The sequence below is a fragment of the Medicago sativa genome, chromosome 3 (genome assembly GCF_051527215.1).
Source record: "Medicago sativa cultivar Bolivia chromosome 3, Bolivia_mono, whole genome shotgun sequence".
Lineage (NCBI taxonomy): Eukaryota > Viridiplantae > Streptophyta > Magnoliopsida > Fabales > Fabaceae > Medicago > Medicago sativa.
The window spans coordinates 16,958,696-17,030,784 of NC_140751.1; the positions used below are offsets into that span (position 1 = coordinate 16,958,696).

At 34.9% G+C, this 72,089-nt stretch overlaps 1 long non-coding RNA gene across 2 annotated transcripts; it reads left to right on the forward strand.

The window, feature by feature from the left end:
* The first annotated feature begins 4,174 nt into the window (after positions 1-4,174).
* LOC146936173 (uncharacterized) lies at positions 4,175-6,844 on the forward strand. Of its 2 annotated transcripts, none has more exons than XR_015030496.1 (2): positions 4,175-6,290; positions 6,674-6,844. It is a non-coding gene; the product is annotated as an uncharacterized LOC146936173 (long non-coding RNA). The 2 variants fall into 2 exon arrangements; XR_015030497.1 differs by having other exon boundaries at positions 4,175-4,727.
* Positions 6,845-72,089: the final 65,245 nt, after the last annotated feature.

A 72,089-nucleotide genomic window follows, 5' to 3' on the forward strand; every position in this document is an offset into this window, starting at 1 on the left:
CTATTACATGCTTCGATTCGATAAGGCTAGGCCACGTTATGCCCTTTTTAGTGAAAGAAAAAGGATCAAAATCGAGTAAAATCCGTAAATTAACAAGGAATATCACTTTACCACCATTTTGGCCGTTTTTGAAATTTCTAAAATCAACCCTGAAAGTCGTAGATATGCTCGTTAGATTTCCTAGGAACTATTACATGCTTCGATTCGATAAGGCTAGGCCACGTTATGCCCTTTTTAGTGAAAGAAAAATGGTCAAAAACGAGTAAAATTCGTAAATTTGCAAGGAAATTAACTTAACCCCCATTTTGGCCATTTTTGAAAATTCTAAAATCAACCGTGGATGTAGTAGATATGCTTTTTTATATTTCTTAGGAACTATTACATGGTTCAATGCGAAAAGGCTAGGCCACTTTATGCCCTTTTTAGTGAAAGAAAAAGGGTCAAAAATGAGTAAAATCCGTAAATTAACAAGGAAATTCACCTAACCCCCATTTTGGCCGTTTTTGAAAATTCTAAAATCAACCATGGAAGTCATAGATATGCTCGTTAGATTTCCTAGGAACTATTACATGCTTCGATTAGATAAGCCTAGGCCACGTTATGCCCTTTTTAGTGAAAGAAAAAGGATCAAAATCGAGTAAAATCCGTAAATTAACAAGGAATATCACTTTACCACCATTTTGGCCGTTTTTGAAATTTCTAAAATCAACCCTGAAAGTCGTAGATATGCTCGTTAGATTTCCTAGGAACTATTACATGCTTCGATTCGATAAGGCTAGGCCACTTTTTGACCTTTTTAGTGAAAGAAAAAGGGTCAAAAACGAGTAAAATCCGTAAATTAACAAGGAAATTCACCTAACCCCCATTTTGGCCGTTTTTGAAAATTCTAAAATCAACCATGGAAGTCATAGATAAGCTCGTTAGAATTCCTACGAAATATTCAGGCTTCGATGCAATAAGGCTAGGCCCCGTTATGCCCTTTTTAGTGAAAGAAAAAGGATCAAAAACGAGTAAAATCCGTAAATTAACAAGGAATATCACTTTACCACCATTTTGGTCGTTTTTGAAATTTCTAAAATCAACCCTGAAAGTCGTAGATATGCTCGTTAGATTACCTAGGAACTATTACATTGTTCAATTCGATAAGGCTAGGCCACTTTATGCCCTTTTTATTGAAAAAAAAGGGTCAAAAACGAGTAAAATCTGTAAATTAACAAGGAAATTCATCTAACCCCCATTTTGGCCGTTTTTGAAAATTCTAAAATCAACCATGGAAGTCATAGATAAGCTTGTTATAATTCCTAGGAACTATTACATGCTTCGATTCAATAAGGCTAGGCCACGTTATGCCCTTTTTAGTGAAAGAAAAAGGATCAAAAACGAGTAAAATCCGTAAATTAACAAGGAAATTCACTTTACCACCATTTTGGCCGTTTTTGATAACTCTAAAATCAACCCTGAAAGACGTAGATATGCTCGTTAGATTTCCTAGGAACTTTTACATGGTTCAATTCGATAAGGCTAGGCAACTTTATGCCCTTTTTAGTGAAAGAAAAAGGGTCAAAAACGAGTAAAATCCGTAAATTAACAAGGAAATTAACTTAACCCCCATTTTGGCCATTTTTAAAAATTCTAAAATCAACCGTGGATGTCGTAGATATGCTTGTTATATTTCCTAGGAACTATTACATGGTTCAATGCGAGAAGGCTAGGCCACTTTTTGCCCTTTTTAGTGAAAGAAAAAGGGTCAATAATGAGTAAAATCCGTAAATTAACAAGGAAATTCACCTAACCCCCATTTTGGCCGTTTTTGAAAATTCTAAAATCAACCATGGAAGTCATAGATATGCTCGTTAGATTACCTAGGAACTATTACATGCTTCGATTCGATAAGGCTAGGCCACGTTATGCCCTTTTTAGTGAAAGAAAAAGGATCAAAATCGAGTAAAATCCGTAAATTAACAAGGAATATCACTTTACCACCATTTTGGCCGTTTTTGAAATTTCTAAAATCAACCCTGAAAGTCGTAGATATGCTCGTTAGATTTCCTAGGAACTATTACATGCTTCGATTCGATAAGGCTAGGCCACTTTATGACCTTTTTAGTGAAAGAAAAAGGGTCAAAAACGAGTAAAATCCGTAAATTAACAAGGAAATTCACCTAACCCCCATTTTGGCCGTTTTTGAAAATTCTAAAATCAACCATGGAAGTCATAGATATGCTCGTTAGATTTCCTAGGAACTATTACATGCTTCAATTCGATAAGGCTAGGTCACGTTATTCCCTTTTTAGTGAAAGAAATAGGATCAAAATCGAGTAAAATCCGTAAATTAACAAGGAAATTCACTTTACCACCATTTTGGCCGTTTTTAAAATTTCTAAAATCAACCATGGAAGTCGTAGGTATGCTCGTTAGATTTCCTATGAACTATTACATGCTTCGATTCGATAAGGCTAGGCCACTTTATGACCTTTTTAGTGAAAGAAAAATGGTCAAAAACGAGTAAAATTCGTAAATTTACAAGGAAATTAACTTAACCCCCATTTTGGCCATTTTTAAAAATTCTAAAATCAACCGTGGATGTCGTAGATATGCTTGTTATATTTCCTAGGAACTATTACATGGTTCAATGCGAGAAGGCTAGGCCACTTTTTGCCCTTTTTAGTGAAAGAAAAAGGGTCAATAATGAGTAAAATCCGTAAATTAACAAGTAAATTCACCTAACCCCCATTTTGGCCGTTTTTGAAAATTCTAAAATCAACCATGGAAGTCATAGATATGCTCGTTAGATTTCCTAGGAACTATTACATGCTTCGATTCGATAAGGCTAGGCCACGTTATGCCCTTTTTAGTGAAAGAAAAAGGATCAAAATCGAGTAAAATCCGTAAATTAACAAGGAATTACACTTTACCACCATTTTGGCCGTTTTTGAAATTTCTAAAATCAACCCTGAAAGTCGTAGATATGCTCGTTAGATTTCCTAGGAACTATTACATGCTTCGATTCGATAAGGCTAGGCCACTTTATGACCTTTTTAGTGAAAGAAAAAGGGTCAAAAACGGGTAAAATCCGTAAATTAACAAGGAAATTCACCTAACCCCCATTTTGGCCGTTTTTGAAAATTCTAAAATCAACCATGGAAGTCATAGATAAGCTCGTTAGAATTCCTACGAACTATTACATGCTTCGATGCAATAAGTCTAGGCCACGTTATGCCCTTTTTAGTGAAAGAAAAAGGATCAAAAACGAGTAAAATCCGTAAATTAACAAGGAATATCACTTTACCACCATTTTGGCCGTTTTTGAAATTTCTAAAATTAACCCTGAAAGTCGTAGATATGCTCGTTAGATTACCTAGGAACTATTACATGGTTCAATTCGGTAAGGCTAGGCCACTTTATGCCCTTTTTAGTGAAAGAAAAAGGGTCAAAAACGAGTAAAATCCATAAATTAACAAGGAAATTCACCTAACCCCCATTTTGGCCGTTGTTGAAAATTCTAAAATCAACCATGGAAGTCATAGATATGCTCGTTAGATTTCCTAGGAACTATTACATGCTTCGATTCGATAAGGCTAGGCCACGTTATGCCCTTTTTAGTGAAAGAAAAATGGTCAAAAACGAGTAAAATTCGTAAATTTGCAAGGAAATTAACTTAACCCCCATTTTGGCCATTTTTGAAAATTCTAAAATCAACCGTGGATGTCGTAGATATGCTCGTTAGATTACCTAGGAACTATTACATTGTTCAATTCGATAAGGCTAGGCCACTTTATGCCCTTTTTATTGAAAAAAAAGGGTCAAAAACGAGTAAAATCTGTAAATTAACAAGGAAATTCATCTAACCCCCATTTTGGCCGTTTTTGAAAATTCTAAAATCAACCATGGAAGTCATAGATAAGCTTGTTATAATTCCTAGGAACTATTACATGCTTCGATTCAATAAGGCTAGGCCACGTTATGCCCTTTTTAGTGAAAGAAAAAGGATCAAAAACGAGTAAAATCCGTAAATTAACAAGGAATATCACTTTACCACCATTTTGGCCGTTTTTGAAAACTCTAAAATCAACCCTGAAAGACGTAGATATGCTCGTTAGATTTCCTAGGAACTATTACATGGTTCAATTCGATAAGGCTCACTACAAAAAATCGCGTCCATTGCGGCGGTTTTATTATGGCGGTTTTTAAAACCGCCACTAAAAACGGTACATTGCGGCAGTTTTATGAGCTGCCACTATTCACGGTTAATTGCGGCGGTTTGAACCGCCAGTATTAACAACATCTTATTCGTGTAATATTATGGCATTTTGACCCGCCGATATTCACATTTTACTTATCCTCTTTTCCCCCTCTTTTTTTGGAAAAATCCCTCCAATTTTTCTTCATTAATTCTTTATCCTTTTATTACTTTTCTTTATACCTTTTTGTATTTCTTTTATTCTTATTTTTCCAAAACTCTTTCCTTCTGCTCCACAGATCTAGATATCAAACCCTTCTATACTATTTGTCTGCATCTCAAACCGTCGTACCCATTAATCGAACCACTTTTCCAGATCGAGCCCATTCCTTCTCAAACCCATTTTTCGGATCGAACTCATTAATCGACTGCAAACCCATCTATAACCAACGAATCTATTTTGAAGGTTTTTCTTCCTCTTTGTCAAATCTTCTCAAACACTCGATCTGGATAATCTATTTTGAAGGAGTTTTGCTTTTGTTGTCAGGTATTGCTGAAACCCTAGATTAATTTTTCACTAATAGCTAAATTTAACTAAATCTTTGTTTTTGAAGTTAAATTCAGGTTCTTGAAGAGACACATCATCGCTGCTTAAATATTTGGATCTTTGTTCTTTTCGATTTTTTGTTGGTGATTTATTCCCTCTCTCTTTCTGGGTTTTTTTTTGTTTGTTTTGGATTTGGAGAAAAAAATTGAAATTGATACTGATCTGGGTATTTTTTTTCTTTATTCTAGATTTGTTATCTCTTAAATAATAAAAAAAAAACGAGTTTCTCCATTTGTCTGTTTCTAACCGTATGTGCTGTCAGAGTTAGTTTGGATTGAAGCATGTTTTGAAGTTTTCAGTTGAAAAAATCGTTAGGTTTATGCAATATTAGATAAATGGGTTTTAATGAAATTATCATGTGAGATTAATGGGTAGTTACAGCCTACAAGGTTATAATGTTGTTGTGTGTTGCTGCTTTACATCTAATTGGAGATTAATCGTCAAAAAAAAAATTGTAGTTACAGCCTACAAGGTTATAATGTTGTTGTGTGTTGCTGCTTTACATCTAATTGACATGTATTTACTAGTTTGAACAAGGTGTACTTAAATAGACCCACTTGAGCTGAATATAGAACCAAACACAACATATAATTTTCTGGGTTCTCTCACAACTCATGTTACTTGGTGATATTTGTATTGATTTTGGCACTGATATATTTCAGAATGGTTTTTGTGAATGCTACATATTATGTTTCCTGTCCCCTTTCAGTTACTGATTTCGAATGCATCCTGCCTGATGATTATCTAATAGAACCTGTTCATACTGTTTTTACAAGGATTCTTTTGCTTCCTATTATGTTGAAACTTATTGTTTTTTCTTTTCACGTTTACACAAATGAATGTAGAAAAGTTGATTTATATGGTTGGTTTTGTTCGAATTGACCACAAGAAATGAAAGATTATTGGCAAGTTTTTCCTAGCCCTTTATGTTTTAATTGTCAAAGTAGTTAATGTTGTTTTTATATGATCTGTAATTGATTTTGCTTAGTTCAGTGAACACTGCAGATCTCTGAAATTGTTAGCTTTAGTGTTTGGATTTTGATTTTTTGTTCTGTTTGTATCAGTTATATTCTCCTGTGATGACTTTCTTGTCAGCTTGTAAATATATTAGCTCATGTTTTTACTAGTTAGCATTTATAACCACTAGTTTAGTGCTTTATTTTTCCTCACTTCATAGCTACTACTTTAGTTCATTCTATATTATACTTTTAATACTTTCCTTTATGCTCGTCCCATAGAAGTATAGAACTCCTTCAACTGTCAGCACCTCCAAAATTACCGTGAGAAATCACAGTGAAGACTGTGCAGTAGGCATGAAATGTGTTCCTGACACCTTTATGAATTCCCTATATTATTCTATACCTTTATAATTTCTATTTTTCCATCAACATTTTCACTTGTTTTTCTTGTGTTGAACTTATCTAGTAGATGACTATGTTTTATTATTTTGCCCATTGTTTCTAGGAGAGAGGGGGGGTCCATCAATTGGTAGTGATCGTTAAGGTATTGGTTATTTACCTCTTCTTGGAATTTGCTTTCTATTGGGTTTTGGATTTGCAATCTGAAGTGATTACAGTTAAAGTAATGTTTTGGCTATAACTAAAGTGATTATATTGTCATCATATTGATTATTTTAGAGTTTGTGTTCTATTTTGTTCCATACAACTTTAGTGTTTCTGTTCTATTAGTGTTGATGTTGTTTAGGTCAGCTGGTGCTAGAATTGATAACTTTATGTTCACCCCCCATTCATAGTACATCAATATTTTTTTTTTGGTTATACATTTTGAAGAATCAGCAGCTCTTAAAATATACTATGGTGATTGTACTAACTATGGTGACTAGTTTTAATGCTTAGTAGTTTTGTGATTGTCTCTTTAACTTGCAGGAGACTATTCCTTTATGAGGAATACAACTTTTTGCAAGAGGGGGAAGCAAGTATGAAGAGGTCGTTGGAAGTTCAACTATAGTGCATGTATACAATATAAATTCGGTTACAGATTTTCATTAGTTATGTAATATCACAATTTATGTATGAAAATAATTAATATTACTACTAGTAATTGTGTTATTTCGGTGCAATTTTCAGTTTTTTTTTTATTTAATGAAATGAACATTACGGCAGTTCAAACTGCCACTATGTGCTACTTTTTTCCTTTAAAAATCGTATATTACGGCAGTTCAAACTGCCACTAATTTCAATTTTTTTTGTTGAAATATTGTACATTACGGCGGCTGAAACCGCCGTTTTACTCGATAAATTAGCCGCCGTTATCACCATCGCGTATTATGGCAGTTCGCATGGCGGTTTGCACTAAACTGCCATTTTAAACTTTGTGGCAGCAAAAATTGCGGCAGTTTTGGGAACCGCCAGTTTCGTTAATAGCCGCGGCTAAAACCGCCACAATAAGCCAAATTTAGCCGCCGGAAATAACGTGTTTTTTTGTAGTGGCTAGGCCACTTTATGCCCTTTTTAGTGAAAGAAAAAGGATCAAAATCGAGTAAAATCCGTAAATTAACAAGGAATATCACTTTACCACCATTTTGGCCGTTTTTGAAATTTCTAAAATCAACCCTGAAAGTCGTAGATATGCTTGTTAGATTTCCCATGAACTATTACATGCTTCGATTCGATAAGGCTAGGCCACTTTATGACCTTTTTAGTGAAAGAAAAATGGTCAAAAACGAGTAAAATTCGTAAATTTACAAGGAAATTAACTTAACACCCATTTTGGCCATTTTTAAAAATTCTAAAATCAACCGTGGATGTCGTAGATATGGTTGTTATATTTCCTAGGAACTATTACATGGTTCAATGCGAGAAGGCTAGGCCACTTTTTGCCCTTTTTAGTGAAAGAAAAAGGGTCAATAATGAGTAAAATCTGTAAATTAACAAGGAAATTCACCTAACCCCCATTTTGGCCATTTTTGAAAATTCTAAAATCAACCATGGAAGTCATAGATATGCTCGTTAGATTTCCTAGGAACTATTACATGCTTCGATTCGATAAGGCTAGGCCACGTTATGACCTTTTTAGTGAAAGAAAAAGGATCAAAATCGAGTAAAATCCGTAAATTAACAAGGAATATCACTTTACCACCATTTTGGCCGTTTTTGAAATTTCTAAATTCAACCCTGAAAGTCGTAGATATGCTCATTAGATTTCCTTTGAACTATTACATGCTTCGATTCGATAAGGCTAGGCCACTTTATGACCTTTTTAGTGAAAGAAAAAGGGTCAAAAACGGGTAAAATCCGTAAATTAACAAGGAAATTCACCTAACCCCCATTTTGGCCGTTTTTGAAAATTCTAAAATCAACCATGGAAGTCATAGATAAGCTCGTTAGAATTCCTACGAACTATTACATGCTTCGATGCAATAAGTCTAGGCCACGTTATGCCCTTTTTAGTGAAAGAAAAAGGATCAAAAACGAGTAAAATCCGTAAATTAACAAGGAATATCACTTTACCACCATTTTGGCCGTTTTTGAAATTTCTAAAATTAACCCTGAAAGTCGTAGATATGCTCGTTAGATTACCTAGGAACTATTACATGGTTCAATTCGATAAGGCTAGGCCACGTTATGCCCTTTTTAGTGAAAGAAAAAGGATCAAAATCGAGTAAAATCCGTAAATTAACAAGGAATTACACTTTACCACCATTTTGGCCGTTTTTGAAATTTCTAAAATCAACCCTGAAAGTCGTAGATATGCTCGTTAGATTTCCTAGGAACTATTACATGCTTCGATTCGATAAGGCTAGGCCACTTTATGACCTTTTTAGTGAAAGAAAAAGGGTCAAAAACGGGTAAAATCCGTAAATTAACAAGGAAATTCACCTAACCCCCATTTTGGCCGTTTTTGAAAATTCTAAAATCAACCATGGAAGTCATAGATAAGCTCGTTAGAATTCCTACGAACTATTACATGCTTCGATGCAATAAGTCTAGGCCACGTTATGCCCTTTTTAGTGAAAGAAAAAGGATCAAAAACGAGTAAAATCCGTAAATTAACAAGGAATATCACTTTACCACCATTTTGGCCGTTTTTGAAATTTCTAAAATTAACCCTGAAAGTCGTAGATATGCTCGTTAGATTACCTAGGAACTATTACATGGTTCAATTCGGTAAGGCTAGGCCACTTTATGCCCTTTTTAGTGAAAGAAAAAGGGTCAAAAACGAGTAAAATCCATAAATTAACAAGGAAATTCACCTAACCCCCATTTTGGCCGTTGTTGAAAATTCTAAAATCAACCATGGAAGTCATAGATATGCTCGTTAGATTTCCTAGGAACTATTACATGCTTCGATTCGATAAGGCTAGGCCACGTTATGCCCTTTTTAGTGAAAGAAAAATGGTCAAAAACGAGTAAAATTCGTAAATTTGCAAGGAAATTAACTTAACCCCCATTTTGGCCATTTTTGAAAATTCTAAAATCAACCGTGGATGTCGTAGATATGCTCGTTAGATTACCTAGGAACTATTACATTGTTCAATTCGATAAGGCTAGGCCACTTTATGCCCTTTTTATTGAAAAAAAAGGGTCAAAAACGAGTAAAATCTGTAAATTAACAAGGAAATTCATCTAACCCCCATTTTGGCCGTTTTTGAAAATTCTAAAATCAACCATGGAAGTCATAGATAAGCTTGTTATAATTCCTAGGAACTATTACATGCTTCGATTCAATAAGGCTAGGCCACGTTATGCCCTTTTTAGTGAAAGAAAAAGGATCAAAAACGAGTAAAATCCGTAAATTAACAAGGAATATCACTTTACCACCATTTTGGCCGTTTTTGAAAACTCTAAAATCAACCCTGAAAGACGTAGATATGCTCGTTAGATTTCCTAGGAACTATTACATGGTTCAATTCGATAAGGCTAGGCCACTTTATGCCCTTTTTAGTGAAAGAAAAAGGATCAAAATCGAGTAAAATCCGTAAATTAACAAGGAATATCACTTTACCACCATTTTGGCCGTTTTTGAAATTTCTAAAATCAACCCTGAAAGTCGTAGATATGCTTGTTAGATTTCCTATGAACTATTACATGCTTCGATTCGATAAGGCTAGGCCACTTTATGACCTTTTTAGTGAAAGAAAAATGGTCAAAAACGAGTAAAATTCGTAAATTTACAAGGAAATTAACTTAACACCCATTTTGGCCATTTTTAAAAATTCTAAAATCAACCGTGGATGTCGTAGATATGGTTGTTATATTTCCTAGGAACTATTACATGGTTCAATGCGAGAAGGCTAGGCCACTTTTTGCCCTTTTTAGTGAAAGAAAAAGGGTCAATAATGAGTAAAATCTGTAAATTAACAAGGAAATTCACCTAACCCCCATTTTGGCCATTTTTGAAAATTCTAAAATCAACCATGGAAGTCATAGATATGCTCGTTAGATTTCCTAGGAACTATTACATGCTTCGATTCGATAAGGCTAGGCCACGTTATGACCTTTTTAGTGAAAGAAAAAGGATCAAAATCGAGTAAAATCCGTAAATTAACAAGGAATATCACTTTACCACCATTTTGGCCGTTTTTGAAATTTCTAAATTCAACCCTGAAAGTCGTAGATATGCTCATTAGATTTCCTTTGAACTATTACATGCTTCGATTCGATAAGGCTAGGCCACTTTATGACCTTTTTAGTGAAAGAAAAAGGGTCAAAAACGGGTAAAATCCGTAAATTAACAAGGAAATTCACCTAACCCCCATTTTGGCCGTTTTTGAAAATTCTAAAATCAACCATGGAAGTCATAGATAAGCTCGTTAGAATTCCTACGAACTATTACATGCTTCGATGCAATAAGTCTAGGCCACGTTATGCCCTTTTTAGTGAAAGAAAAAGGATCAAAAACGAGTAAAATCCGTAAATTAACAAGGAATATCACTTTACCACCATTTTGGCCGTTTTTGAAATTTCTAAAATTAACCCTGAAAGTCGTAGATATGCTCGTTAGATTACCTAGGAACTATTACATGGTTCAATTCGGTAAGGCTAGGCCACTTTATGCCCTTTTTAGTGAAAGAAAAAGGGTCAAAAACGAGTAAAATCCATAAATTAACAAGGAAATTCACCTAACCCCCATTTTGGCCGTTGTTGAAAATTCTAAAATCAACCATGGAAGTCATAGATATGCTCGTTAGATTTCCTAGGAACTATTACATGCTTCGATTCGATAAGGCTAGGCCACGTTATGCCCTTTTTAGTGAAAGAAAAATGGTCAAAAACGAGTAAAATTCGTAAATTTGCAAGGAAATTAACTTAACCCCCATTTTGGCCATTTTTGAAAATTCTAAAATCAACCGTGGATGTCGTAGATATGCTCGTTAGATTACCTAGGAACTATTACATTGTTCAATTCGATAAGGCTAGGCCACTTTATGCCCTTTTTATTGAAAAAAAAGGGTCAAAAACGAGTAAAATCTGTAAATTAACAAGGAAATTCATCTAACCCCCATTTTGGCCGTTTTTGAAAATTCTAAAATCAACCATGGAAGTCATAGATAAGCTTGTTATAATTCCTAGGAACTATTACATGCTTCGATTCAATAAGGCTAGGCCACGTTATGCCCTTTTTAGTGAAAGAAAAAGGATCAAAAACGAGTAAAATCCGTAAATTAACAAGGAATATCACTTTACCACCATTTTGGCCGTTTTTGAAAACTCTAAAATCAACCCTGAAAGACGTAGATATGCTCGTTAGATTTCCTAGGAACTATTACATGGTTCAATTCGATAAGGCTAGGCCACTTTATGCCCTTTTTAGTGAAAGAAAAAGGATCAAAATCGAGTAAAATCCGTAAATTAACAAGGAATATCACTTTACCACCATTTTGGCCGTTTTTGAAATTTCTAAAATCAACCCTGAAAGTCGTAGATATGCTTGTTAGATTTCCTATGAACTATTACATGCTTCGATTCGATAAGGCTAGGCCACTTTATGACCTTTTTAGTGAAAGAAAAATGGTCAAAAACGAGTAAAATTCGTAAATTTACAAGGAAATTAACTTAACACCCATTTTGGCCATTTTTAAAAATTCTAAAATCAACCGTGGATGTCGTAGATATGGTTGTTATATTTCCTAGGAATAATTACATGGTTCAATGCGAGAAGGCTAGGCCACTTTTTGCCCTTTTTAGTGAAAGAAAAAGGGTCAATAATGAGTAAAATCTGTAAATTAACAAGGAAATTCACCTAACCCCCATTTTGGCCATTTTTGAAAATTCTGAAATCAACCATGGAAGTCATAGATATGCTCGTTAGATTTCCTAGGAACTATTACATGCTTCGATTCGATAAGGCTAGGCCACGTTATGACCTTTTTAGTGAAAGAAAAAGGATCAAAATCGAGTAATATCCGTAAATTAACAAGGAATATCACTTTACCACCATTTTGGCCGTTTTTGAAATTTCTAAATTCAACCCTGAAAGTCGTAGATATGCTCATTAGATTTCCTTTGAACTATTACATGCTTCGATTCGATAAGGCTAGGCCACTTTATGACCTTTTTAGTGAAAGAAAAATGGTCAAAAACGAGTAAAATTCGTAAATTTACAAGGAAATTAACTTAACCCCCATTTTGGCCATTTTTAAAAATTCTAAAATCAACCGTGGATGTCGTAGATATCCTTGTTATATTTCCTAGGAACTATTACATGGTTCAATGCGAGAAGGCTAGGCCACTTTTTGCCCTTTTTAGTGAAAGAAAAAGGGTCAATAATGAGTAAAATCTGTAAATTAACAAGGAAATTCACCTAACCCCCACTTTTGCCGTTTTTGAAAATTCTAAAATCAACCATGGAAGTCATAGATATGCTCGTTAGATTTCCTAGGAACTATTACATGCTTCGATTCGATAAGGCTAGGCCACGTTATGCCCTTTTTAGTGAAAGAAAAATGGTCAAAAACGAGTAAAATTCGTAAATTTGCAAGGAAATTAACTTAACCCCCATTTTGGCCATTTTTGAAAATTCTAAAATCAACCGTGGATGTCGTAGATATGCTCGTTAGATTACCTAGGAACTATTACATTGTTCAATTCGATAAGGCTAGGCCACTTTATGCCCTTTTTATTGAAAAAAAAGGGTCAAAAACGAGTAAAATCTGTAAATTAACAAGGAAATTCATCTAACCCCCATTTTGGCCGTTTTTGAAAATTCTAAAATCAACCATGGAAGTCATAGATAAGCTTGTTATAATTCCTAGGAACTATTACATGCTTCGATTCAATAAGGCTAGGCCACGTTATGCCCTTTTTAGTGAAAGAAAAAGGATCAAAAACGAGTAAAATCCGTAAATTAACAAGGAATATCACTTTACCACCATTTTGGCCGTTTTTGAAAACTCTAAAATCAACCCTGAAAGACGTAGATATGCTCGTTAGATTTCCTAGGAACTATTACATGGTTCAATTCGATAAGGCTAGGCCACTTTATGCCCTTTTTAGTGAAAGAAAAAGGATCAAAATCGAGTAAAATCCGTAAATTAACAAGGAATATCACTTTACCACCATTTTGGCCGTTTTTGAAATTTCTAAAATCAACCCTGAAAGTCGTAGATATGCTTGTTAGATTTCCTATGAACTATTACATGCTTCGATTCGATAAGGCTAGGCCACTTTATGACCTTTTTAGTGAAAGAAAAATGGTCAAAAACGAGTAAAATTCGTAAATTTACAAGGAAATTAACTTAACACCCATTTTGGCCATTTTTAAAAATTCTAAAATCAACCGTGGATGTCGTAGATATGGTTGTTATATTTCCTAGGAACTATTACATGGTTCAATGCGAGAATGCAAGGCCACTTTTTGCCCTTTTTAGTGAAAGAAAAAGGGTCAATAATGAGTAAAATCTGTAAATTAACAAGGAAATTCACCTAACCCCCATTTTGGCCATTTTTGAAAATTCTAAAATCAACCATGGAAGTCATAGATATGCTCGTTAGATTTCCTAGGAACTATTACATGCTTCGATTCGATAAGGCTAGGCCACGTTATGACCTTTTTAGTGAAAGAAAAAGGATCAAAATCGAGTAAAATCCGTAAATTAACAAGGAATATCACTTTACCACCATTTTGGCCGTTTTTGAAATTTCTAAATTCAACCCTGAAAGTCGTAGATATGCTCATTAGATTTCCTATGAACTATTACATGCTTCGATTCGATAAGGCTAGGCCACTTTATGACCTTTTTAGTGAAAGAAAAATGGTCAAAAACGAGTAAAATTCGTAAATTTACAAGGAAATTAACTTAACCCCCATTTTAGGCATTTTTAAAAATTCTAAAATCAACCGTGGATGTCGTAGATATGCTTGGTATAATTCCTAGGAACTATTACATGGTTCAATGCGAGAAGGCTAGGCCACTTTTTGCCCTTTTTAGTGAAAGAAAAAGGGTCAATAATGAGTAAAATCCGTAAATTAACAAGGAATATCACTTTACCACCATTTTGGCCGTTTTTGAAATTTCTAAATTCAACCCTGAAAGTCGTAGATATGCTCATTAGATTTCCTATGAACTATTACATGCTTCGATTCGATAAGGCTAGGCCACGTTATGCCCTTTTTAGTGAAAGAAAAATGGTCAAAAACGAGTAAAATTCGTAAATTTGCAAGCAAATTAACTTAACCCCCATTTTGGCCATTTTTGAAAATTCTAAAATCAACCGTGGATGTCGTGGATATGCTTGTTATATTTCCTAGGAACTATTACATGGTTTAATGCGAGAAGGCTAGGCCACTTTATGCCCTTTTAGTGAAAGAAAAAGGGTCAAAAATGAGTAAAATCCGTAAATTAACAAGGAAATTCACCTAACCCCCATTTTGGCCGTTTTTGAAAATTCTAAAATCAACCATGGAAGTCATAGATATGCTCGTTAGAATTCCTACGAACTATTACATGCTTCGATGCAATAAGTCTAGGCCACGTTATGCCCTTTTTAGTGAAAGAAAAAGGATCAAAAACGAGTAAAATCCGTAAATTAACAAGGAATATCACTTTACCACCATTTTGGCCGTTTTTGAAATTTCTAAAATTAACCCTGAAAGTCGTAGATATGCTCGTTAGATTACCTAGGAACTATTACATGGTTCAATTCGGTAAGGCTAGGCCACTTTTTGACCTTTTTAGTGAAAGAAAAAGGGTCAAAAACGAGTAAAATCCGTAAATTAACAAGGAAATTCACCCAACCCCCATTTTGGCCGTTTTTGAAAATTCTAAAATCAACCATGGAAGTCATAGATAAGCTCGTTAGAATTCCTACGAACTATTCAGGCTTCGATGCAATAAGGCTAGGCCACGTTATGCCCTTTTTAGTGAAAGAAAAAGGATCAAAAACGAGTAAAATCCGTAAATTAACAAGGAATATCACTTTACCACCATTTTGGTCGTTTTTGAAATTTCTAAAATCAACCCTGAAAGTCGTAGATATGCTCGTTAGATTACCTAGGAACTATTACATTGTTCAATTCGATAAGGCTAGGCCACTTTATGCCCTTTTTCTTGAAAAAAAAGGGTCAAAAACGAGTAAAATCTGTAAATTAACAAGGAAATTCATCTAACCCCCATTTTGGCCGTTTTTGAAAATTCTAAAATCAACCATGGAAGTCATAGATAAGCTTGTTATAATTCCTAGGAACTATTACATGCTTCGATTCAATAAGGCTAGGCCACATTATGCCCTTTTTAGTGAAAGAAAAAGGATCAAAAACGAGTAAAATCCGTAAATTAACAAGGAATATCACTTTACCACCATTTTGGCCGTTTTTGAAAACTCTAAAATCAACCCTGAAAGACGTAGATATGCTCGTTAGATTTCCTAGGAACTATTACAGGGTTCAATTCGATAAGGCTAGGCCACTTTATGCCCTTTTTAGTGAAAGAAAAAGGATCAAAATCGAGTAAAATCCGTAAATTAACAAGGAATATCACTTTACCACCATTTTGGCCGTTTTTGAAATTTCTAAAATCAACCCTGAAAGTCGTAGATATGCTTGTTAGATTTCCTATGAACTATTACATGCTTCGATTCGATAAGGCTAGGCCACGTTATGCCCTTTTTAGTGAAAGAAAAATGGTCAAAAACGAGTAAAATTCGTAAATTTGCAAGGAAATTAACTTAACCCCCATTTTGGCCATTTTTGAAAATTCTAAAATCAACCGTGGATGTCGTGGATATGCTTGTTATATTTCCTAGGAACTATTACATGGTTCAATGCGAGAAGGCTAGGCCACTTTATGCCCTTTTTAGTGAAAGAAAAAGGGTCAAAAATGAGTAAAATCCGTAAATTAACAAGGAAATTCACCAAACCCCCATTTTGGCCGTTTTTGAAAATTCTAAAATCAACCATGGAAGTCATAGATATGCTCGTTAGATTTCCTAGGAACTATTCCATGCTTCGATTCGATAAGGCTAGGCCACGTTATGCCCTTTTTAGTGAAAGAAAAAGGATCAAAATCGAGTAAAATCCGTAAATTAACAAGGAATATCACTTTACCACCATTTTGGCCGTTTTTGAAATTTCTAAAATCAACCCTGAAAGTCGTAGATATGCTCGTTAGATTTGCTATGAACTATTACATGCTTCGATTCGATAAGGCTAGGCCACTTTATGACCTTTTTAGTGAAAGAAAAATGGTCAAAAACGAGTAAAATTCGTAAATTTACAAGGAAATTAACTTAACCCCCATTTTGGGCATTTTTAAAAATTCTAAAATCAACCGTGGATGTCGTAGATATGCTTGGTATAATTCCTAGGAACTATTACATGGTTCAATGCGAGAAGGCTAGGCCACTTTTTGCCCTTTTTAGTGAAAGAAAAAGGGTCAATAATGAGTAAAATCTGTAAATTAACAAGGAAATTCACCTAACCCCCATTTTGGCCGTTTTTGAAAATTCTAAAATCAACCATGGAAGTCATAGATATGTTCGTTAGATTTCCTAGGAACTATTACATGGTTCGATTCGATAAGGCTAGGCCACGTTATGCCCTTTTTAGTGAAAGAAAAAGGATCAAAATCGAGTAAAATCCGTAAATTAACAAGGAATATCACCTAACCCCCATTTTGGCCGTTTTTGAAATTTCTAAAATCAACCATGGAAGTCGTAGATATGCTCGTTAGATTTCCTAGGAACTATTACATGCTTCGATTCGATAAGGCTAGGCCACTTTATGACCTTTTTAGTGAAAGAAAAATGGTCAAAAACGAGTAAAATTCGTAAATTTGCAAGGAAATTAACTTAACCCCCATTTTGGCCATTTTTGAAAATTCTAAAATCAACCGTGGATGTCGTGGATATGCTTGTTATATTTCCTAGGAACTATTACATGGTTTAATGCGAGAAGGCTAGGCCACTTTATGCCCTTTTTAGTGAAAGAAAAAGGGTCAAAAATGAGTAAAATCCGTAAATTAACAAGGAAATTCACCTAACCCCCATTTTGGCCGTTTTTGAAAATTCTAAAATCAACCATGGAAGTCATAGATATGCTCGTTAGATTTCCTAGGAACTATTACATGCTTCGATTCGATAAGGCTAGGCCACGTTATGCCCTTTTTAGTGAAAGAAAAAGGATCAAAATCGAGTAAAATCCGTAAATTAACAAGGAATATCACTTTACCACCATTTTGGCCGTTTTTGAAATTTCTAAAATCAACCCTGAAAGTCGTAGATATGCTCGTTAGATTTCCTATGAACTATTACATGCTTCGATTCGATAAGGCTAGGCCACTTTATGACCTTTTTAGTGAAAGAAAAATGGTCAAAAACGAGTAAAATTTGTAAATTTACAAGGAAATTAACTTAACCCCCATTTTGGCCATTTTTAAAAATTCTAAAATCAACCGTGGATGTCGTAGATATGCTTGGTATATTTCCTAGGAACTATTACATGGTTCAATGCGAGAAGGCTAGGCCACTTTTTGCCCTTTTTAGTGAAAGAAAAAGGGTCAATAATGAGTAAAATCTGTAAATTAACAAGGAAATTCACCTAACCCCCATTTTGGCCGTTTTTGAAAATTCTAAAATCAACCATGGAAGTCATAGATATGCTCGTTAGATTTCCTAGGACCTATTACATGCTTCGATTCGATAAGGCTAGGCCACTTTATGACCTTTTTAGTGAAAGAAAAAGGGTCAAAAACGAGTAAAATCCGTAAATTAACAAGGAAATTCACCTAACCCCCATTTTGGCCGTTTTTGAAAATTCTAAAATCAACCATGGAAGTCATAGATATGCTCGTTAGATTTCCTAGGAACTATTACATGCTTTGATTCGAAAAGGCTAGGCCACGTTATGCCCTTTTTAGTGAAAGAAAAATGGTCAAAAACGAGTAAAATTCGTAAATTTGCAAGGAAATTAACTTAACCCCCATTTTGGCCATTTTTGAAAATTCTAAAATCAACCGTGGATGTCGTGGATATGCTTGTTATATTTCCTAGGAACTATTACATGGTTCAATGCGAGAAGGCTAGGCCACTTTATGCCCTTTTTAGTGAAAGAAAAAGGGTCAAAAATGAGTAAAATCCGTAAATTAACAAGGAAATTCACCTAACCCCCATTTTGGCCGTTTTTGAAAATTCTAAAATCAACCATGGAAGTCATAGATATGCTCGTTAGATTTCCTAGGAACTATTACATGCTTCGATTCGATAAGGCTAGGCCACGTTATGCCCTTTTTAGTGAAAGAAAAAGGATCAAAATCGAGTAAAATCCGTAAATTAACAAGGAATATCACTTTACCACCATTTTGGCCGTTTTTGAAATTTCTAAAATCAACCCTGAAAGTCGTAGATATGCTCGTTAGATTTGCTATGAACTATTACATGCTTCGATTCGATAAGGCTAGGCCACTTTATGACCTTTTTAGTGAAAGAAAAATGGTCAAAAACGAGTAAAATTCGTAAATTTACAAGGAAATTAACTTAACCCCCATTTTGGGCATTTTTAAAAATTCTAAAATCAACCGTGGATGTCGTAGATATGCTTGGTATAATTCCTAGGAACTATTACATGGTTCAATGCGAGAAGGCTAGGCCACTTTTTGCCCTTTTTAGTGAAAGAAAAAGGGTCAATAATGAGTAAAATCTGTAAATTAACAAGGAAATTCACCTAACCCCCATTTTGGCCGTTTTTGAAAATTCTAAAATCAACCATGGAAGTCATAGATATGCTCGTTAGATTTCCTAGGAACTATTACATGGTTCGATTCGATAAGGCTAGGCCACGTTATGCCCTTTTTAGTGAAAGAAAAAGGATCAAAATCGAGTAAAATCCGTAAATTAACAAGGAATATCACTTTACCACCATTTTGGCCGTTTTTGAAATTTCTAAAATCAACCCTGAAAGTCGTAGATATTCTCGTTAGATTTCCTATGAACTATTACATGCTTCGATTCGATAAGGCTAGGCCACTTTATGACCTTTTTAGTGAAAGAAAAATAGTCAAAAACGAGTAAAATTCGTAAATTTACAAGGAAATTAACTTAACCCCCATTTTGGCCATTTTTAAAAATTCTAAAATCAACCGTGGATGTCGTAGATATGCTTGTTATATTTCCTAGGAACTATTACATGGTTCAATGCGAGAAGGCTAGGCCACTTTTTGCCCTTTTTAGTGAAAGAAAAAGGGTCAATAATGAGTAAAATCTGTAAATTAACAAGGAAATTCACCTAACCCCCATTTTGGCCATTTTTGAAAATTCTAAAATCAACCATGGAAGTCATAGATATGCTCGTTAGATTTCCTAGGAACTATTACATGCTTCGATTCGATAAGGCTAGGCCACGTTATGCCCTTTTTAGTGAAAGAAAAAGGATCAAAATCGATTAAAATCCGTAAATTAACAAGGAATATCACTTTACCACCATTTTGGCCGTTTTTGAAATTTCTAAATTCAACCCTGAAAGTCGTAGATATGCTCATTAGATTTCCTATGAACTATTACATGCTTCGATTCGATAAGGCTAGGCCACTTTATGACCTTTTTAGTGAAAGAAAAATGGTCAAAAACGAGTAAAATTCGTAAATTTACAAGGAAATTAACTTAACCCCCATTTTGGCCATTTTTAAAAATTCTAAAATCAACCGTGGATGTCGTAGATATGCTTGTTATATTTCCTAGGAACTATTACATGGTTCAATGCGAGAAGGCTAGGCCACTTTTTGCCCTTTTTAGTGAAAGAAAAAGGGTCAATAATGAGTAAAATCTGTAAATTAACAAGGAAATTCACCTAACCCCCATTTTGGCCGTTTTTGAAAATTCTAAAATCAACCATGGAAGTCATAGATATGCTCATTAGATTTCCTAGGAACTATTACATGCTTCGATTCGATAAGGCTAGGCCACTTTATGACCTTTTTAGTGATAGAAAAAGGGTCAAAAACGAGTAAAATCCGTAAATTAACAAGGAAATTCACCTAACCCCCATTTTGGCCGTTTTTGAAAATTCTAAAATCAACCATGGAAGTCATAGATATGCTCGTTAGATTTCCTAGGAACTATTACATGCTTTGATTCGAAAAGGCTAGGCCACGTTATGCCCTTTTTAGTGAAAGAAAAATGGTCAAAAACGAGTAAAATTCGTAAATTTGCAAGGAAATTAACTTAACCCCCATTTTGGCCATTTTTGAAAATTCTAAAATCAACCGTGGATGTCGTGGATATGCTTGTTATATTTCCTAGGAACTATTACATGGTTCAATGCGAGAAGGCTAGGCCACATTATGCCCTTTTTAGTGAAAGAAAAAGGGTCAAAAATGAGTAAAATCCGTAAATTAACAAGGAAATTCACCTAACCCCCATTTTGGCCGTTTTTGAAAATTCTAAAATCAACCATGGAAGTCATAGATATGCTCGTTAGATTTCCTAGGAACTATTACATGCTTCGATTCGATAAGGCTAGGCCACGTTATGCCCTTTTTAGTGAAAGAAAAAGGATCAAAATCGAGTAAAATCCGTAAATTAACAAGGAATATCACTTTACCACCATTTTGGCCGTTTTTGAAATTTCTAAAATCAACCCTGAAAGTCGTAGATATGCTCGTTAGATTTGCTATGAACTATTACATGCTTCCATTCGATAAGGCTAGGCCACTTTATGACCTTTTTAGTGAAAGAAAAATGGTCAAAAACGAGTAAAATTCGTAAATTTACAAGGAAATTAACTTAACCCCCATTTTGGGCATTTTTAAAAATTCTAAAATCAACCGTGGATGTCGTAGATATGCTTGGTATAATTCCTAGGAACTATTACATGGTTCAATGCGAGAAGGCTAGGCCACTTTTTGCCCTTTTTAGTGAAAGAAAAAGGGTCAATAATGAGTAAAATCTGTAAATTAACAAGGAAATTCACCTAACCCCCATTTTGGCCGTTTTTAAAAATTCTAAAATCAACCATGGAAGTCATAGATATGCTCGTTAGATTTCCTAGGAACTATTACATGGTTCGATTCGATAAGGCTAGGCCACGTTATGCCCTTTTTAGTGAAAGAAAAAGGATCAAAATCGAGTAAAATCCGTAAATTAACAAGGAATATCACTTTACCACCATTTTGGCCGTTTTTGAAATTTCTAAAATCAACCCTGAAAGTCGTAGATATGCTCATTAGATTTCCTATGAACTATTACATGCTTCGATTCGATAAGGCTAGGCCACTTTATGACCTTTTTAGTGAAAGAAAAATGGTCAAAAACGAGTAAAATTCGTAAATTTACAAGGAAATTAACTTAACCCCCGTTTTGGCCATTTTTAAAAATTCTAAAATCAACCGTGGATGTCGTAGATATGCTTGTTATATTTCCTAGGAACTATTACATGGTTCAATGCGAGAAGGCTAGGCCACTTTTTGCCCTTTTTAGTGAAAGAAAAAGGGTCAATAATGAGTAAAATCTGTAAATTAACAAGGAAATTCACCTAACCCCCATTTTGGCCATTTTTGAAAATTCTAAAATCAACCATGGAAGTCATAGATATGCTCGTTAGATTTCCTAGGAACTATTACATGCTTCGATTCGATAAGGCTAGGCCACGTTATGCCCTTTTTAGTGAAAGAAAAAGGATCAAAATCGATTAAAATCCGTAAATTAACAAGGAATATCACTTTACCACCATTTTGGCCGTTTTTGAAATTTCTAAATTCAACCCTGAAAGTCGTAGATATGCTCATTAGATTTCCTATGAACTATTACATGCTTCGATTCGATAAGGCTAGGCCACTTTATGACCTTTTTAGTGAAAGAAAAATGGTCAAAAACGAGTAAAATTCGTAAATTTACAAGGAAATTAACTTAACCCCCGTTTTGGCCATTTTTAAAAATTCTAAAATCAACCGTGGATGTCGTAGATATGCTTGTTATATTTCCTAGGAACTATTACATGGTTGAATGCGAGAAGGCTAGGCCACTTTTTGCCCTTTTTAGTGAAAGAAAAAGGGTCAATAATGAGTAAAATCTGTAAATTAACAAGGAAATTCACCTAACCCCCATTTTGGCCGTTTTTGAAAATTCTAAAATCAACCATGGAAGTCATAGATATGCTCATTAGATTTCCTAGGAACTATTACATGCTTCGATTCGATAAGGCTAGGCCACTTTATGACCTTTTTAGTGATAGAAAAAGGGTCAAAAACGAGTAAAATCCGTAAATTAACAAGGAAATTCACCTAACCCCCATTTTGGCCGTTTTTGAAAATTCTAAAATCAACCATGGAAGTCATAGATATGCTCGTTAGATTTCCTAGGAACTATTACATGCTTTGATTCGAAAAGGCTAGGCCACGTTATGCCTTTTTTAGTGAAAGAAAAATGGTCAAAAACGAGTAAAATTCGTAAATTTGCAAGGAAATTAACTTAACCCCCATTTTGGCCATTTTTGAAAATTCTAAAATCAACCGTGGATGTCGTGGATATGCTTGTTATATTTCCTAGGAACTATTACATGGTTCAATGCGAGAAGGCTAGGCCACATTATGCCCTTTTTAGTGAAAGAAAAAGGGTCAAAAATGAGTAAAATCCGTAAATTAACAAGGAAATTCACCTAACCCCCATTTTGGCCGTTTTTGAAAATTCTAAAATCAACCATGGAAGTCATAGATATGCTCGTTAGATTTCCTAGGAACTATTACATGCTTCGATTCGATAAGGCTAGGCCACGTTATGCCCTTTTTAGTGAAAGAAAAAGGATCAAAATCGAGTAAAATCCGTAAATTAACAAGGAATATCACTTTACCACCATTTTGGCCGTTTTTGAAATTTCTAAAATCAACCCTGAAAGTCGTAGATATGCTCGTTAGATTTCCTATGAACTATTACATGCTTCGATTCGATAAGGCTAGGCCACTTTATGACCTTTTTAGTGAAAGAAAAATGGTCAAAAACGAGTAAAATTCGTAAATTTACAAGGAAATTAACTTAACCCCCATTTTGGGCATTTTTAAAAATTCTAAAATCAACCGTGGATGTCGTAGATATGCTTGGTATAATTCCTAGGAACTATTACATGGTTCAATGCGAGAAGGCTAGGCCACTTTTTGCCCTTTTTAGTGAAAGAAAAAGGGTCAATAATGAGTAAAATCTGTAAATTAACAAGGAAATTCACCTAACCCCCACTTTGGCCGTTTTTGAAAATTCTAAAATCAACCATGGAAGTCATAGATATGCTCGTTAGATTTCCTAGGAACTATTACATGGTTCGATTCGATAAGGCTAGGCCACGTTATGCCCTTTTTAGTGAAAGAAAAAGGATCAAAATCGAGTAAAATCCGTAAATTAACAAGGAATATCACTTTACCACCATTTTGGCCGTTTTTGAAATTTCTAAAATCAACCCTGAAAGTCGTAGATATGCTCGTTAGATTTCCTATGAACTATTACATGCTTCGATTCGATAAGGCTAGGCCACTTTATGACCTTTTTAGTGAAAGAAAAATAGTCAAAAACGAGTAAAATTCGTAAATTTACAAGGAAATTAACTTAACCCCCATTTTGGCCATTTTTAAAAATTCTAAAATCAACCGTGGATGTCGTAGATATGCTTGTTATATTTCCTAGGAACTATTACATGGTTCAATGCGAGAAGGCTAGGCCACTTTTTGCCCTTTTTAGTGAAAGAAAAAGGGTCAATAATGAGTAAAATCTGTAAATTAACAAGGAAATTCACCTAACCCCCATTTTGGCCATTTTTGAAAATTCTAAAATCAACCATGGAAGTCATAGATATGCTCGTTAGATTTCCTAGGAACTATTACATGCTTTGATTCGAAAAGGCTAGGCCACGTTATGCCTTTTTTAGTGAAAGAAAAATGGTCAAAAACGAGTAAAATTCGTAAATTTGCAAGGAAATTAACTTAACCCCCATTTTGGCCATTTTTGAAAATTCTAAAATCAACCGTGGATGTCGTGGATATGCTTGTTATATTTCCTAGGAACTATTACATGGTTCAATGCGAGAAGGCTAGGCCACATTATGCCCTTTTTAGTGAAAGAAAAAGGGTCAAAAATGAGTAAAATCCGTAAATTAACAAGGAAATTCACCTAACCCCCATTTTGGCCGTTTTTGAAAATTCTAAAATCAACCATGGAAGTCATAGATATGCTCGTTAGATTTCCTAGGAACTATTACATGCTTCGATTCGATAAGGCTAGGCCACGTTATGCCCTTTTTAGTGAAAGAAAAAGGATCAAAATCGAGTAAAATCCGTAAATTAACAAGGAATATCACTTTACCACCATTTTGGCCGTTTTTGAAATTTCTAAAATCAACCCTGAAAGTCGTAGATATGCTCGTTAGATTTCCTATGAACTATTACATGCTTCGATTCGATAAGGCTAGGCCACTTTATGACCTTTTTAGTGAAAGAAAAATGGTCAAAAACGAGTAAAATTCGTAAATTTACAAGGAAATTAACTTAACCCCCATTTTGGGCATTTTTAAAAATTCTAAAATCAACCGTGGATGTCGTAGATATGCTTGGTATAATTCCTAGGAACTATTACATGGTTCAATGCGAGAAGGCTAGGCCACTTTTTGCCCTTTTTAGTGAAAGAAAAAGGGTCAATAATGAGTAAAATCTGTAAATTAACAAGGAAATTCACCTAACCCCCACTTTGGCCGTTTTTGAAAATTCTAAAATCAACCATGGAAGTCATAGATATGCTCGTTAGATTTCCTAGGAACTATTACATGGTTCGATTCGATAAGGCTAGGCCACGTTATGCCCTTTTTAGTGAAAGAAAAAGGATCAAAATCGAGTAAAATCCGTAAATTAACAAGGAATATCACTTTACCACCATTTTGGCCGTTTTTGAAATTTCTAAAATCAACCCTGAAAGTCGTAGATATGCTCGTTAGATTTCCTATGAACTATTACATGCTTCGATTCGATAAGGCTAGGCCACTTTATGACCTTTTTAGTGAAAGAAAAATAGTCAAAAACGAGTAAAATTCGTAAATTTACAAGGAAATTAACTTAACCCCCATTTTGGCCATTTTTAAAAATTCTAAAATCAACCGTGGATGTCGTAGATATGCTTGTTATATTTCCTAGGAACTATTACATGGTTCAATGCGAGAAGGCTAGGCCACTTTTTGCCCTTTTTAGTGAAAGAAAAAGGGTCAATAATGAGTAAAATCTGTAAATTAACAAGGAAATTCACCTAACCCCCATTTTGGCCATTTTTGAAAATTCTAAAATCAACCATGGAAGTCATAGATATGCTCGTTAGATTTCCTAGGAACTATTACATGCTTCGATTCGATAAGGCTAGGCCACGTTATGCCCTTTTTAGTGAAAGAAAAAGGATCAAAATCGAGTAAAATCCGTAAATTAACAAGGAATATCACTTTACCACCATTTTGGCCGTTTTTGAAATTTCTAAATTCAACCCTGAAAGTCGTAGATATGCTCATTAGATTTCCTATGAACTATTACATGCTTCGATTCGATAAGGCTAGGCCACTTTATGACCTTTTTAGTGAAAGAAAAATGGTCAAAAACGAGTAAAATTCGTAAATTTACAAGGAAATTAACTTAACCCCCATTTTGGCCATTTTTAAAAATTCTAAAATCAACCGTGGATGTCGTAGATATGCTTGTTATATTTCCTAGGAACTATTACATGGTTCAATGCGAGAAGGCTAGGCCACTTTTTGCCCTTTTTAGTGAAAGAAAAAGGGTCAATAATGAGTAAAATCTGTAAATTAACAAGGAAATTCACCTAACCCCCATTTTGGCCGTTTTTGAAAATTCTAAAATCAACCATGGAAGTCATAGATATGCTCATTAGATTTCCTAGGAACTATTACATGCTTCGATTCGATAAGGCTAGGCCACTTTATGACCTTTTTAGTGATAGAAAAAGGGTCAAAAACGAGTAAAATCCGTAAATTAACAAGGAAATTCACCTAACCCCCATTTTGGCCGTTTTTGAAAATTCTAAAATCAACCATGGAAGTCATAGATATGCTCGTTAGATTTCCTAGGAACTATTACATGCTTCGATTCGATAAGGCTAGGCCACGTTATGCCCTTTTTAGTGAAAGAAAAAGGATCAAAATCGAGTAAAATCCGTAAATTAACAAGGAATATCACTTTACCACCATTTTGGCCGTTTTTGAAATTTCTAAAATCAACCCTGAAAGTCGTAGATATGCTCGTTAGATTTCCTATGAACTATTACATGCTTCGATTCGATAAGGCTAGGCCACTTTATGACCTTTTTAGTGAAAGAAAAATGGTCAAAAACGAGTAAAATTCGTAAATTTACAAGGAAATTAACTTAACCCCCATTTTGGGCATTTTTAAAAATTCTAAAATCAACCGTGGATGTCGTAGATATGCTTGGTATAATTCCTAGGAACTATTACATGGTTCAATGCGAGAAGGCTAGGCCACTTTTTGCCCTTTTTAGTGAAAGAAAAAGGGTCAATAATGAGTAAAATCTGTAAATTAACAAGGAAATTCACCTAACCCCCACTTTGGCCGTTTTTGAAAATTCTAAAATCAACCATGGAAGTCATAGATATGCTCGTTAGATTTCCTAGGAACTATTACATGGTTCGATTCGATAAGGCTAGGCCACGTTATGCCCTTTTTAGTGAAAGAAAAAGGATCAAAATCGAGTAAAATCCGTAAATTAACAAGGAATATCACTTTACCACCATTTTGGCCGTTTTTGAAATTTCTAAAATCAACCCTGAAAGTCGTAGATATGCTCGTTAGATTTCCTATGAACTATTACATGCTTCGATTCGATAAGGCTAGGCCACTTTATGACCTTTTTAGTGAAAGAAAAATGGTCAAAAACGAGTAAAATTCGTAAATTTACAAGGAAATTAACTTAACCCCCATTTTGGGCATTTTTAAAAATTCTAAAATCAACCGTGGATGTCGTAGATATGCTTGTTATATTTCCTAGGAACTATTACATGGTTCAATGCGAGAAGGCTAGGCCACTTTTTGCCCTTTTTAGTGAAAGAAAAAGGGTCAATAATGAGTAAAATCTGTAAATTAACAAGGAAATTCACCTAACCCCCATTTTGGCCATTTTTGAAAATTCTAAAATCAACCATGGAAGTCATAGATATGCTCGTTAGATTTCCTAGGAACTATTACATGCTTCGATTCGATAAGGCTAGGCCACGTTATGCCCTTTTTAGTGAAAGAAAAAGGATCAAAATCGAGTAAAATCCGTAAATTAACAAGGAATATCACTTTACCACCATTTTGGCCGTTTTTGAAATTTCTAAATTCAACCCTGAAAGTCGTAGATATGCTCGTTAGATTTCCTATGAACTATTACATGCCTCGATTCGATAAGGCTAGGCCACTTTATGACCTTTTTAGTGAAAGAAAAATGGTCAAAAACGAGTAAAATTCGTAAATTTACAAGGAAATTAACTTAACCCCCATTTTGGCCATTTTTAAAAATTCTAAAATCAACCGTGGATGTCGTAGATATGCTTGTTATATTTCCTAGGAACTATTACATGGTTCAATGCGAGAAGGCTAGGCCACTTTTTGCCCTTTTTAGTGAAAGAAAAAGGGTCAATAATGAGTAAAATCTGTAAATTAACAAGGAAATTCACCTAACCCCCATTTTGGCCGTTTTTGAAAATTCTAAAATCAACCATGGAAGTCATAGATATGCTCATTAGATTTCCTAGGAACTATTACATGCTTCGATTCGATAAGGCTAGGCCACTTTATGACCTTTTTAGTGATAGAAAAAGGGTAAAAAACGAGTAAAATCCGTAAATTAACAAGGAAATTCACCTAACCCCCATTTTGGCCGTTTTTGAAAATTCTAAAATCAACCATGGAAGTCATAGATATGCTCGTTAGATTTCCTAGGAACTATTACATGCTTCGATTCGATAAGGCTAGGCCACGTTATGCCCTTTTTAGTGAAAGAAAAAGGATCAAAATCGAGTAAAATCCGTAAATTAACAAGGAATATCACTTTACCACCATTTTGGCCGTTTTTGAAATTTCTAAAATCAACCCTGAAAGTCGTAGATATGCTCGTTAGATTTCCTATGAACTATTACATGCTTCGATTCGATAAGGCTAGGCCACTTTATGACCTTTTTAGTGAAAGAACAATGGTCAAAAACGAGTAAAATTCGTAAATTTACAAGGAAATTAACTTAACCCCCATTTTGGGCATTTTTAAAAATTCTAAAATCAACCGTGGATGTCGTAGATATGCTTGGTATAATTCCTAGGAACTATTACATGGTTCAATGCGAGAAGGCTAGGCCACTTTTTGCCCTTTTTAGTGAAAGAAAAAGGGTCAATAATGAGTAAAATCTGTAAATTAACAAGGAAATTCACCTAACCCCCACTTTGGCCGTTTTTGAAAATTCTAAAATCAACCATGGAAGTCATAGATATGCTCGTTAGATTTCCTAGGAACTATTACATGGTTCGATTCGATAAGGCTAGGCCACGTTATGCCCTTTTTAGTGAAAGAAAAAGGATCAAAATCGAGTAAAATCCGTAAATTAACAAGGAATATCACTTTACCACCATTTTGGCCGTTTTTGAAATTTCTAAATTCAACCCTGAAAGTCGTAGATATGTTCATTAGATTTCCTATGAACTATTACATGCTTCGATTCGATAAGGCTAGGCCACTTTATGACCTTTTTAGTGAAAGAAAAATGGTCAAAAACGAGTAAAATTCGTAAATTTACAAGGAAATTAACTTAACCCCCATTTTGGCCATTTTTAAAAATTCTAAAATCAACCGTGGATGTCGTAGATATGCTTGTTATATTTCCTAGGAACTATTACATGGTTCAATGCGAGAAGGCTAGGCCACTTTTTGCCCTTTTTAGTGAAAGAAAAAGGGTCAATAATGAGTAAAATCTGTAAATTAACAAGGAAATTCACCTAACCCCCATTTTGGCCGTTTTTGAAAATTCTAAAATCAACCATGGAAGTCATAGATATGCTCATTAGATTTCCTAGGAACTATTACATGCTTCGATTCGATAAGGCTAGGCCACTTTATGACCTTTTTAGTGATAGAAAAAGGGTCAAAACGAGTAAAATCCGTAAATTAACAAGGAAATTCACCTAACCCCCATTTTGGCCGTTTTTGAAAATTCTAAAATCAACCATGGAAGTCATAGATATGCTCGTTAGATTTCCTAGGAACTATTACATGCTTTGATTCGAAAAGGCTAGGCCACGTTATGCCCTTTTTAGTGAAAGAAAAATGGTCAAAAACGAGTAAAATTCGTAAATTTGCAAGGAAATTAACTTAACCCCCATTTTGGCCATTTTTGAAAATTCTAAAATCAACCGTGGATGTCGTGGATATGCTTGTTATATTTCCTAGGAACTATTACATGGTTCAATGCGAGAAGGCTAGGCCACTTTATGCCCTTTTTAGTGAAAGAAAAAGGGTCAAAAATGAGTAAAATCCGTAAATTAACAAGGAAATTCACCTAACCCCCATTTTGGCCGTTTTTGAAAATTCTAAAATCAACCATGGAAGTCATAGATATGCTCGTTAGATTTCCTAGGAACTATTACATGCTTCGATTCGATAAGGCTAGGCCACGTTATGCCCTTTTTAGTGAAAGAAAAAGGATCAAAATCGAGTAAAATCCGTAAATTAACAAGGAATATCACTTTACCACCATTTTGGCCGTTTTTGAAATTTCTAAAATCAACCCTGAAAGTCGTAGATATGCTCGTTAGATTTCCTATGAACTATTACATGCTTCGATTCGATAAGGCTAGGCCACTTTATGACCTTTTTAGTGAAAGAAAAATGGTCAAAAACGAGTAAAATTCGTAAATTTACAAGGAAATTAACTTAACCCCCATTTTGGCCATTTTTAAAAATTCTAAAATGAACCGTGGATGTCGTAGATATGCTTGGTATATTTCCTAGGAATTATTACATGGTTCAATGCGAGAAGGCTAGGCCACTTTTTGCCCTTTTTAGTGAAAGAAAAAGGGTCAATAATGAGTAAAATCTGTAAATTAACAAGGAAATTCACCTAACCCCCATTTTGGCCGTTTTTGAAAATTCTAAAATCAACCATGGAAGTCATAGATATGCTCGTTAGATTTCCTAGGAACTATTACATGCTTCGATTCGATAAGGCTAGGCCACGTTATGCCCTTTTTAGTGAAAGAAAAAGGATCAAAATCGAGTAAAATCTGTAAATTAACAAGGAATATCACTTTACCACCATTTTGGCCGTTTTTGAAATTTCTAAAATCAACCCTGAAAGTCGTAGATATGCTCGTTAGATTTCCTATGAACTATTACATGCTTCGATTCGATAAGGCTAGGCCACTTTGTGACCTTTTTAGTGAAAGAAAAATGGTCAAAAACGAGTAAAATTCGTAAATTTACAAGGAAATTAACTTAACCCCCATTTTGGCCATTTTTAAAAATTCTAAAATCAACCGTGGATGTCGGAGATATGCTTGTTATATTTCCTAGGAACTATTACATGGTTCAATGCGAGAAGGCTAGGCCACTTTTTCCCCTTTTTAGTGAAAGAAAAAGGGTCAATAATGAGTAAAATCTGTAAATTAACAAGGAAATTCACCTAACCCCCATTTTGGCCGTTTTTGAAAATTCTAAAATCAACCATGGAAGTCATAGATATGCTCGTTAGATTTCCTAGGAACTATTACAAGCTTCGATTCGATAAGGCTAGGCCACGTTATGCCCTTTTTAGTGAAAGAAAAAGGATCAAAATCGAGTAAAATCCGTAAATTAACAAGGAATATCACTTTACCACCATTTTGGCCGTTTTTGAAATTTCTAAAATCAACCCTGAAAGTCGTAGATATGCTCGTTAGATTTACTATGAACTATTACATGCTTCGATTCGATAAGGCTAGGCCACTTTATGACCTTTTTAGTGAAAGAAAAATGGTCAAAAACGAGTAAAATTCGTAAATTTACAAGGAAATTAACTTAACCCCCATTTTGGCCATTTTTAAAAATTCTAAAATCAACCGTGGATGTCGTAGATATGCTTGGTATATTTCCTAGGAACTATTACATGGTTCAATGCGAGAAGGCTAGGCCACTTTTTGCCCTTTTTAGTGAAAGAAAAAGGGTCAATAATGAGTAAAATCTGTAAATTAACAAGGAAATTCACCTAACCCCCATTTTGGCCGTTTTTGAAAATTCTAAAATCAACCATGGAAGTCATAGATATGCTCGTTAGATTTCCTAAGAACTATTACATGCTTCGATTCGATAAGGCTAGGCCACGTTATGCCCTTTTTAGTGAAAGAAAAAGGATCAAAATCGAGTAAAATCCGTAAATTAACAAGGAATATCACTTTACCACCATTTTGGCCGTTTTTGAAATTTCTAAAATCAACCCTGAAAGTCGTAGATATGCTCGTTAGATTTCCTATGAACTATTACATGCTTCGATTCGATAAGGCTATGCCACTTTATGACCTTTTTAGTGAAAGAAAAATGGTCAAAAACGAGTAAAATTCGTAAATTTACAAGGAAATTAACTTAACCCCCATTTTGGCCATTTTTAAAAATTCTAAAATGAACCGTGGATGTCGTAGATATGCTTGGTATATTTCCTAGGAATTATTACATGGTTCAATGCGAGAAGGCTAGGCCACTTTTTGCCCTTTTTAGTGAAAGAAAAAGGGTCAATAATGAGTAAAATCTGTAAATTAACAAGGAAATTCACCTAACCCCCATTTTGGCCGTTTTTGAAAATTCTAAAATCAACCATGGAAGTCATAGATATGCTCGTTAGATTTCCTAGGAACTATTACATGCTTCGATTCGATAAGGCTAGGCCACGTTATGCCCTTTTTAGTGAAAGAAAAAGGATCAAAATCGAGTAAAATCTGTAAATTAACAAGGAATATCACTTTACCACCATTTTGGCCGTTTTTGAAATTTCTAAAATCAACCCTGAAAGTCGTAGATATGCTCGTTAGATTTCCTATGAACTATTACATGCTTCGATTCGATAAGGCTAGGCCACTTTGTGACCTTTTTAGTGAAAGAAAAATGGTCAAAAACGAGTAAAATTCGTAAATTTACAAGGAAATTAACTTAACCCCCATTTTGGCCATTTTTAAAAATTCTAAAATCAACCGTGGATGTCGGAGATATGCTTGTTATATTTCCTAGGAACTATTACATGGTTCAATGCGAGAAGGCTAGGCCACTTTTTCCCCTTTTTAGTGAAAGAAAAAGGGTCAATAATGAGTAAAATCTGTAAATTAACAAGGAAATTCACCTAACCCCCATTTTGGCCGTTTTTGAAAATTCTAAAATCAACCATGGAAGTCATAGATATGCTCGTTAGATTTCCTAGGAACTATTACAAGCTTCGATTCGATAAGGCTAGGCCACGTTATGCCCTTTTTAGTGAAAGAAAAAGGATCAAAATCGAGTAAAATCCGTAAATTAACAAGGAATATCACTTTACCACCATTTTGGCCGTTTTTGAAATTTCTAAAATCAACCCTGAAAGTCGTAGATATGCTCGTTAGATTTACTATGAACTATTACATGCTTCGATTCGATAAGGCTAGGCCACTTTATGACCTTTTTAGTGAAAGAAAAATGGTCAAAAACGAGTAAAATTCGTAAATTTACAAGGAAATTAACTTAACCCCCATTTTGGCCATTTTTAAAAATTCTAAAATCAACCGTGGATGTCGTAGATATGCTTGGTATATTTCCTAGGAACTATTACATGGTTCAATGCGAGAAGGCTAGGCCACTTTTTGCCCTTTTTAGTGAAAGAAAAAGGGTCAATAATGAGTAAAATCTGTAAATTAACAAGGAAATTCACCTAACCCCCATTTTGGCCGTTTTTGAAAATTCTAAAATCAACCATGGAAGTCATAGATATGCTCGTTAGATTTCCTAAGAACTATTACATGCTTCGATTCGATAAGGCTAGGCCACGTTATGCCCTTTTTAGTGAAAGAAAAAGGATCAAAATCGAGTAAAATCCGTAAATTAACAAGGAATATCACTTTACCACCATTTTGGCCGTTTTTGAAATTTCTAAAATCAACCCTGAAAGTCGTAGATATGCTCGTTAGATTTCCTATGAACTATTACATGCTTCGATTCGATAAGGCTATGCCACTTTATGACCTTTTTAGTGAAAGAAAAATGGTCAAAAACGAGTAAAATTCGTAAATTTACAAGGAAATTAACTTAACCCCCATTTTGGCCATTTTTAAAAATTCTAAAATCAACCGTGGATGTCGGAGATATGCTTGTTATATTTCCTAGGAACTATTACATGGTTCAATGCGAGAAGGCAAGGCCACTTTTTGCCCTTTTTAGTGAAAGAAAAAGGGTCAATAATGAGTAAAATCTGTAAATTAACAAGGAAATTCACCTAACCCCCATTTTGGCCGTTTTTGAAAATTCTAAAATCAACCATGGAAGTCATAGATATGCTCGTTAGATTTCATAGGAACTATTACATGCTTCGATTCGATAAGGCTAGGCCACTTTATGACCTTTTTAGTGAAAGAAAAAGGGTCAAAAACGAGTAAAATCCGTAAATTAACAAGGAATATCACTTTACCACCATTTTGGCCGTTTTTGAAATTTCTAAAATCAACCCTGAAAGTCGTAGATATGCTCGTTAGATTTCCTATGAACTATTACATGCTTCGATTCGATAAGGCTATGCCACTTTATGACCTTTTTAGTGAAAGAAAAATGGTCAAAAACGAGTAAAATTCGTAAATTTACAAGGAAATTAACTTAACCCCCATTTTGGCCATTTTTAAAAATTCTAAAATCAACCGTGGATGTCGGAGATATGCTTGTTATATTTCCTAGGAACTATTACATGGTTCAATGCGAGAAGGCTAGGCCACTTTTTGCCCTTTTTAGTGAAAGAAAAAGGGTCAATAATGAGTAAAATCTGTAAATTAACAAGGAAATTCACCTAACCCCCATTTTGGCCGTTTTTGAAAATTCTAAAATCAACCATGGAAGTCATAGATATGCTCGTTAGATTTCCTAGGAACTATTACATGCTTCGATTCGATAAGGCTAGGCCACTTTATGACCTTTTTAGTGAAAGAAAAAGGGTCGAAAACGAGTAAAATCCGTAAATTAACAAGGAAATTCACCTAACCCCCATTTTGGCCGTTTTTGAAAATTCTAAAATCAACCCTGAAAGTCGTAGATATGCTCGTTAGATTTCCTAGGAACTATTACATGCTTCGATTCGAAAAGGCTAGGCCACGTTATGCCCTTTTTAGTGAAAGAAAAATGGTCAAAAACGAGTAAAATTCGTAAATTTGCAAGGAAATTAACTTAACCCCCATTTTGGCCATTTTTGAAAATTCTAAAATCAACCGTGGATGTCGTGGATATGCTTGTTATATTTCCTAGGAACTTTTACATGGTTCAATGCGAGAAGGCTAGGCCACTTTATGCCCTTTTTAGTGAAAGAAAAAGGGTCAAAAATGAGTAAAATCCGTAAATTAACAAGGAAATTCACCTAACCCCCATTTTGGCCGTTTTTGAAAATTCTAAAATCAACCATGGAAGTCATAGATATACTCGTTAGATTTCCTAGGAACTATTACATGCTTCGATTCGATAAGGCTAAGCCACGTTATGCCCTTTCTAGTGAAAGAAAAAGGATCAAAATCGAGTAAAATCCGTAAATTAACAAGGAATATCACTTTACCACCATTTTGGCCGTTTTTGAAATTTCTAAAATCAACCCTGAAAGTCGTAGATATGCTCGTTAGATTTCCTATGAACTATTACATGCTTCGATTCGATAAGGCTAGGCCACTTTATGACCTTTTTAGTGAAAGAAAAATGGTCAAAAACGAGTAAAATTCGTAAATTTACAAGGAAATTAACTTAACCCCCATTTTGGCCATTTTCAAAAATTCTAAAATCAACCGTGGATGTCGTAGATATGCTTGGTATATTTCCTAGGAACTATTACATGGTTCAATGCGAGAAGGCTAGGCCACTTTTTGCCCTTTTTAGTGAAAGAAAAAGGGTCAATAATGAGTAAAATCTGTAAATTAACAAGGAAATTCACCTAACCCCCATTTTGGCCATTTTTGAAAACTCTAAAATCAACCATGGAAGTCATAGATATGCTCGTTAGATCTCCTAGGAACTATTACATGCTTCGATTCGATAAGGCTAGGCCACGTTATGCCCTTTTTAGTGAAAGAAAAAGGATCAAAATCGAGTAAAATCCGTAAATTAACAAGGAATATCACTTTACCACCATTTTGGCCGTTTTTGAAATTTCTAAAATCAACCCTGAAAGTCGTAGATATGCTCGTTAGATTTCCTATGAACTATTACATGCTTCGATTCGATAAGGCTAGGCCACTTTATGACCTTTTTAGTGAAAGACAAATGGTCAAAAACGAGTAAAATTCGTAAATTTACAAGGAAATTAACTTAACCCCCATTTTGGCCATTTTTAAAAATTCTAAAATCAACCGTGGATGTCGTAGATATGCTTGGTATATTTCCTACGAACTATTACATGGTTCAATGCAAGAAGGCTAGGCCACTTTTTGCCCTTTTTAGTGAAAGAAAAAGGGTCAATAATGAGTAAAATCTGTAAATTAACAAGGAAATTCACCTAACCCCCATTTTGGCCGTTTTTGAAAATTCTAAAATCAACCATGGAAGTCATAGATATGCTCGTTAGATTTCCTAGGAACTATTACATGCTTCGATTCGATAAGGCTAGGCCACGTTATGCCCTTTTTAGTGAAAGAAAAAGGATCAAAATCGAGTAAAATCCGTAAATTAACAAGGAATATCACTTTACCACCATTTTGGCCGTTTTTGAAATTTCTAAAATCAACCCTGAAAGTCGTAGATATGCTCGTTAGATTTCCTATGAACTATTACATGCTTCGATTCGATAAGGCTAGGCCACTTTATGACCTTTTTAGTGAAAGAAAAATCGTCAAAAACGAGTAAAATTCGTAAATTTACAAGGAAATTAACTTAACCCCCATTTTGGGCATTTTTAAAAATTCTAAAATCAACCGTGGATGTCGTAGATATGCTTGTTATATTTCCTAGGAACTATTACATGGTTCAATGCGAGAAGGCTAGGCCACTTTTTGCCCTTTTTAGTGAAAGAAAAAGGGTCAATAATGAGTAAAATCTGTAAATTAACAAGGAAATTCACCTAACCCCCATTTTGGCCGTTTTTGAAAATTCTAAAATCAACCATGGAAGTCATAGATATGCTCGTTAGATTTCCTAGGAACTATTACATGCTTCGATTCGATAAGGCTAGGCCACGTTATGCCCTTTTTAGTGAAAGAAAAAGGATCAAAATCGAGTAAAATCCGTAAATTAACAAGGAATATCACTTTACCACCATTTTGGCCGTTTTTGAAATTTCTAAAATCAACCCTGAAAGTCGTAGATATGCTCGTTAGATTTCCTATGAACTATTACATGCTTCGATTCGATAAGGCTATGCCACTTTATGACCTTTTTAGTGAAAGAAAAATGGTCAAAAACGAGTAAAATTCGTAAATTTACAAGGAAATTAACTTAACCCCCATTTTGGCCATTTTTAAAAATTCTAAAATCAACCGTGGATGTCGGAGATATGCTTGTTATATTTCCTAGGAACTATTACATGGTTCAATGCGAGAAGGCTAGGCCACTTTTTGCCCTTTTTAGTGAAAGAAAAAGGGTCAATAATGAGTAAAATCTGTAAATTAACAAGGAAATTCACCTAACCCCCATTTTGGCCGTTTTTGAAAATTCTAAAATCAACCATGGAAGTCATAGATATGCTCGTTAGATTTCCTAGGAACTATTACATGCTTCGATTCGATAAGGCTAGGCCACTTTATGACCTTTTTAGTGAAAGAAAAAGGGTCGAAAACGAGTAAAATCCGTAAATTAACAAGGAAATTCACCTAACCCCCATTTTGGCCGTTTTTGAAAATTCTAAAATCAACCCTGAAAGTCGTAGATATGCTCGTTAGATTTCCTAGGAACTATTACATGCTTCGATTCGAAAAGGCTAGGCCACGTTATGCCCTTTTTAGTGAAAGAAAAATGGTCAAAAACGAGTAAAATTCGTAAATTTGCAAGGAAATTAACTTAACCCCCATTTTGGCCATTTTTGAAAATTCTAAAATCAACCGTGGATGTCGTGGATATGCTTGTTATATTTCCTAGGAACTTTTACATGGTTCAATGCGAGAAGGCTAGGCCACTTTATGCCCTTTTTAGTGAAAGAAAAAGGGTCAAAAATGAGTAAAATCCGTAAATTAACAAGGAAATTCACCTAACCCCCATTTTGGCCGTTTTTGAAAATTCTAAAATCAACCATGGAAGTCATAGATATACTCGTTAGATTTCCTAGGAACTATTACATGCTTCGATTCGATAAGGCTAAGCCACGTTATGCCCTTTCTAGTGAAAGAAAAAGGATCAAAATCGAGTAAAATCCGTAAATTAACAAGGAATATCACTTTACCACCATTTTGGCCGTTTTTGAAATTTCTAAAATCAACCCTGAAAGTCGTAGATATGCTCGTTAGATTTCCTATGAACTATTACATGCTTCGATTCGATAAGGCTAGGCCACTTTATGACCTTTTTAGTGAAAGAAAAATGGTCAAAAACGAGTAAAATTCGTAAATTTACAAGGAAATTAACTTAACCCCCATTTTGGCCATTTTCAAAAATTCTAAAATCAACCGTGGATGTCGTAGATATGCTTGGTATATTTCCTAGGAACTATTACATGGTTCAATGCGAGAAGGCTAGGCCACTTTTTGCCCTTTTTAGTGAAAGAAAAAGGGTCAATAATGAGTAAAATCTGTAAATTAACAAGGAAATTCACCTAACCCCCATTTTGGCCATTTTTGAAAACTCTAAAATCAACCATGGAAGTCATAGATATGCTCGTTAGATCTCCTAGGAACTATTACATGCTTCGATTCGATAAGGCTAGGCCACGTTATGCCCTTTTTAGTGAAAGAAAAAGGATCAAAATCGAGTAAAATCCGTAAATTAACAAGGAATATCACTTTACCACCATTTTGGCCGTTTTTGAAATTTCTAAAATCAACCCTGAAAGTCGTAGATATGCTCGTTAGATTTCCTATGAACTATTACATGCTTCGATTCGATAAGGCTAGGCCACTTTATGACCTTTTTAGTGAAAGACAAATGGTCAAAAACGAGTAAAATTCGTAAATTTACAAGGAAATTAACTTAACCCCCATTTTGGCCATTTTTAAAAATTCTAAAATCAACCGTGGATGTCGTAGATATGCTTGGTATATTTCCTACGAACTATTACATGGTTCAATGCAAGAAGGCTAGGCCACTTTTTGCCCTTTTTAGTGAAAGAAAAAGGGTCAATAATGAGTAAAATCTGTAAATTAACAAGGAAATTCACCTAACCCCCATTTTGGCCGTTTTTGAAAATTCTAAAATCAACCATGGAAGTCATAGATATGCTCGTTAGATTTCCTAGGAACTATTACATGCTTCGATTCGATAAGGCTAGGCCACGTTATGCCCTTTTTAGTGAAAGAAAAAGGATCAAAATCGAGTAAAATCCGTAAATTAACAAGGAATATCACTTTACCACCATTTTGGCCGTTTTTGAAATTTCTAAAATCAACCCTGAAAGTCGTAGATATGCTCGTTAGATTTCCTATGAACTATTACATGCTTCGATTCGATAAGGCTAGGCCACTTTATGACCTTTTTAGTGAAAGAAAAATCGTCAAAAACGAGTAAAATTCGTAAATTTACAAGGAAATTAACTTAACCCCCATTTTGGCCATTTTCAAAAATTCTAAAATCAACCGTGGATGTCGTAGATATGCTTGGTATATTTCCAAGGAACTATTACATGGTTCAATGCGAGAAGGCTAGGCCACTTTTTGCCCTTTTTAGTGAAAGAAAAAGGGTCAATAATGAGTAAAATCTGTAAATTAACAAGGAAATTCACCTAACCCCCATTTTGGCCGTTTTTGAAAATTCTAAAATCAACCATGGAAGTCATAGATATGCTCGTTAGATTTCCTAGGAACTATTACATGCTTCGATTCGATAAGGCTAGGCCACTTTATGACCTTTTTAGTGAAAGAAAAAGGGTCAAAAACGAGTAAAATCCGTAAATTAACAAGGAAATTCACCTAACCCCCATTTTGGCCGTTTTTGAAAATTCTAAAATCAACCATGGAAGTCATAGATATGCTCGTTAGATTTCCTAGGAACTATTACATGCTTCGATTCGAAAAGGCTAGGCCACGTTATGCCCTTTTTAGTGAAAGAAAAATGGTCAAAAACGAGTAAAATTCGTAAATTTGCAAGGAAATTAACTTAACCCCCATTTTGTCCATTTTTGAAAATTCTAAAATCAACCGTGGATGTCGTGGATATGCTTGTTATATTTCCTAGGAACTATTACATGGTTCAATGCGAGAAGGCTAGGCCACTTTATGCCCTTTTTAGTGAAAGAAAAAGGGTCAAAAATGAGTAAAATCCGTAAATTAACAAGGAAATTCACCTAACCCCCATTTTGTCCGTTTTTGAAAATTCTAAAATCAACCATGGAAGTCATAGATATACTCGTTAGATTTCCTAGGAACTATTACATGCTTCGATTCGATAAGGCTAGGCCACGTTATGCCCTTTTTAGTGAAAGAAAAAGGATCAAAATCGAGTAAAATCCGTAAATTAACAAGGAATATCACTTTACCACCATTTTGGCCGTTTTTGAAATTTCTAAAATCAACCCTGAAAGTCGTAGATATGCTCGTTAGATTTCCTATGAACTATTACATGCTTCGATTCGATAAGGCTAGGCCACGTTATGCCCTTTTTAGTGAAAGAAAAAGGATCAAAATCGAGTAAAATCCGTAAATTAACAAGGAATATCACTTTACCACCATTTTGGCCGTTTTTGAAATTTCTAAAATCAACCCTGAAAGTCGTAGATATGCTCGTTAGATTTACTATGAACTATTACATGCTTCGATTCGATAAGGCTAGGCCACTTTATGACCTTTTTAGTGAAAGAAAAATGGTCAAAAACGAGTAAAATTCGTAAATTTACAAGGAAATTAACTTAACCCCCATTTTGGCCATTTTTAAAAATTCTAAAATCAACCGTGGATGTCGTAGATATGCTAGGTATATTTCCTAGGAACTATTACATGGTTCAATGCGAGAAGGCTAGGCCACTTTTTGCCCTTTTTAGTGAAAGAAAAAGGGTCAATAATGAGTAAAATCTGTAAATTAACAAGGAAATTCACCTAACCCCCATTTTGGCCGTTTTTGAAAATTCTAAAATCAACCATGGAAGTCATAGATATGCTCGTTAGATTTCCTAGGAACTATTACATGCTTCGATTCGATAAGGCTAGGCCACGTTATGCCCTTTTTAGTGAAAGAAAAAGGATCAAAATCGAGTAAAATCCGTAAATTAACAAGGAATATCACTTTACCACCATTTTGGCCGTTTTTGAAATTTCTAAAATCAACCCTGAAAGTCGTAGATATGCTCGTTAGATTTCCTATGAACTATTACATGCTTCGATTCGATAAGGCTATGCCACTTTATGACCTTTTTAGTGAAAGAAAAATGGTCAAAAACGAGTAAAATTCGTAAATTTACAAGGAAATTAACTTAACCCCCATTTTGGCCATTTTTAAAAATTCTAAAATCAACCGTGGATGTCGGAGATATGCTTGTTATATTTCCTAGGAACTATTACATGGTTCAATGCGAGAAGGCTAGGCCACTTTTTGCCCTTTTTAGTGAAAGAAAAAGGGTCAATAATGAGTAAAATCTGTAAATTAACAAGGAAATTCACCTAACCCCCATTTTGGCCGTTTTTGAAAATTCTAAAATCAACCATGGAAGTCATAGATATGCTCGTTAGATTTCCTAGGAACTATTACATGCTTCGATTCGATAAGGCTAGGCCACGTTATGCCCTTTTTAGTGAAAGAAAAAGGATCAAAATCGAGTAAAATCCGTAAATTAACAAGGAATATCACTTTACCACCATTTTGGCCGTTTTTGAAATTTCTAAAATCAACCCTGAAAGTCGTAGATATGCTCGTTAGATTTCCTATGAACTATTACATGCTTCGATTCGATAAGGCTATGCCACTTTATGACCTTTTTAGTGAAAGAAAAATGGTCAAAAACGAGTAAAATTCGTAAATTTACAAGGAAATTAACTTAACCCCCATTTTGGCCATTTTTAAAAATTCTAAAATCAACCGTGGATGTCGGAGATATGCTTGTTATATTTCCTAGGAACTATTACATGGTTCAATGCGAGAAGGCTAGGCCACTTTTTGCCCTTTTTAGTGAAGGAAAAAGGGTCAATAATGAGTAAAATCTGTAAATTAACAAGGAAATTCACCTAACCCCCATTTTGGCCGTTTTTGAAAATTCTAAAATCAACCATGGAAGTCATAGATATGCTCGTTAGATTTCCTAGGAACTATTACATGCTTCGATTCGATAAGGCTAGGCCACTTTATGACCTTTTTAGTGAAAGAAAAAGGGTCGAAAACGAGTAAAATCCGTAAATTAACAAGGAAATTCACCTAACCCCCATTTTGGCCGTTTTTGAAAATTCTAAAATCAACCCTGAAAGTCGTAGATATGCTCGTTAGATTTCCTAGGAACTATTACATGCTTCGATTCGAAAAGGCTAGGCCACGTTATGCCCTTTTTAGTGAAAGAAAAATGGTCAAAAACGAGTAAAATTCGTAAATTTGCAAGGAAATTAACTTAACCCCCATTTTGGCCATTTTTGAAAATTCTAAAATCAACCGTGGATGTCGTGGATATGCTTGTTATATTTCCTAGGAACTTTTACATGGTTCAATGCGAGAAGGCTAGGCCACTTTATGCCCTTTTTAGTGAAAGAAAAAGGGTCAAAAATGAGTAAAATCCGTAAATTAACAAGGAAATTCACCTAACCCCCATTTTGGCCGTTTTTGAAAATTCTAAAATCAACCATGGAAGTCATAGATATACTCGTTAGATTTCCTAGGAACTATTACATGCTTCGATTCGATAAGGCTAAGCCACGTTATGCCCTTTCTAGTGAAAGAAAAAGGATCAAAATCGAGTAAAATCCGTAAATTAACAAGGAATATCACTTTACCACCATTTTGGCCGTTTTTGAAATTTCTAAAATCAACCCTGAAAGTCGTAGATATGCTCGTTAGATTTCCTATGAACTATTACATGCTTCGATTCGATAAGGCTAGGCCACTTTATGACCTTTTTAGTGAAAGAAAAATGGTCAAAAACGAGTAAAATTCGTAAATTTACAAGGAAATTAACTTAACCCCCATTTTGGCCATTTTCAAAAATTCTAAAATCAACCGTGGATGTCGTAGATATGCTTGGTATATTTCCTAGGAACTATTACATGGTTCAATGCGAGAAGGCTAGGCCACTTTTTGCCCTTTTTAGTGAAAGAAAAAGGGTCAATAATGAGTAAAATCTGTAAATTAACAAGGAAATTCACCTAACCCCCATTTTGGCCATTTTTGAAAATTCTAAAATCAACCATGGAAGTCATAGATATGCTCGTTAGATCTCCTAGGAACTATTACATGCTTCGATTCGATAAGGCTAGGCCACGTTATGCCCTTTTTAGTGAAAGAAAAAGGATCAAAATCGAGTAAAATCCGTAAATTAACAAGGAATATCACTTTACCACCATTTTGGCCGTTTTTGAAATTTCTAAAATCAACCCTGAAAGTCGTAGATATGCTCGTTAGATTTCCTATGAACTATTACATGCTTCGATTCGATAAGGCTAGGCCACTTTATGACCTTTTTAGTGAAAGAAAAATGGTCAAAAACGAGTAAAATTCGTAAATTTACAAGGAAATTAACTTAACCCCCATTTTGGCCATTTTTAAAAATTCTAAAATCAACCGTGGATGTCGTAGATATGCTTGGTATATTTCCTACGAACTATTACATGGTTCAATGCAAGAAGGCTAGGCCACTTTTTGCCCTTTTTAGTGAAAGAAAAAGGGTCAATAATGAGTAAAATCTGTAAATTAACAAGGAAATTCACCTAACCCCCATTTTGGCCGTTTTTGAAAATTCTAAAATCAACCATGGAAGTCATAGATATGCTCGTTAGATTTCCTAGGAACTATTACATGCTTCGATTCGATAAGGCTAGGCCACGTTATGCCCTTTTTAGTGAAAGAAAAAGGATCAAAATCGAGTAAAATCCGTAAATTAACAAGGAATATCACTTTACCACCATTTTGGCCGTTTTTGAAATTTCTAAAATCAACCCTGAAAGTCGTAGATATGCTCGTTAGATTTCCTATGAACTATTACATGCTTCGATTCGATAAGGCTAGGCCACTTTATGACCTTTTTAGTGAAAGAAAAATCGTCAAAAACGAGTAAAATTCGTAAATTTACAAGGAAATTAACTTAACCCCCATTTTGGCCATTTTCAAAAATTCTAAAATCAACCGTGGATGTCGTAGATATGCTTGGTATATTTCCAAGGAACTATTACATGGTTCAATGCGAGAAGGCTAGGCCACTTTTTGCCCTTTTTAGTGAAAGAAAAAGGGTCAATAATGAGTAAAATCTGTAAATTAACAAGGAAATTCACCTAACCCCCATTTTGGCCGTTTTTGAAAATTCTAAAATCAACCATGGAAGTCATAGATATGCTCGTTAGATTTCCTAGGAACTATTACATGCTTCGATTCGATAAGGCTAGGCCACTTTATGACCTTTTTAGTGAAAGAAAAAGGGTCAAAAACGAGTAAAATCCGTAAATTAACAAGGAAATTCACCTAACCCCCATTTTGGCCGTTTTTGAAAATTCTAAAATCAACCATGGAAGTCATAGATATGCTCGTTAGATTTCCTAGGAACTATTACATGCTTCGATTCGAAAAGGCTAGGCCACGTTATGCCCTTTTTAGTGAAAGAAAAATGGTCAAAAACGAGTAAAATTCGTAAATTTGCAAGGAAATTAACTTAACCCCCATTTTGTCCATTTTTGAAAATTCTAAAATCAACCGTGGATGTCGTGGATATGCTTGTTATATTTCCTAGGAACTATTACATGGTTCAATGCGAGAAGGCTAGGCCACTTTATGCCCTTTTTAGTGAAAGAAAAAGGGTCAAAAATGAGTAAAATCCGTAAATTAACAAGGAAATTCACCTAACCCCCATTTTGTCCGTTTTTGAAAATTCTAAAATCAACCATGGAAGTCATAGATATACTCGTTAGATTTCCTAGGAACTATTACATGCTTCGATTCGATAAGGCTAGGCCACGTTATGCCCTTTTTAGTGAAAGAAAAAGGATCAAAATCGAGTAAAATCCGTAAATTAACAAGGAATATCACTTTACCACCATTTTGGCCGTTTTTGAAATTTCTAAAATCAACCCTGAAAGTCGTAGATATGCTCGTTAGATTTCCTATGAACTATTACATGCTTCGATTCGATAAGGCTAGGCCACTTTATGACCTTTTTAGTGAAAGAAAAATGGTCAAAAACGAGTAAAATTCGTAAATTTACAAGGAAATTAACTTAACCCCCATTTTGGCCATTTTTAAAAATTCTAAAATCAACCGTGGATGTCGTAGATATGCTTGGTATATTTCCTAGGAACTATTACATGGTTCAATGCGAGAAGGCTAGGCCACTTTTTGCCCTTTTTAGTGAAAGAAAAAGGGTCAATAATGAGTAAAATCTGTAAATTAACAAGGAAATTCACCTAACCCCCATTTTGGCCGTTTTTGAAAATTCTAAAATCAACCATGGAAGTCATAGATATGCTCGTTAGATTTCCTAGGAACTATTACATGCTTCGATTCGATAAGGCTAGGCCACGTTATGCCCTTTTTAGTGAAAGAAAAAGGATCAAAATCGAGTAAAATCCGTAAATTAACAAGGAATATCACTTTACCACCATTTTGGCCGTTTTTGAAATTTCTAAAATCAACCCTGAAAGTCGTAGATATGCTCGTTAGATTTCCTATGAACTATTACATGCTTCGATTCGATAGGGCTAGGCCACTTTATGACCTTTTTAGTGAAAGAAGAATCGTCAAAAACGAGTAAAATTCGTAAATTTACAAGGAAATTAACTTAACCCCCATTTTGGCCATTTTCAAAAATTCTAAAATCAACCGTGGATGTCGTAGATATGCTTGGTATATTTCCTAGGAACTATTACATGGTTCAATGCGAGAAGGCTAGGCCACTTTTTGCCCTTTTTAGTGAAAGAAAAAGGGTCAATAATGAGTAAAATCTGTAAATTAACAAGGAAATTCACCTAACCCCCATTTTGGCCGTTTTTGAAAATTCTAAAATCAACCATGGAAGTCATAGATATGCTCGTTAGATTTCCTAGGAACTATTACATGCTTCGATTCGATAAGGCTAGGCCACGTTATGCCCTTTTTAGTGAAAGAAAAAGGATCAAAATCGAGTAAAATCCGTAAATTAACAAGGAATATCACTTTACCACCATTTTGGCCGTTTTTGAAATTTCTAAAATCAACCCTGAAAGTCGTAGATATGCTCGTTAGATTTCCTATGAACTATTACATGCTTCGATTCGATAAGGCTAGGCCACTTTATGACCTTTTTAGTGAAAGAAAAATAGTCAAAAACGAGTAAAATTCGTAAATTTACAAGGAAATTAACTTAACCCCCATTTTGGCCATTTTTAAAAATTCTAAAATCAACCGTGGATGTCGTAGATATGCTTGTTATATTTCCTAGGAACTATTACATGGTTCAATGCGAGAAGGCTAGGCCACTTTTTGCCCTTTTTAGTGAAAGAAAAAGGGTCAATAATGAGTAAAATCTGTAAATTAACAAGGAAATTCACCTAACCCCCATTTTGGCCGTTTTTGAAAATTCTAAAATCAACCATGGAAGTCCTAGATATGCTCGTTAGATTTCCTAGGAACTATTACATGCTTCGATTCGATAAGGCTAGGCCACGTTATGCCCTTTTTAGTGAAAGAAAAAGGATCAAAATCGAGTAAAATCCGTAAATTAACAAGGAATATCACTTTACCACCATTTTGGCCGTTTTTGAAATTTCTAAAATCAACCCTGAAAGTCGTAGATATGCTCGTTAGATTTCCTATGAACTATTACATGCTTCGATTCGATAAGGCTAGGCCACTTTATGACCTTTTTAGTGAAAGAAAAATGGTCAAAAACGAGTAAAATTCGTAAATTTACAAGGAAATTAACTTAACCCCCATTTTGGCCATTTTCAAAAATTCTAAAATCAACCGTGGATGTCGTAGATATGCTTGGTATATTTCCTAGGAACTATTACATGGTTCAATGCGAGAAGGCTAGGCCACTTTTTGCCCTTTTTAGTGAAAGAAAAAGGGTCAATAATGAGTAAAATCTGTAAATTAACAAGGAAATTCACGTAACCCCCATTTTGGCCGTTTTTGAAAATTCTAAAATCAACCATGGAAGTCATAGATATGCTCGTTAGATTTCCTAGGAACTATTACATGCTTCGATTCGATAAGGCTAGGCCACGTTATGCCCTTTTTAGTGAAAGAAAAAGGATCAAAATCGAGTAAAATCCGTAAATTAACAAGGAATATTACTTTACCACCATTTTGGCCGTTTTTAAAATTTCTAAAATCAACCCTGAAAGTCGTAGATATGCTCGTTAGATTTCCTATGAACTATTACATGCTTCGATTCGATAAGGCTAGGCCACTTTATGACCTTTTTAGTGAAAGAAAAATAGTCAAAAACGAGTAAAATTCGTAAATTTACAAGGAAATTAACTTAACCCCCATTTTGGCCATTTTTAAAAATTCTAAAATCAACCGTGGATGTCGTAGATATGCTTGTTATATTTCCTAGGAACTATTACATGGTTCAATGCGAGAAGGCTAGGCCACTTTTTGCCCTTTTTAGTGAAAGAAAAAGGGTCAAAAACGAGTAAAATCTGTAAATTAACAAGGAAATTCACCTAACCCCCATTTTGGCCGTTTTTGAAAATTCTAAAATCAACCATGGAAGTCATAGATATGCTCGTTAGATTTCCTAGGAACTATTACATGCTTCGATTCGATAAGGCTAGGCCACTTTATGACCTTTTTAGTGAAAGAAAAAGGGTCAAAAACGAGTAAAATCTGTAAATTAACAAGGAAATTCACCTAACCCCCATTTTGGCCGTTTTTGAAAATTCTAAAATCAACCATGGAAGTCATAGATATGCTCGTTAGATTTCCTAGGAACTATTACATGCTTCGATTCGAAAAGGCTAGGCCACGTTATGCCCTTTTTAGTGAAAGAAAAATGGTCAAAAACGAGTAAAATTCGTAAATTTGCAAGGAAATTAACTTAACCCCCATTTTGGCCATTTTTGAAAATTCTAAAATCAACCGTGGATGTCGTGGATATGCTTGTTATATTTCCTAGGAACTATTACATGGTTCAATGCGAGAAGGCTAGGCCACTTTATGCCCTTTTTAGTGAAAGAAAAAGGGTCAAAAATGAGTAAAATCCGTAAATTGACAAGGAAATTCACCTAACCCCCATTTTGGCCGTTTTTGAAAATTCTAAAATCAACCATGGAAGTCATAGATATACTCGTTAGATTTCCTAGGAACTATTACATGCTTCGATTCGATAAGGCTAGGCCACGTTATGCCCTTTTTAGTGAAAGAAAAAGGATCAAAATCGAGTAAAATCCGTAAATTAACAAGGAATATCACTTTACCACCATTTTGGCCGTTTTTGAAATTTCTAAAATCAACCCTGAAAGTCGTAGATATGCTCGTTAGATTTCCTAGGAGCTATTACATGCTTCGATTCGATAAGGCTAGGCCACTTTATGACCTTTTTAGTGAAAGAAAAATGGTCAAAAACGAGTAAAATTCGTAAATTTACAAGGAAATTAACTTAACCCCCATTTTGGCCATTTTTAAAAATTCTAAAATCAAACGTGGATGTCGTAGATATGGTTGGTATATTTCCTAGGAACTATTACATGGTTCAATGCGAGAAGGCTAGGCCACTTTTTGCCCTTTTTAGTGAAAGAAAAAGGGTCAATAATGAGTAAAATCTGTAAATTAACAAGGAAATTCACCTAACCCCCATTTTGGCCGTTTTTGAAAATTCTAAAATCAACCATGGAAGTCATAGATATGCTCGTTAGATTTCCTAGGAACTATTACATGCTTCGATTCGATAAGGCTAGGCCACTTTATGACCTTTTTAGTGAAAGAAAAAGGGTCAAAAACGAGTAAAATCCGTAAATTAACAAGGAAATTCACCTAACCCCCATTTTGGCCGTTTTTGAAAATTCTAAAATCAACCATGGAAGTCATAGATATGCTCGTTAGATTTCCTAGGAACTATTACATGCTTCGATTCGAAAAGGCTAGGCCACGTTATGCCCTTTTTAGTGAAAGAAAAATGGTCAAAAACGAGTAAAATTCGTAAATTTGCAAGGAAATTAACTTAACCCCCATTTTGGCCATTTTTGAAAATTCTAAAATCAACCGTGGATGTCGTGGATATGCTTGTTATATTTCCTAGGAACTATTACATGGTTCAATGCGAGAAGGCTAGGCCACTTTATGCCCTTTTTAGTGAAAGAAAAAGGGTCAAAAATGAGTAAAATCCGTAAATTAACAAGGAAATTCACCTAACCCCCATTTTGGCCGTTTTTGAAAATTCTAAAATCAACCATGGAAGTCATAGATATACTCGTTAGATTTCCTAGGAACTATTACATGCTTCGATTCGATAAGGCTAGGCCACGTTATGCCCTTTTTAGTGAAAGAAAAAGGATCAAAATCGAGTAAAATCCGTAAATTAACAAGGAATATCACTTTACCACCATTTTGGCCGTTTTTGAAATTTCTAAAATCAACCCTGAAAGTCGTAGATATGCTCGTTAGATTTCCTATGAACTATTACATGCTTCGATTCGATAAGGCTAGGCCACTTTATGACCTTTTTAGTGAAAGAAAAATGGTCAAAAACGAGTAAAATTCGTAAATTTACAAGGAAATTAACGTAACCCCCATTTTGGCCATTTTTAAAAATTCTAAAATCAACCGTGGATGTCGTAGATATGCTTGTTATATTTCCTAGGAACTATTACATGGTTCAATGCGAGAAGGCTAGGCCACTTTATGCCCTTTTTAGTGAAAGAAAAAGGGTCAAAAATGAGTAAAATCCGTAAATTGACAAGGAAATTCACCTAACCCCCATTTTGGCCGTTTTTGAAAATTCTCAAATCAACCATGGAAGTCATAGATATACTCGTTAGATTTCCTAGGAACTATTACATGCTTCGATTCGATAAGGCTAGGCCACGTTATGCCCTTTTTAGTGAAAGAAAAAGGATCAAAATCGAGTAAAATCCGTAAATTAACAAGGAATATCACTTTACCACCATTTTGGCCGTTTTTGAAATTTCTAAAATCAACCCTGAAAGTCGTAGATATGCTCGTTAGATTTCCTAGGAGCTATTACATGCTTCGATTCGATAAGGCTAGGCCACTTTATGACCTTTTTAGTGAAAGAAAAATGGTCAAAAACGAGTAAAATTCGTAAATTTAAAAGGAAATTAACTTAACCCCCATTTTGGCCATTTTTAAAAATTCTAAAATCAAACGTGGATGTCGTAGATATGGTTGGTATATTTCCTAGGAACTATTACATGGTTCAATGCGAGAAGGCTAGGCCACTTTTTGCCCTTTTTAGTGAAAGAAAAAGGGTCAATAATGAGTAAAATCTGTAAATTAACAAGGAAATTCACCTAACCCCCATTTTGGCCGTTTTTGACAATTCTAAAATCAACCATGGAAGTCATAGATATGCTCGTTAGATTTCCTAGGAACTATTACATGCTTCGATTCGATAAGGCTAGGCCACTTTATGACCTTTTTAGTGAAAGAAAAAGGGTCAAAAACGAGTAAAATCCGTAAATTAACAAGGAAATTCACCTAACCCCCATTTTGGCCGTTTTTGAAAATTCTAAAATCAACCATGGAAGTCATAGATATGCTCGTTAGATTTCCTAGGAACTATTACATGCTTCGATTCGAAAAGGCTAGGCCACGTTATGCCCTTTTTAGTGAAAGAAAAATGGTCAAAAACGAGTAAAATTCGTAAATTTGCAAGGAAATTAACTTAACCCCCATTTTGGCCATTTTTGAAAATTCTAAAATCAACCGTGGATGTCGTGGATATGCTTGTTATATTTCCTAGGAACTATTACATGGTTCAATGCGAGAAGGCTAGGCCACTTTATGCCCTTTTTAGTGAAAGAAAAAGGGTCAAAAATGAGTAAAATCCGTAAATTAACAAGGAAATTCACCTAACCCCCATTTTGGCCGTTTTTGAAAATTCTAAAATCAACCATGGAAGTCATAGATATACTCGTTAGATTTCCTAGGAACTATTACATGCTTCGATTCGATAAGGCTAGGCCACGTTATGCCCTTTTTAGTGAAAGAAAAAGGATCAAAATCGAGTAAAATCCGTAAATTAACAAGGAATATCACTTTACCACCATTTTGGCCGTTTTTGAAATTTCTAAAATCAACCCTGAAAGTCGTAGATATGCTCGTTAGATTTCCTATGAACTATTACATGCTTCGATTCGATAAGGCTAGGCCACTTTATGACCTTTTTAGTGAAAGAAAAATGGTCAAAAACGAGTAAAATTCGTAAATTTACAAGGAAATTAACTTAACCCCCATTTTGGCCATTTTTAAAAATTCTAAAATCAACCGTGGATGTCGTAGATATGCTTGTTATATTTCCTAGGAACTATTACATGGTTCAATGCGAGAAGGCTAGGCCACTTTATGCCCTTTTTAGTGAAAGAAAAAGGGTCAAAAATGAGTAAAATCCGTAAATTGACAAGGAAATTCACCTAACCCCCATTTTGGCCGTTTTTGAAAATTCTCAAATCAACCATGGAAGTCATAGATATACTCGTTAGATTTCCTAGGAACTATTACATGCTTCGATTCGATAAGGCTAGGCCACGTTATGCCCTTTTTAGTGAAAGAAAAAGGATCAAAATCGAGTAAAATCCGTAAATTAACAAGGAATATCACTTTACCACCATTTTGGCCGTTTTTGAAATTTCTAAAATCAACCCTGAAAGTCGTAGATATGCTCGTTAGATTTCCTAGGAGCTATTACATGCTTCGATTCGATAAGGCTAGGCCACTTTATGACCTTTTTAGTGAAAGAAAAATGGTCAAAAACGAGTAAAATTCGTAAATTTAAAAGGAAATTAACTTAACCCCCATTTTGGCCATTTTTAAAAATTCTAAAATCAAACGTGGATGTCGTAGATATGGTTGGTATATTTCCTAGGAACTATTACATGGTTCAATGCGAGAAGGCTAGGCCACTTTTTGCCCTTTTTAGTGAAAGAAAAAGGGTCAATAATGAGTAAAATCTGTAAATTAACAAGGAAATTCACCTAACCCCCATTTTGGCCGTTTTTGAAAATTCTAAAATCAACCATGGAAGTCATAGATATGCTCGTTAGATTTCCTAGGAACTATTACATGCTTCGATTCGATAAGGCTAGGCCACTTTATGACCTTTTTAGTGAAAGAAAAAGGGTCAAAAACGAGTAAAATCCGTAAATTAACAAGGAAATTCACCTAACCCCCATTTTGGCCGTTTTTGAAAATTCTAAAATCAACCATGGAAGTCATAGATATGCTCGTTAGATTTCCTAGGAACTATTACATGCTTCGATTCGAAAAGGCTAGGCCACGTTATGCCCTTTTTAGTGAAAGAAAAATGGTCAAAAACGAGTAAAATTCGTAAATTTGCAAGGAAATTAACTTAACCCCCATTTTGGCCATTTTTGAAAATTCTAAAATCAACCGTGGATGTCGTGGATATGCTTGTTATATTTCCTAGGAACTATTACATGGTTCAATGCGAGAAGGCTAGGCCACTTTATGCCCTTTTTAGTGAAAGAAAAAGGGTCAAAAATGAGTAAAATCCGTAAATTAACAAGGAAATTCACCTAACCCCCATTTTGGCCGTTTTTGAAAATTCTAAAATCAACCATGGAAGTCATAGATATACTCGTTAGATTTCCTAGGAACTATTACATGCTTCGATTCGATAAGGCTAGGCCACGTTATGCCCTTTTTAGTGAAAGAAAAAGGATCAAAATCGAGTAAAATCCGTAAATTAACAAGGAATATCACTTTACCACCATTTTGGCCGTTTTTGAAATTTCTAAAATCAACCCTGAAAGTCGTAGATATGCTCGTTAGATTTCCTATGAACTATTACATGCTTCGATTCGATAAGGCTAGGCCACTTTATGACCTTTTTAGTGAAAGAAAAATGGTCAAAAACGAGTAAAATTCGTAAATTTACAAGGAAATTAACTTAACCCCCATTTTGGCCATTTTTAAAAATTCTAAAATCAACCGTGGATGTCGTAGATATGCTTGTTATATTTCCTAGGAACTATTACATGGTTCAATGCGAGAAGGCTAGGCCACTTTTTGCCCTTTTTAGTGAAAGAAAAAGGGTCAATAATGAGTAAAATCTGTAAATTAACAAGGAAATTCACCTAACCCCCATTTTGGCCGTTTTTGAAAATTCTAAAATCAACCATGGAAGTCATAGATATGCTCGTTAGATTTCCTAGGAACTATTACATGCTTCGATTCGATAAGGCTAGGCCACGTTATGCCCTTTTTAGTGAAAGAAAAAGGATCAAAATCGAGTAAAATCCGTAAATTAACAAGGAATATCACTTTACCACCATTTTGGCCGTTTTTGAAATTTCTAAAATCAACCCTGAAAGTCGTAGATATGCTCGTTAGATTTCCTAGGAACTATTACATGCTTCCATTCGATAAGGCTAGGCCACTTTATGACCTTTTTAGTGAAAGAAAAAGGGTCAAAAACGAGTAAAATCCGTAAATTAACAAGGAAATTCACCTAACCCCCATTTTGGCCGTTTTTGAAAATTCTAAAATCAACCATGGAAGTCATAGATATGCTCGTTAGATTTCCTAGGAACTATTACATGCTTCGATTCGATAAGGCTAGGTCACGTTATTCCCTTTTTAGTGAAAGAAAAAGGATCAAAATCTAGTAAAATTCGTAAATTAACAAGGAAATTCACTTTACCACCATTTTGGCCGTTTTTAAAATTTCTAAAATCAACCATGGAAGTCGTAGATATGCTCGTTAGATTTCCTATGAACTATTACATGCTTCGATTCGATAAGGCTAGGCCACTTTATGACCTTTTTAGTGAAAGAAAAATGGTCAAAAACGAGTAAAATTCGTATATTTACAAGGAAATTAACTTAACCCCCATTTTGGCCATTTTTAAAAATTCTAAAATCAACCGTGGATGTCGTAGATATGGTTGGTATATTTCCTAGGAACTATTACATGGTTCAATGCGAGAAGGCTAGGCCACTTTTTGCCCTTTTTAGTGAAAGAAAAAGGGTCAATAATGAGTAAAATCTGTAAATTAACAAGGAAATTCACCTAACCCCCATTTTGGCCGTTTTTGAAAATTCTAAAATCAACCATGGAAGTCATAGATATGCTTGTTAGATTTCCTAGGAACTATTACATGCTTCGATTCGATAAGGCTAGGCCACTTTATGACCTTTTTAGTGAAAGAAAAAGGGTCAAAAACGAGTAAAATCCGTAAATTAACAAGGAAATTCACCTAACCCCCATTTTGGCCGTTTTTGAAAATTCTAAAATCAACCATGGAAGTCATAGATATGCTCGTTAGATTTCCTAGGAACTATTACATGCTTCGATTCGAAAAGGCTAGGCCACGTTATGCCCTTTTTAGTGAAAGAAAAATGGTCAAAAACGAGTAAAATTCGTAAATTTGCAAGGAAATTAACTTAACCCCCATTTTGGCCATTTTTGAAAATTCTAAAATCAACCGTGGATGTCGTGGATATACTTGTTATATTTCCTAGGAACTATTACATGGTTCAATGCGAGAAGGCTAGGCCACTTTAAGCCCTTTTTAGTGAAAGAAAAAGGGTCAAAAATGAGTAAAATCCGTAAATTAACAAGGAAATTCACCTAACCCCCATTTTGGCCGTTTTTGAAAATTCTAAAATCAACCATGGAAGTCATAGATATACTCGTTAGATTTCCTAGGAACTATTACATGCTTCGATTCGATAAGGCTAGGCCACGTTATGCCCTTTTTAGTGAAAGAAAAAGGATCAAAATCGAGTAAAATCCGTAAATTAACAAGGAATATCACTTTACCACCATTTTGGCCGTTTTTGAAATTTCTAAAATCAACCCTGAAAGTCGTAGATATGCTCGTTAGATTTCCTATGAACTATTACATGCTTCGATTCGATAAGGCTAGGCCACTTTATGACCTTTTTAGTGAAAGAAAAATGGTCAAAAACGAGTAAAATTCGTAAATTTACAAGGAAATTAACTTAACCCCCATTTTGGCCATTTTTAAAAATTCTAAAATCAACCGTGGATGTCGTAGATATGCTTGTTATATTTCCTAGGAACTATTACATGGTTCAATGCGAGAAGGCTAGGCCACTTTTTGCCCTTTTTAGTGAAAGAAAAAGGGTCAATAATGAGTAAAATCTGTAAATTAACAAGGAAATTCACCTAACCCCCATTTTGGCCGTTTTTGAAAATTCTAAAATCAACCATGGAAGTCATAGATATGCTCGTTAGATTTCCTAGGAACTATTACATGCTTCGATTCGATAAGGCTAGGCCACGTTATGCCCTTTTTAGTGAAAGAAAAAGGATCAAAATCGAGTAAAATCCGTAAATTAACAAGGAATATCACTTTACCACCATTTTGGCCGTTTTTGAAATTTCTAAAATCAACCCTGAAAGTCGTAGATATGCTCGTTAGATTTTCTACGAACTATTACATGCTTCGATTTGATAAGGCTAGGCCACGTTATGCCCTTTTTAGTGAAAGAAAAAGGATCAAAATCGAGTAAAATCCGTAAATTAACAAGGAATATCACTTTACCACCATTTTGGCCGTTTTTGAAATTTCTAAAATCAACCATGAAAGTCGTAGATATGCTCGTTAGATTTCCTAGGAACTATTACATGCTTCGATTCGATAAGGCTAGGCCACTTTATGACCTTTTTAGTGAAAGAAAAAGGGTCAAAAACGAGTAAAATTCTTAAATTAGCAAGGAAATTCAATTAACCCCCATTTTGGCCGTTTTTGAAAATTCTAAAATCAACCATGGAAGTCATAGATAAGCTCGTTAGAATTCCTACGAACTATTACATGCTTCGATGCAATAAGGCTAGGCCACGTTATGCCCTTTTTAGTGACAGAAAAAGGATCAAAAACGAGTAAAATCCGTAAATTAACAAGGAATATCACTTTACCACCGTTTTGGCCGTTTTTGAAAACTCTAAAATCAACCCTGAAAGACGTAGATATGCTCGTTAGATTTCCTAGGAACTATTACATGGTTCAATTCGATAAGGCTAGGCCACTTTATGCCCTTTTTAGTGAAAGAAAAACGGTCAAAAACGAGTAAAATCCGTAAATTAACAAGGAAATTCACCTAACCCCCATTTTGGCCATTTTTGAAAATTCTAAAATCAACCATGGAAGTCATAGATATTCTCGTTAGATTTCCTAGAAACTATTACATGCTTCGATTCGATAAGGCTAGGCAACGTTATGCCCTTTTTAGTGAAAGAAAAATGGTCAAAAACGAGTAAAATTCGTAAGTTTGCAAGGAAATTAACTTAACCCCCATTTTGGCCATTTTTGAAAATTCTAAAATCAACCGTGGATGTCGTAGATATGCTTGTTATATTTCTTAGGAACTATTACATGGTTCAATGCAGAAGGCTAGGCCACTTTATGCCCTTTTTAGTGAAAGAAAAAGGGTCAAAAATGAGTAAAATCCGTAAATTGACAAGGAATATCACTTTACCACCATTTTGGCCGTTTTTGAAATTTCTAAAATCAACCCTGAAAGTCGTAGATATGCTCGTTAGATTTCCTAGGAACTATTACATGCTTCGACTCAATAAGGCTAGGCCACGTTATGCCCTTTTTAGTGAAAGAAAAAGGATCAAAAACGAGTAAAATCCGTAAATTAACAAGGAATATCACTTTACCACCATTTTGGCCGTTTTTGAAAACTCTAAAATCAACCCTGAAAGACGTAGATATGCTCGTTAGATTTCCTAGGAACTATTACATGGTTCAATTCGATAAGGCTAGGCCACTTTATGCCCTTTTTAGTGAAAGAGAAAGGGTCAAAAACGAGTAAAATCCGTAAATTAACAAGGAAATTCACCTAACCCCCATTTTGGCCATTTTTGAAAATTCTAAAATCAACCATGGAAGTCATAGATATGCTCGTTAGATTTCCTAGAAACTATTACATGCTTCGATTCGATAAGGCTAGGCAACGTTATGCCCTTTTTAGTGAAAGAAAAATGGTCAAAAACGAGTAAAATTCGTAAATTTGCAAGGAAATTAACTTAACCCCCATTTTGGCCATTTTTGAAAATTCTAAAATCAACCGTGGATGTCGTAGATATGCTTGTTATATTTCTTAGGAACTATTACATGGTTCAATGCGAGAAGGCTAGGCCACTTTATGCCCTTTTTAGTGAAAGAAAAAGGGTCAAAAATGAGTAAAATCCGTAAATTAACAAGGAATATCACTTTACCACCATTTTGGCCGTTTTTGAAATTTCTAAAATCAACCCTGAAAGTCGTAGATATGCTCGTTAGATTTCCTAGGAACTATTACATGCTTCGATTCAATAAGGCTAGGCCACGTTATGCCCTTTTTAGTGAAAGAAAAAGGATCAAAAACGAGTAAAATCCGTAAATTAACAAGGAATATCACTTTACCACCATTTTGGCCGTTTTTGAAAACTCTAAAATCAACCCTGAAAGACGTAGATATGCTCGTTAGATTTCCTAGGAACTATTACATGGTTCAATTCGATAAGGCTAGGCCACTTTATGCCCTTTTTAGTGAAAGAAAAAGGGTCAAAAACGAGTAAAATCCGTAAATTAACAAGGAAATTCACCTAACCCCCATTTTGGCCATTTTTGAAAATTCTAAAATCAACCATGGAAGTCATAGATATGCTCGTTAGATTTCCTAGAAACTATTACATGCTTCGATTCGATAAGGCTAGGCAACGTTATGCCCTTTTTAGTGAAAGAAAAATGGTCAAAAACGAGTAAAATTCGTAAATTTGCAAGGAAATTAACTTAACCCCCATTTTGGCCATTTTTGAAAATTCTAAAATCAACCGTGGATGTCGTAGATATGCTTGTTATATTTCTTAGGAACTATTACATGGTTCAATGCGAGAAGGCTAGGCCACTTTATGCCCTTTTTAGTGAAAGAAAAAGGGTCAAAAATGAGTAAAATCCGTAAATTAACAAGGAATATCACTTTACCACCATTTTGGCCGTTTTTGAAATTTCTAAAATCAACCCTGAAAGTCGTAGATATGCTCGTTAGATTTCCTAGGAACTATTACATGCTTCGATTCAATAAGGCTAGGCCACGTTATGCCCTTTTTAGTGAAAGAAAAAGGATCAAAAACGAGTAAAATCCGTAAATTAACAAGGAATATCACTTTACCACCATTTTGGCCGTTTTTGAAAACTCTAAAATCAACCCTGAAAGACGTAGATATGCTCGTTAGATTTCCTAGGAACTATTACATGGTTCAATTCGATAAGGCTAGGCCACTTTATGCCCTTTTTAGTGAAAGAGAAAGGGTCAAAAACGAGTAAAATCCGTAAATTAACAAGGAAATTCACCTAACCCCCATTTTGGCCATTTTTAAAAATTCTAAAATAAACCATGGAAGTCATAGATATGCTCGTTAGATTTCCTAGAAACTATTACATGCTTCGATTCGATAAGGCTAGGCAACGTTATGCCCTTTTTAGTGAAAGAAAAATGGTCAAAAACGAGTAAAATTCGTAAATTTGCAAGGAAATTAACTTAACCCCCATTTTGGCCATTTTTGAAAATTCTAAAATCAACCGTGGATGTCGTAGATATGCTTGTTATATTTCTTAGGAACTATTACATGGTTCAATGCGAGAAGGCTAGGCCACTTTATGCCCTTTTTAGTGAAAGAAAAAGGGTCAAAAATAAGTAAAATCCGTAAATTAACAAGGAATATCACTTTACCACCATTTTGGCCGTTTTTGAAATTTCTAAAATCAACCCTGAAAGTCGTAGATATGCTCGTTAGATTTCCTAGGAACTATTACATGCTTCGATTCAATAAGGCTAGGCCACGTTATGCCCTTTTTAGTGAAAGAAAAAGGATCAAAAACGAGTAAAATCCGTAAATTAACAAGGAATATCACTTTACCACCATTTTGGCCGTTTTTGAAAACTCTAAAATCAACCCTGAAAGACGTAGATATGCTCGTTAGATTTCCTAGGAACTATTACATGGTTCAATTCGATAAGGCTAGGCCACTTTATGCCCTTTTTAGTGAAAGAGAAAGGGTCAAAAACGAGTAAAATCCGTAAATTAACAAGGAAATTCACCTAACCCCCATTTTGGCCATTTTTGAAAATTCTAAAATCAACCATGGAAGTCATAGATATGCTCGTTAGATTTCCTAGAAACTATTACATGCTTCGATTCGATAAGGCTAGGCAACGTTATGCCCTTTTTAGTGAAAGAAAAATGGTCAAAAACGAGTAAAATTCGTAAATTTGCAAGGAAATTAACTTAACCCCCATTTTGGCCATTTTTGAAAATTCTAAAATCAACCGTGGATGTCGTAGATATGCTTGTTATATTTCTTAGGAACTATTACATGGTTCAATGCGAGAAGGCTAGGCCACTTTATGCCCTTTTTAGTGAAAGAAAAAGGGTCAAAAATGAGTAAAATCCGTAAATTAACAAGGAATATCACTTTACCACCATTTTGGCCGTTTTTGAAATTTCTAAAATCAACCCTGAAAGTCGTAGATATGCTCGTTAGATTTCCTAGGAACTATTACATGCTTCGATTCAATAAGGCTAGGCCACGTTATGCCCTTTTTAGTGAAAGAAAAAGGATCAAAAACGAATAAAATCCGTAAATTAACAAGGAATATCACTTTACCACCATTTTGGCCGTTTTTGAAAACTCTAAAATCAACCCTGAAAGACGTAGATATGCTCGTTAGATTTCCTAGGAACTATTACATGGTTCAATTCGATAAGGCTAGGCCACTTTATGCCCTTTTTAGTGAAAGAGAAAGGGTCAAAAACGAGTAAAATCCGTAAATTAACAAGGAAATTCACCTAACCCCCATTTTGGCTGTTTTTGAAAATTCTAAAATCAACCATGGAAGTCATAGATATGCTCGTTAGATTTCCTAGGAACTATTACATGCTTCGATTCGAAAAGGCTAGGCCACGTTATGCCCTTTTTAGTGAAAGAAAAAGGATCAAAAACGAGTAAAATCCGTAAATTAACAAGGAATATCACTTTACCACCATTTTGGCCGTTTTTGAAAACTCTAAAATCAACCCTGAAAGACGTAGATATGCTCGTTAGATTTCCTAGGAACTATTACATGGTTCAATTCGATAAGGCTAGACCACTTTATGCCCTTTTTAGTGAAAGAAAAAGAGTCAAAAATGAGTAAAATCTGTAAATTAACAAGGAAATTCACCTAACCCCCATTTTGGCCGTTTTTGAAAATTCTAAAATCAACCATGGAAGTCATAGATAAGCTCGTTAGAATTCCTACGAACTATTACATGCTTCGATGCAATAAGGCTAGGCCACGTTATGCCCTTTTTAGTGAAAGAAAAAGGATCAAAAACGAGTAAAATCCGTAAATTAACAAGGAATATCACTTTACCACCATTTTGGCCGTTTTTGAAAACTCTAAAATCAACCCTGAAAGACGTAGATATGCTCGTTAGATTTCCTAGGAACTATTACATGGTTCAATTCGATAAAGCTAGGCCACTTTATGCCCTTTTTAGTGAAAGACAAAGGGTCAAAAACGAGTAAAATCCGTAAATTAACAAGGAAATTCACCTAACCCCCATTTTGGCCGTTTTTGAAAATTCTAAAATCAACCATGGAAGTCATAGATATGCTCGTTAGATTTCCTAGGAACTATTACATGCTTCGATTCGATAAGGCTAGGCCACTTTATGACCTTTTTAGTGAAAGAAAAATGGTCAAAAACGAGTAAAATTCGTAAATTTACAAGGAAATTAACTTAACCCCCATTTTGGCCATTTTTAAAAATTCTAAAATCAACCGTGGATGTCGTAGATATGCTTGTTATACTTCCTAGGAACTATTACATGGTTCAATGCGAGAAGGCTAGGCCACTTTTTGCCCTTTTTAGTGAAAGAAAAAGGGTCAATAATGAGTAAAATCTGTAAATTAACAAGGAAATTCACCTAACCCCCATTTTGGCCATTTTTGAAAATTCTAAAATCAACCATGGAAGTCATAGATATGCTCGTTAGATTTCCTAGGAACTATTACATGCTTCGATTCGATAAGGCTAGGCCACTTTATGACCTTTTTAGTGAAAGAAAAATGGTCAAAAACGAGTAAAATTCGTAAATTTACAAGGAAATTAACTTAACCCCCATTTTGGCCATTTTTAAAAATTCTAAAATCAACCGTGGATGTCGTAGATATGCTTGTTATATTTCCTAGGAACTATTACATGGTTCAATGCGAGAAGGCTAGGCCACTTTTTGCCCTTTTTAGTGAAAGAAAAAGGGTCAATAATGAGTAAAATCTGTAAATTAACAAGGAAATTCACCTAACCCCCATTTTGGCCGTTTTTGAAAATTCTAAAATCAACCATGGAAGTCATAGATAAGCTCGTTAGAATTCCTACGAACTATTACATGCTTCGATGCAATAAGGCTAGGCCACGTTATGCCCTTTTTAGTGAAAGAAAAAGGATCAAAAACGAGTAAAATCCGTAAATTAACAAGGAATATCACTTTACCACCATTTTGGCCGTTTTTGAAAACTCTAAAATCAACCCTGAAAGACGTAGATATGCTCGTTAGATTTCCTAGGAACTATTACATGGTTCAATTCGATAAGGCTAGGCCACTTTATGCCCTTTTTAGTGAAAGAAAAAGGGTCAAAAACGAGTAAAATCCGTAAATTAACAAGGAAGTTCACCTAACCCCCATTTTGGCCGTTTTTGAAAATTCTAAAATCAACCATGGAAGTCATAGATAAGCTCTTTAGAATTCCTAGGAACTATTACATGCTTCGATTCGATAAGGCTAGGCCACGTTACGCCCTTTTTAGTGAAAGAAAAAGGATCAAAAACGAGTGAAATAAGTAAATTAACAACGAATATCACTTTGCCACCATTTTGGCCATTTTTGAAATTTCTAAAATCAACCCTGAAAGTCGTAGATATGCTCGTTAGATTTCCTAGGAACTATTACATGGTTCAATTCGATAAGGGTAGGCCACTTTATGCCCCTTTTTAGTGAAAGAAAAAGGGTCCAAAACGAGTAAAATCCGTAAATTAACAAGGAAATTCACCTAACTCCCATTTTGGCCGTTTTTGAAAATTCTAAAATCAACCATGGAAGTCATAGATATGCACGTTAGATTTCCTAGGAACTATTACATGATTCGATTCGATAAGGCTAGGCCACTTTATGACCTTTTTAGTGAAAGAAAAATGGTCAAAACGAGTAAAATTCGTAAATTTACAAGGAACTTAACTTAACCCCCATTTTGGCCATTTTTGAAATTTCTAAAATCAGCCGTGGATGTCGTAGATATGCTGGTTATATTTCCTAGGTACTATTAGATGGTTCAATTCAATAAGGCTAGGCCACTTTATGCCCTTTTTAGTGAAAGAAAAAGGGTCAAAAACGAGTAAAATCCGTAAATTAACAAGGAAATTCACCTAACCCCCATTTTGGCCGTTTTTGAAAATTCTAAAATCAACCGTGGATGTCGCAGATATACTCGTTAGAATTCCTAGGAACTATTACATGCTTCGATTCGATAAGTCTAGGCCACTTCATGCCCTTTTTAGTGAAAGAAAAAGGATCAAAAACGAGTAAAATCATTAAATTAACAAGGAAATTCACTTTACCACCATTTTGGCCGTTTTTGAAATTTCTATAATCAACCATGGAAGTCGTAGATATGCTCGTTAGATTTCCTAGGAACTATTACATGCTTTGATTCGATAAGGCTAGGCCACGTTATGCCCTTTTTACTGAAAGAAAAAAGATGAAAATCGAGTAAAATCCGTAAATTAACAAGGAAATTAAATTAACCCCCATTTTCGCCGTTTTTTAAAATTCTAAAATCAACCATGGAAGTCGCAGATATGCTCGTTAGATTTCCTAGGAACTATTACATGCTTCAATTCGATAAGGCTAGGCCACTTTATGCCCTTTTTAGTGAAAGAAAAAGGGTCAAAAACGAGTAAAATCTGTAAATTAACAAGGAAGTTCACCTAACCCCCATTTTGGCCGTTTTTGAAAATTCTAAAATCAACCATGGAAGTCATAGATAAGCTCTTTAGAATTCCTAGGAACTATTACATGCTTCGATTCGATAAGGCTAGGCCACGTTACGCCCTTTTTAGTGAAAGAAAAAGGATCAAAAACGAGTGAAATAAGTAAATTAACAACGAATATCACTTTGCCACCATTTTGGCCATTTTTGAAATTTCTAAAATCAACCCTGAAAGTCGTAGATATGCTCGTTAGATTTCTTAGGAACTATTACATGGTTCAATTCGATAAGGGTAGGCCACTTTATGCTCCTTTTTAGTGAAAGAAAAAGGGTCCAAAACGAGTAAAATCCGTAAATTAACAAGGAAATTCACCTAACTCCCATTTTGGCCGTTTTTGAAAATTCTAAAATCAACCATGGAAGTCATAGATATGCACGTTAGATTTCCTAGGAACTATTACATGATTCGATTCGATAAGGCTAGGCCACTTTATGACCTTTTTAGTGAAAGAAAAATGGTCAAAACGAGTAAAATTCGTAAATTTACAAGGAAATTAACTTAACCCCCATTTTGGCCATTTTTGAAAATTCTAAAATCAGCCGTGGATGTCGTAGATATGCTTGTTATATTTCCTAGGTACTATTAGATGGTTCAATTCAATAAGGCTAGGCCACTTTATGCCCTTTTTAGTGAAAGAAAAAGGGTCAAAAACGAGTAAAATCCGTAAATTAACAAGGAAATTCACCTAACCCCCATTTTGGCCGTTTTTGAAAATTCTAAAATCAACCGTGGATGTCGCAGATATACTCGTTAGAATTCCTAGGAACTATTACATGCTTCGATTCGATAAGTCTAGGCCACTTCATGCCCTTTTTAGTGAAAGAAAAAGGATCAAAAACGAGTAAAATCATTAAATTAACAAGGAAATTCACTTTACCACCATTTTGGCCGTTTTTGAAATTTCTATAATCAACCATGGAAGTCGTAGATATGCTCGTTAGATTTCCTAGGAACTATTACATGCTTTGATTCGATAAGGCTAGGCCACGTTATGCCCTTTTTACTGAAAGAAAAAGGATGAAAATCGAGTAAAATCCGTAAATTAACAAGGAAATTAAATTAACCCCCATTTTCGCCGTTTTTTAAAATTCTAAAATCAACCATGGAAGTCGCAGATATGCTCGTTAGATTTCCTAGGAACTATTACATGCTTCAATTCGATAAGGCTAGGCCACTTTATGCCCTTTTTAGTGAAAGAAAAAGAGTCAAAAACGAGTAAAATCTGTAAATTAACAAGGAAGTTCACCTAACCCCCATTTTGGCCGTTTTTGAAAATTCTAAAATCAACCATGGAAGTCATAGATAAGCTCTTTAGAATTCCTAGGAACTATTACATGCTTCGATTCGATAAGGCTAGGCCACGTTACGCCCTTTTTAGTGAAAGAAAAAGGATCAAAAACGAGTGAAATAAGTAAATTAACAACGAATATCACTTTGCCACCATTTTGGCCATTTTTGAAATTTCTAAAATCAACCCTGAAAGTCGTAGATATGCTCGTTAGATTTCTTAGGAACTATTACATGGTTCAATTCGATAAGGGTAGGCCACTTTATGCCCCTTTTTAGTGAAAGAAAAAGGGTCCAAAACGAGTAAAATCCGTAAATTAACAAGGAAATTCACCTAACTCCCATTTTGGCCGTTTTTGAAAATTCTAAAATCAACCATGGAAGTCATAGATATGCACGTTAGATTTCCTAGGAACTATTACATGATTCGATTCGATAAGGCTAGGCCACTTTATGACCTTTTTAGTGAAAGAAAAATGGTCAAAACGAGTAAAATTCGTAAATTTACAAGGAAATTAACTTAACCCCCATTTTGGCCATTTTTGAAAATTCTAAAATCAGCCGTGGATGTCGTAGATATGCTTGTTATATTTCCTAGGTACTATTAGATGGTTCAATTCAATAAGGCTAGGCCACTTTGTGCCCTTTTTAGTGAAAGAAAAAGGGTCAAAAACGAGTAAAATCCGTAAATTAACAAGCAAATTCACCTAACCCCCATTTTGGCCGTTTTTGAAAATTCTAAAATCAACCGTGGATGTCGCAGATATACTCGTTAGAATTCCTAGGAACTATTACATGCTTCGATTCGATAAGTCTAGGCCACTTCATGCCCTTTTTAGTGAAAGAAAAATGGTCAAAACGAGTAAAATTCGTAAATTTACAAGGAAATTAACTTAACCCCCATTTTGGCCATTTTTGAAAATTCTACAATCAGCCGTGGATGTCGTAGATATGCTTGTTATATTTCCTAGGAACTATTAGATGGTTCAATTCAATAAGGCTAGGCCACTTTATGCCCTTTTTAGTGAAAGAAAAAGGATCAAAAACGAGTAAAATCCTTAAATTAACAAGGAAATTCACTTTACCACCATTTTGGCAGTTTTTGAAATTTCTATAATCAACCATGGAAGTCGCAGATATGCTCGTTAGATTTCCTAGGAACTATTACGTGCTTCGATTTGATAAGGCTAGGCCACGTTATGCCCTTTTTAGTGAAAGAAAAAGGGTCAAAAACGAGTAAATTCCGTAAATTAACAAGGAAATTCACCTAACCCCCTTTTTGGCCGTTTTTGAAAATTCTAAAATCAATCGTGGATGTCGCAGATATACTCGTTAGAATTCCTAGGAACTATTACATGCTTCGATTCGATAAGTCTAGGCCACTTCATGCCCTTTTTAGTGAAAGAAAAAGGATCAAAAACGAGTAAAATCCTTAAATTAACAACGAAATTCACTTTACCACCATTTTGGCCGTTTTTGAAATTTCTATAATCAACCATGGAAGTCGTAGATATGCTCGTTAGATTTCCTAGGAACTATTACATGCTTTGATTCGATAAGGCTAGGCCACGTTATGCCCTTTTTACTGAAAGAAAAAGGATGAAAATCGAGTAAAATCCGTAAATTAACAAGGAAATTAAATTAACCCCCATTTTCGCCGTTTTTGAAAATTCTAAAATCAACCATGGAAGTCGCAGATATGCTCGTTAGATTTCCTAGGAACTATTACATGCTTCAATTCGATAAGGCTAGGCCACTTTATGCCCTTTTTAGTGAAAGAAAAAGGGTCAAAAACGAGTAAAATCCGTAAATTAACAAGGAAATTCACCTAACCCCCTTTTTGGCCGTTTTTGAAAATTCTAAAATCAACCGTGGATGTCGCAGATATACTCGTTAGAATTCCTAGGAACTATTACATGCTTTGATTCGATAAGTCTAGGCCACTTCATGCCCTTTTTAGTGAAAGAAAAAGGATCAAAAACGAGTAAAATCCTTAAATTAACAAGGAAATTCACTTTACCACCATTTTGGCCGTTTTTGAAATTTCTATAATCAACCATGGAAGTCGTAGATATGCTCGTTAGATTTCCTAGGAACTATTACATGATTCGATTCGATAAGGCTAGGCCACTTTATGACCTTTTTAGTGAAAGAAAAAGGGTCAAAAACGAGTAAAATCCGTAAATTAACAAGGAAGTTCACCTAACCCCCATTTTGGCCGTTTTTGAAAATTCTAAAATCAACCGTGGATGTCGCAGATATGCTCGTTAGATTTCCTAGGAACTATTACATGCTTCAATTCGATAAGGCTAGGCCACTTTATGCCCTTTTTAGTGAAAGAAAAAGGGTCAAAAACGAGTAAAATCCGTAAATTAACAAGGAAATTCACCTAACCCCCATTTTGGCCGTTTTTGAAAATTCTAAAATCAACCATGAAAGTCGCAGATATGCTCGTTAGATTTCCTAGGAACTATTACGTGCTTCGATTTGATAAGGCTAGGCCACGTTATGCCCTTTTTAGTGAAAGAAAAAGGGTCAAAAACGAGTAAAATCCGTAAATTAACAAGGAAATTCACCTAACCCCCTTTTTGGCCGTTTTTGAAAATTCTAAAATCAACCGTGGATGTCGCAGATATACTCGTTAGAATTCCTAGGAACTATTACATGCTTCGATTCGATAAGTCTAGGCCACTTCATGCCCTTTTTAGTGAAAGAAAAAGGATCAAAAACGAGTAAAATCCTTAAATTAACAACGAAATTCACTTTACCACCATTTTGGCCGTTTTTGAAATTTCTATAATCAACCATGGAAGTCGTAGATATGCTCGTTAGATTTCCTAGGAACTATTACATGCTTTGATTCGATAAGGCTAGGCCACGTTATGCCCTTTTTACTGAAAGAAAAAGGATGAAAATCGAGTAAAATCCGTAAATTAACAAGGAAATTAAATTAACCCCCATTTTCGCCGTTTTTGAAAATTCTAAAATCAACCATGGAAGTCGCAGATATGCTCGTTAGATTTCCTAGGAACTATTACATGCTTCAATTCGATAAGGCTAGGCCACTTTATGCCCTTTTTAGTGAAAGAAAAAGGGTCAAAAACGAGTAAAATCCGTAAATTAACAAGGAAATTCACCTAACCCCCATTTTGGCCGTTTTTGAAAATTCTAAAATCAACCATGGAAGTCGCAGATATGCTCGTTAGATTCCCTAGGAACTATTACATGCTTCGATTTGATAAGGCTAGGCCACGTTATGCCCTTTTTAGTGAAAGAAAAAGGGTCAAAAACGAGTAAAATCCGTAAATTAACAAGGAAATTCACCTAACCCCCTTTTTGGCCGTTTTTGAAAATTCTAAAATCAACCGTGGATGTCGCAGATATACTCGTTAGAATTCCTAGGAACTATTACATGCTTTGATTCGATAAGTCTAGGCCACTTCATGCCCTTTTTAGTGAAAGAAAAAGGATCAAAAACGAGTAAAATCCTTAAATTAACAAGGAAATTCACTTTACCACCATTTTGGCCGTTTTTAAAATTTCTATAATCAACCATGGAAGTCGTAGATATGCTCGTTAGATTTCCTAGGAACTATTACATGATTCGATTCGATAAGGCTAGGCCACTTTATGACCTTTTTAGTGAAAGAAAAAGGGTCAAAAACGAGTAAAATCCGTAAATTAACAAGGAAATTCACCTAACCCCCATTTTGGCCATTTTTAAAAATTTTAAAATCAACCATGGATGTCATAGATATGCTCGTTAGATTTCCTAGAAACTATTACATGCTTCGATTCGATAAGGCTAGGCCACGTTATGCCCTTTTTACTGAAAGAAAAAGGATGAAAATCGAGTAAAATCCGTTAATTAACAAGGAAATTAAATTAACCCCCATTTTGGCCGTTTTTGAAAATTCTAAAATCAACCATGGAAGTTGCATATATGCTCATTAGATTTCCTAGGAACTATTACATGCTTCAATTCGATAAGGCTAGGCCACTTTATGCCCTTTTTAGTGAAAGAAAAAGGGTCAAAAACGATTAAAATCTGTAAATTAACAAGGAAATTCACCTAACCCCCATTTTGGCCGTTTTTGAAAATTCTAAAATCAACCATGGAAGTCATAGATATGCTCACTAGATTTTCTAGGAACTATTACATGCTTTGATTCGATAAGGCTAGGCCACGTTATGCCCGTTTTAGTGAAAGAAAAAGGATCAAAAACGAGTAAAATCCGTAAATTAACAAGGAAATTCACTTTACCACCATTTTGGCCGTTTTTGAAATTTCTAAAATCAACGATGGAAGTCGTAGATATGCTCGTTAGATTTCCTAGGAACTATTACATGCTTCGATTCGATAAGGCTTGGCCACTTTATGCCCTTTTTAGTGAAAGAAAAAGGGTCAAAAACGAGTAAAATCCGTAAATTAACAAGGAAATTCAACTAACCCCCATTTTGGCCATTTTTAAAAATTCTAAAATCAACCATGGATGTCATAGATATGCTCGTTAGATTTCCTAGAAACTATTACATGCTTCGATTCGATAAGGCTAGGCCACGTTATGCCCTTTTTACTGAAAGAAAAAGGATGAAAATCGAGTAAAATCCGTAAATTAACAAGGAAATTAAATTAACCCCCATTTTGGCCGTTTTTGAAAATTCTAAAATCAACGATGGAAGTCGTAGATATGCTCGTTAGATTTCCTAGGAACTATTACATGCTTCGATTCGATAAGGCTTGGCCACTTTATGCCCTTTTTAGTGAAAGAAAAAGGGTCAAAAACGAGTAAAATCCGTAAATTAACAAGGAAATTCAACTAACCCCCATTTTGGCCATTTTTAAAAATTCTAAAATCAACCATGGATGTCATAGATATGCTCGTTAGATTTCCTAGAAACTATTACATGCTTCGATTCGATAAGGCTAGGCCACGTTATGCCCTTTTTACTGAAAGAAAAAGGATGAAAATCGAGTAAAATCCGTAAATTAACAAGGAAATTAAATTAACCCCCATTTTGGCCGTTTTTGAAAATTCTAAAATCAACCATGGAAGTCGTAGATATGCTCGTTAGATTTCCTAGGAACTATTACATGCTTCGATTCGATAAGGCTTGGCCACTTTATGCCCTTTTTAGTGAAAGAAAAAGGGTCAAAAACGAGTAAAATCCGTAAATTAACAAGGAAATTCAACTAACCCCCATTTTGGCCATTTTTAAAAATTCTAAAATCAACCATGGATGTCATAGATATGCTCGTTAGATTTCCTAGAAACTATTACATGCTTCGATTTGATAAGGCTAGGCCACTTTATGACCTTTTTAGTGAAAGAAAAATGGTCAAAAACGAGTAAAATTCGTAAATTTACAAGGAAATTAACTTAACCCCCATTTTGGCCATTTTTGAAAATTCGAAAATCAACCGTGGATGTCGTAGATATGCTTGTTATATTTCCTAGGAACTATTACATGGTTCAATTCGATAAGGCTAGGCCACTTTATGCCCTTTTTAGTGAAAGAAAAAGGGTCAAAAACGAGTAAAATCCGTAAATTAACAAGGAAATTCACCTCACCCCCTTTTTGGCCGTTTTTGAAAATTCTAAAATCAACCGTGGATGTCGCAGATATACTCGTTAGAATTCCTAGGAACTATTACATGCTTCGATTCGATAAGTCTAGGCCACTTCATGCCCTTTTTAGTGAAAGAAAAAGGATCAAAAACGAGTAAAATCCTTAAATTAACAACGAAATTCACTTTACCACCATTTTGGCCGTTTTTGAAATTTCTATAATCAACCATGGAAGTCGTAGATATGCTCGTTAGATTTCCTAGGAACTATTACATGCTTTGATTCGATAAGGCTAGGCCACGTTATGCCCTTTTTACTGAAAGAAAAAGGATGAAAATCGAGTAAAATCCGTAAATTAACAAGGAAATTAAATTAACCCCCATTTTCGCCGTTTTTGAAATTCTAAAATCAACCATGGAAGTCGCAGATATGCTCGTTAGATTTCCTAGGAACTATTACATGCTTCAATTCGATAAGGCTAGGCCACTTTATGCCCTTTTTAGTGAAAGAAAAAGGGTCAAAAACGAGTAAAATCCGTAAATTAACAAGGAAGTTCACCTAACCCCCATTTTGGCCGTTTTTGAAAATTCTAAAATCAACCATAGAAGTCATAGATAAGCTCTTTAGAATTCCTAGGAACTATTACATGCTTCGATTCGATAAGGCTAGGCCACGTTACGCCCTTTTTAGTGAAAGAAAAAGGATCAAAAACGAGTGAAATCCGTAAATTAACAACGAATATCACTTTACCACCATTTTGGCCATTTTTGAAATTTCTAAAATCAACCCTGAAAGTCGTAGATATGCTCGTTAGATTTCTTAGGAACTATTACATGGTTCAATTCGATAAGGGTAGGCCACTTTATGCCCCTTTTTAGTGAAAGAAAAAGGGTCCAAAACGAGTAAAATCCGTAAATTAACAAGGAAATTCACCTAACTCCCATTTTGGCCGTTTTTGAAAATTCTAAAATCAACCATGGAAGTCATAGATATGCACGTTAGATTTCCTAGGAACTATTACATGATTCGATTCGATAAGGCTAGGCCACTTTATGACCTTTTTAGTGAAAGAAAAATGGTCAAAACGAGTAAAATTCGTAAATTTACAAGGAAATTAACTTAACCCCCATTTTGGCCATTTTTGAAAATTCTAAAATCAGCCGTGGATGTCGTAGATATGCTTGTTATATTTCCTAGGAACTATTAGATGGTTCAATTCAATAAGGCTAGGCCACTTTATGCCCTTTTTAGTGAAAGAAAAAGGGTCAAAAACGAGTAAAATCCGTAAATTAACAAGGAAATTCACCTAACCCCCATTTTGGCCGTTTTTGAAAATTCTAAAATCAACCGTGGATGTCGCAGATATACTCGTTAGAATTCCTAGGAACTATTACATGCTTCGATTCGATAAGTCTAGGCCACTTCATGCCCTTTTTAGTGAAAGAAAAAGGATCAAAAACGAGTAAAATCCTTAAATTAACAAGGAAATTCACTTTACCACCATTTTGGCCGTTTTTGAAATTTCTATAATCAACCATGGAAGTCGTAGATATGCTCGTTAGATTTCCTAGGAACTATTACATGCTTTGATTCGATAAGGCTAGGCCACGTTATGCCCTTTTTACTGAAAGAAAAAGGATCAAAAACGAGTAATATCCGTAAATTAACAAGGAAATTCACTTTACCACCATTTTGGCCATTTTTGATATTTCTAAAATCAACCATGCAAGTCGTAGATATGCTCGTTAGATTTCGTAGGAACTATTACATGCTTCGATTCGATAAGGCTAGGCCACTTTATGACCTTTTTAGTGAAAGAAAAATGGTCAAAAACGAGTAAAATTCGTAAATTTACAAGGAAATTAACTTAACCCCCATTTTGGCCATTTTTGAAAATTCTAAGATCAACCATGGAAGTCGCAGATATGCTCGTTAGATTTCCTAGGAACTATTACATGATTCGATTCGATAAGGCTAGGCCACTTTATGACCTTTTTAGTGAAAGAAAAATGGTCAAAAACGAGTAAAATCCTTAAATTAACAAGGAAATTCACCTAACCCCCATTTTGGTCATTTTTGAAAATTCTAAAATCAGCCGTGGATGTCGTAGATATGCTTGTTATATTTCCTAGGAACTATTAGATGGTTCAATTCAATAAGGCTAGGCCACTTTATGCCCTTTTTAGTGAAAGAAAAAGGGTCAAAAACGAGTAAAATCCGTAAATTAACAAGGAAATTCACCTAACCCCCATTTTGGCCGTTTTTGAAAATTCTAAAATCAACCGTGGGTGTCGCAGATATACTCGTTAGAATTCCTAGGA